This window comes from Ranitomeya variabilis, chromosome 1 (assembly GCF_051348905.1).
Source record: "Ranitomeya variabilis isolate aRanVar5 chromosome 1, aRanVar5.hap1, whole genome shotgun sequence".
Lineage (NCBI taxonomy): Eukaryota > Metazoa > Chordata > Amphibia > Anura > Dendrobatidae > Ranitomeya > Ranitomeya variabilis.
In genome coordinates, this window is record NC_135232.1 from 737,624,664 (window position 1) to 737,696,752 (window position 72,089).

Here is a 72,089-nt window from a genome sequence, read left to right on the forward strand (position 1 = left end):
TTCCTGTTTAGCCGAGCCTCCGGGTAAAAAATATTTTATGTATTGCTCCACTGCTCCTTTCATTAAGATGAATGCAAACCTTATGAGAAGTTTGTACTGCTCGTTCTTATGGTCTACGTGGGCTGTCATGTAGAGCTGAGCGAATATCCCAAATTCCAAATTAGGTTTACAGCAAATAATTCTGGTGCAAATCGAATCTCATGAGTAGGAATTAAAAACAGATAATAGACTCTTGCACTACTCAGTCCTCCCCATATCTGTCCCTCCACCGTCGCAGCTTTCTGTCCGATCTTCCGTTCAGGCACTCTTCCTTTTACCCCTCCTTCCCAGTCTTCCAGCTGTTGCCACTGCTTGCCAAGACTTGCACCTTCACTTGGGGAGCAATGTACATTTTTGATCATATATGACGATATGAGCCTTTATCCGTCGGCACCAAAACCTAGCTGACATTTCGCTGTATTCATGCAAAGCAAATAAACCAATATTCAGACCTTCCAAAATTAATGGAAATTAGGAAATTCTTTGCGAATTGAACAAATCAATTGTAAACAAGTCCAATCTCTGTTGGCTGGTTTTTGCCATCCATCTAAGGAAGGTAAAGGATTTTTTCCAGATTCCAGAAAAGAAAGGCAAAGTGTCCTCATTTTTTACTCATTGTTGCAGTCCTCCTTACTCCCAGTCACCAGCATAGACAATTTCTAGGTCACTAGGGCATTGATAAGGAAACAAGACTACTATTAAAAGGAGAAGGGTGTATCCTAGAGAGCAAATCGGTTCATAGTGAATCAAATTTGCATAGAATTTTTTTTAAAAAATCTGATACTCCTGAACTGAAGTCGACAAACCATTGATGCAACCAGTGCAGCCACACAAGAGGTAAAGTGCCACTTCTACCACCTCCAAAGAAGCAAGCCACTTTTGTCAGTGATGCAAAAAAGGGGCCCTTATATTGTTCTTGCACAGGGGACCACCAGTGTTCACCACTGCTCATAAATCTAAATTATTTGTAACTTGCTTTGAGCAAATTCTGCAAAACAGTGGCCATGCCAACTGCATGTTTGCTGATTTGTAGTGGTTTAAGATAAGGTTATAAAAAGAAAAAATACTCACCTAGCCACTCACCTGATCCACCACCACAGTCCTCTGTCTGGTGTGAGGCAGTGACCAGTGTCATATGCAAGGGTCGATATGTATCCCTCAGAATGCAGACGGAGTCCTATTAGACTGTCTGGAGGAGAGAAGGTTTTTCCACCAACATAGAAGAGGATTCTTTACTGTTAGGGCAGTGAGAATCTGGAATTGCTTGCCTGAGGAGGTGGTGATGGCGAACTCAGTCGAGGGGTTCAAGAGAGGCCTGGATGTCTTCCTGGAGCAGAACAATATTGTATCATACAATTATTAGGTTCTGTAGAAGGACGTAGATCTGGGGATTTATTATGATGGAATATAGGCTGAACTGGATGGACAAATGTCTTTTTTCGGCCTTACTAACTATGTTACTATGTTACTATGTTAGACCCGCTGGAGTGCCTTGTGGTCACAGTAGGATGCCTGTGAGTCACGGGCAAAATAAAAGTAAGTGTGGACCTTGTCAAGCTATTTGGCCTGGGCATTGTTCAGGAGAAGCCGGTATGGGCTTTTATTTTTTAAACGGATTGCAGGAAGAAAGTGGGGCCTGTTTCCTCCAGTCCAGGTCTTGCAAGGGGCCTACGGCCACAGGTTATTTTACAAACCCTTGCAGCAGAGGGTTGGGTGTGTCAGTGTGGAGTTTGCATTGTGTAGAGCAGACAGCTCTGTAAAAGCGCTGCCTATGTGAGGGAACACAGAGCCCAATGGAGTGAACTCCTGGCACCCCGCAGCATAATACAGTGGTGCAGTCACCCTCGGCAACAGGACACATTTATGAACTGTTTGTTTCCTGGCTGCAATCCTGAGGATACCGTTTCTTTTGTTTATAAGTTTTTGGACATTAAACCTACATTTACTTTGAACTTTCCTTGCTCACTGCCTCATCTCTGCATAGCGTGGACCACATATGGTTTGAGAATGCAGTCAATGTGAACTGAGGCATACCCCCAAGTGTGCTGCATGTCAGTCATAAAGCCGGCAACGCTACAGCTGAAACCTGCTGACAAGATGGAGGAGCTTTTGAAGCAGTTGGTCCTCGCTCAGCAGTGGCTACATGAGCAGCACCAGCAGCAGCTGCAATGTCAGCGGCAGCAGCAAGAGCAGCAGCAAAGGCAGGAGATATTTAATCAGCAACAGCAGCAGACAAATAACCTGTTGATGCAACAGATCGCGACTATGTGAGAGGCAACCCCACCAGCGACCGCATTCAAGTCAGAGGCCCGGTACAAAGTCCAGTCAGCACTGAGGAAGATGGCGCTTGACCACTCTCAGCCTCACCAACTACCATCCTCACCACTCCCATCCTCACCACTCCCATTCCCACCCCTCACCACTCTAATCCTCACTACTCCCTTATATCAAGTGCAACATTTTTTTCCTGCATCTTGACTATGTGCCGGGGCTTCTGGAGCCGAGTTGATGTCACAATAAACAGCTTAATACCACAACATTATGACCTCACAAGGACAACAGAGACCAAGATGGCACCAGCAGAGTAAAATGGAGATGTAGGAAGAGGATATATGGTACAAAAAAGAAGTCATAAAGAGCTGCGTGTAGGACCAGACAGGAGGCTGTGGTAACTGGACAATTGAATGCCATGGTTGTTTTTTTCCACTCCGTGGTTACTCCTCTGGAATATTATGTTGCAAGGATAACGGAGTATGATCAATTCATATCAAATTCGATACAAATTGGATTTCTTGGAAAACTTGAACAAATTGCTGAATATCTGCAAAGTTTGGTCTTGGTTGAGCAACTTTTTAAGGAGTTTGGATGGTCTGTATTTAGGGGGTCAGGTTTGAAAGCTGGATTTAGAGGTCTGTTTTCATGTAAGGGTCTGTATATTTTGAGATGTGATGTGTTGGCTCATATGGTTGGTCAGTATGCTAAACTGGTAGAGCTTCGTGGTTGTACTGGGAAGCACAGCTCTGGAGCACAAACTGAAGGATGGCTAATAAAATACTGAACAGACTGTATGCAAATTGCCTCTTCAGAGAGAAAGAGCACTTGAATGCTACAGTGCCACCTGTTGGAAGTAGCAATCCTACAAGTCACAATTAACCCTTTAACGAGCCTTGCAATATGACTTAGGATACAAGCCAAATTTCAAGTCCTCTTTCTCTCTGAAGAGGCAATTTGCATATAAAATTTCCCAGAGGAGCATTGCATGGCGAATAAGCGTCCGTACCTTGACAAGCCAGACCTGGTATGTCACTCTCCACAAGGAGAAACTTTACCCCTTAGACCCTTACACAGACTGTGAAATACTACATTCTTTGACTATGGATTTTGAGATTTGGGGAAAGGAATTAAGGAATTCTGAGAAACAGACAAATACTTGCTTTTCTGCAGTATCTGACAGCCTGCCATTTTCTATTTTTAACTTTTTTTTTCCTTTGGGGAGTGAATTGTATTCTGCAGCCCACATCCTATCACCTTGGAATGAAAGCGGTAAAAAAAAGTGTATATAATTTGTAGCCATGTACTGTATTAAAACTATTTGTAAGAATCATCCCTGCAATCCTGAAATCACTTTTTCTAATAATACACACGAAGGAAGTTGTTCTTCCATTGTTCCGTATACCTATCATCATGCTCAATTAGTTTGGAGGAAAATTGCTCGTAAGTAAAAGTAAATTATATGGTGCTACATTGTAAGGAAAAAAAAGAAGAAAAATGTCTTAACATTAGTATATATTCTTTCTTCTTCAATTCAATGTCAGAAGGGAAAATACTGTTTATACGATAAGAAATAGCTAGATAGGAGGATAGATGTGTGCAGGGACAGACATTATGCCTGTGCAGGCAATGCAGGACACAGAGGCTCCAAGGTTTTTGGGTCCTGTAAAGGTTGTGATCTGTGCCAATCCAGGAGTGGTTGTTATATGTCATCAGATTATCATTTAACTTATAGATCTGTCTGACCTACAAAATACGGCAGTCTCAGTGAGCTGCAGTGATATATTTAATTAATTTACAGCCTCTTTTTGCAGCTTAGGATTCAAACTCGGTATGGAAGGCAGAAACACTAACAGTGAGCCATTCAAACTCAGTATGGAAGGCAGAAACACTCACAGTGACAAATTCAAACTCAGTATGGAAGGCATAAACACTAACAGTGAGCCATTCATACTTAGTATGGAAGGCAGAAACACTAACAGTGAGCCATTCAAGCTCAGTATGGAAGGCAGAAACATTAACAGACGAGTCATTCAATCTCAGTATGGAAGGCAGAAACACTAACAGTGAGCCAGTCAAACTCAGTATGGAAGGCAGAAACACCAACAGTGAGCCATTCAAACTTAGTATGGAAGGCAGAAACACTAACAGTGAGCCATTCATACTTAGTATGGAAGGCAGAAACGCTAACAGTGAGCCATTCAAACTTAGTATGGAAGGCAGAAACACTAACAGTGAGTGTTAGCCGGAGTATTACCACAGCAGCGCGTGTTACTTCATATAAGCAGCAGAATCCAACGTAAGGCAAACTGTGTTTAATATATGCAGCTTGAACTGGAACAAAATAAGAAAGCTTTGACAGTAACTACCGATATAATCTAGTCCATGTAACACATGTCTCTCTGTGAAGGAAACAGCAGCAGACTGATGCAATCAGTGAGTGTCCTTAGACCTTTTTTTTTTTTTTTACAAACTTTAACAATCACAGCATAGCTGACAAATGAACACTCATAGACATTCAATGCAGACTACAACAGGAATGGAGTTGTTGCATTTAAACTTATTCCAACACCCCCACTCAACAACTGCTTATCCTGTTAGTCCCATTGCAGTTCTGAATTCTTCAAACTTGGCTCTTGACAATGGCTTTGTCAAAACATCTGCTAACATCTTGTCAGATTCACAGTAAACAAACTTTAGAACTTCACGCTCTACTAAGTCACGCAAGTGATGATGTTTAACATCAATGTGCTTTGTTCTTGCACTTATCCTTTCACTGCTGGCGAGCTTGATACATCCTTGGTTGTCCTCATAGATAACAGTTGGTTCAGCTAGTGGTTTGCCGAATTCTTCCAAAAGTTGCTTCAACCAAATTAACTCTTGACTTGCATGAGCAGCTGATGTATATTCTGCTTCTGTAGAAGACAATGCAACTGACACTTGTTTTCTACTCGACCATGAGATTGAAGTGTGTCCTAACTTGAACAAGTAACCACTTGTTGATCTTCGATCACTTGAGTCTCCAGCCCAATCTGCATCTACATATCCTCTGAGAATTAGATCTCCTGATGCAGAAATCTTTAGACTTAACTCTTGGGTTGCCTTAAGATACTGAAGAAGTCTCTTAATTGCATTCCTGTTGTGAATTTGGATTCTGGGCTCCCCCGGTGGCCGCTTGTGGAATTGGACTTGTCATCCTCTTTCCTGTTTCACCTGATTCCATCAGTAGTGGGTGTCGCTATTTAAGCTCATTTCTCTGGTGGTTTCTTGCCGGTCAACAATGTTATCTGATGCCTCTCAGTGCTTGTTCCTGCTTCTAGACAACTACTAGATAAGTTGGACTTTTGTCCATGTTTTGTTTTGCCTATTTGTTCCAGTTCACAGCTGAAGTTTTGTTACTGTGTCTGGAAAGCTCTCGTTGATCAGGGATTGCTACTCTGGCGTTATGAGTTAATGCCAGAGTTTAAGGTAATCTCTGGATGGTGTTTTGTTAGTGTTTTTCTGCTGACCATGAAAGTATACTATCTGTCTTCTGCTATCTAGTAAGCGGACCTCAAATTTGCTAAGACTATTTTCCTGCTGCGTTTGTTGTTTCATCTGAACTCACCGTCATTATATGTGGGGGGCTACTGTCTTCTTTGGAATATTTCTCTAGAGGTGAGCCAGGTCTTATATTTCCCTCTGCTAGCTATTTAGGTCTTAGGCCAGAGCTGGGCATCTAGCGATAAATAGGAAATGCTACCTGGCTATTTCTAGTTGCGCGGCAGGCTTAGTTCATGGTCAGTATAGTTCCATCTTCCGAGAGCTTGTCCCTCTATAGGCTTGCTATGATCTCTGCCTGCAGAGATCATGACAGTTTGACCGGCCCATAAAGTGTTAAAGACCCTGGTTGAGAAAGGAGAGTTATAAGAAGTCTGCTGGAATTTTTTTTTTTTTTTTTTTTTTTTTTCTCCTCCAGTCTGCCTTGCTGCAGTCTTTTTTCTCTCTCTCCTCCTAATCTCTGTATGCTCTGTGTGCACCTGACAATAATGGATCTCCAGAGTGTAACTGCGGGTTTGAATAATCTCATCACGAAAGTACAAAATTTACAAGATTTTGTGGTACATGCTCCGGTATCTGAGCCGAGAATTCCTTTGCCGGAGTTCTTCACAGGGAATAGAGCTAGCTTCCAGAATTTCCGAAATAATTGTAAGCTTTATTTGTCCCTGAAGTCTCGTTCAGCTGGAGACCCTGCTCAGCAGGTTAGGATTGTGATTTCCTTGCTCAGGGGTGACCCTCAAGATTGGGCCTTCTCATTGCCAGCAGGGGATCCTGCGTTACGCGATGTGGATGCGTTTTTTCTGGCCTTGGGCTTGCTTTATGAGGAACCTCATTTGGAACTTCAGGCAGAAAAAACTTTGATGGCACTATCTCAGGGGCAAGACGAAGCTGAAGTTTTCTGCCAAAAATTCCGTAAATGGTCTGTGCTTACTCAGTGGAATGAGTGCGCCTTGGCGGCAACTTTCAGAGAAGGTCTCTCTGATGCCGTTAAGGATGTTATGGTGGGGTTCCCTTTGCCTGCAGGTCTGAATGAGTCCATGACAATGGCTATTCAGATTGATAGGCGTCTGCGGGAGCGCAAACCGGTGCACCATCTGGCGGTGTCTATGGAAAAGACGCCAGAAAGTATGCAGTGTGATAGAATTCTGTCCAGGAGCGAGCGACAGAATTTTAGACGGAAGAATGGATTGTGTTTCTATTGTGGGGATTCTACTCATGTTATATCGGCATGCTCTAGGCGTACAAAGAAGCTTGATAAGTCTGTTTCCATTAGCACCATTCAGTCTAAGTTTATTTTGTCTGTAACCCTGATTTGCTCTTTGTCATCCATTGCCACGGACGCCTATGTTGACTCTGGCGCCGCTCTGAGTCTTATGGATTGGTCCTTTGCCAATCGTTGTGGTTTTGATTTAGAGCCTTTGGAGACTCTTATTCCTCTGAAGGGGATTGACTCCACCCCATTGGCTAATAATAAACCACAATACTGGACACAAGTAACCATGCGTATCAATCCGGATCACCAGGAGATTATTCGTTTCCTGGTGCTGTATAATTTACATGACGATTTGGTACTGGGATTGCCATGGTTGCAGTCTCACAACCCAGTCTTGGACTGGAGAGCAATGTCTGTGTTGAGCTGGGGATGTAAGGGTATTCATGGGGACGTACCTTTGGTTTCTATTTCGTCGTCCATTCCCTCTGAAGTCCCTGAGTTCCTCTCTGATTATCAAGACGTCTTTGACGAACCCAAGCTTGGGTCGTTACCTCCGCACCGTGAGTGCGATTGTGCCATAGATTTGATACCGGGTTGTAAATATCCAAAGGGTCGTTTGTTTAATTTGTCTGTGCCGGAACATGCTGCTATGCGGGAATATATAAAGGAGTCTTTGGAAAAGGGACATATTCGTCCATCTTCTTCTCCCTTGGGAGCTGGGTTTTTCTTTGTCTCAAAAAAAGACGGCTCTTTGAGACCATGTATTGATTATCGGCTTCTGAATAAGATCACTGTTAAGTATCAATACCCATTGCCATTGCTTACTGATTTGTTTGCTCGTATAGAGGGTGCTAAGTGGTTCTCTAAAATTGATCTTCGTGGGGCGTATAATTTGGTGCGGATCAGGCAGGGGGATGAGTGGAAGACCGCATTTAATACGCCCGAGGGCCACTTTGAGTATTTGGTCATGCCTTTTGGTCTTTCTAATGCCCCTTCAGTTTTCCAGTCTTTTATGCATGATATTTTCCGCGATTTTCTGGATAAATTTATGATAATATATCTGGATGATATTCTGATTTTTTCTGATGACTGGGACTCTCATGTCCAGCAGGTCAGGAGAGTTTTTCAGGTTCTGCGGTCTAATTCTTTATGTGTGAAGGGGTCTAAGTGCGTTTTTGGGGTCCAGAAAATTTCTTTTTTGGGGTATATTTTTTCTCCCTCTTCCATTGAGATGGATCCCGTCAAGGTGCAAGCTATTTGTGACTGGACTCAGCCCTCCTCTCTTAAGGGTCTTCAGAGATTTTTGGGCTTTGCCAACTTTTACCGCCGATTTATTGCTGGTTTTTCGGATGTCGTTAAACCACTGACTGATTTGACCAGACAAGGCGCTGATGTTGCTAATTGGTCCCCTCATGCTGTGGAGGCCTTTCAGGAGCTTAAGCGCCGTTTTGCCTCTGCCCCTGTGTTGCGTCAGCCTGATGTGAATCTGCCTTTTCAGGTTGAGGTTGACGCTTCGGAGATCGGAGCTGGGGCAGTGTTGTCGCAGAAAGGTTCCGACTGCTCCGTCATTAGGCCTTGTGCCTTCTTTTCTCGCAAATTTTCGCCCGCAGAGCGGAATTATGATGTTGGGAATCGGGAGCTTTTGGCCATGAAGTGGGCGTTTGAGGAGTGGCGCCATTGGCTCGAGGGGGCTAGACATCAGGTGGTGGTATTGACTGACCACAAAAATTTGATTTATCTTGAGACTGCCAGACGCCTGAATCCTAGACAGGCGCGCTGGTCTTTATTTTTTTCTCGCTTTAATTTTGTGGTGTCATACCTACCGGGTTCTAAGAATGTTAAGGCAGATGCCCTTTCTAGGAGTTTTGACCCGGACTCTCCTGGTAATTCTGAACCCACAGGTATCCTTAGGGAGGGAGTAATTTTGTCGGCCGTTTCTCCTGATCTGCGGCGGTCCTTGCAAGAGTTTCAGGCGGATAGACCGGATCGTTGTCCGCCTGATAGACTGTTTGTTCCGGATGATTGGACCAGCAGAGTCATCTCTGAGGTACATTCTTCTGCATTGGCAGGTCATCCCGGAATTTTTGGTACCAGGGATTTGGTGGCAAGATCCTTCTGGTGGCCTTCTTTGTCACGAGATGTGCGAGTCTTTGTGCAGTCATGTGACGTTTGTGCTCGGGCCAAGTCTTGTAGTTCTCGGGCTAGCGGACTGCTGTTGCCCTTGCCTATTCCTAAGAGGCCTTGGACACACATCTCGATGGATTTTATTTCAGATCTGCCTGTTTCCCAGAAGATGTCTGTCATCTGGGTGGTCTGTGACCGTTTCTCTAAAATGGTCCATTTGGTTCCTCTGCCCAAGTTGCCTTCTTCTTCTGAGTTGGTTCCTCTGTTTTTTCAGAATGTTGTCCGATTGCACGGTATTCCTGAGAATATTGTTTCTGACAGAGGTACCCAATTTGTGTCTAGATTTTGGCGGGCATTCTGTGCTAGGATGGGCATAGATTTGTCTTTTTCATCTGCTTTTCACCCTCAGACTAATGGCCAGACCGAGCGGACTAATCAGACCCTTGAGACATATCTGAGGTGTTTTGTCTCTGCTGACCAGGATGATTGGGTTGCTTTTTTGCCATTGGCAGAGTTCGCCCTCAATAATCGGGCCAGTTCTTCCACCTTGGTGTCCCCGTTTTTCTGTAATTCGGGGTTTCACCCTCGATTTTCCTCCGGTCAGGTGGAATCCTCGGATTGTCCTGGAGTGGATGCGGTGGTAGAGAGATTGCATCACATCTGGGGGCAGGTTATGGACAATTTGAAGTTGTCCCAGGAGAAGACTCAGCGTTTTGCCAACCGTCATCGTCGTGTTGGTTCTCGGCTTTGTGTTGGAGATTTAGTGTGGTTGTCTTCTCGTTTTGTCCCTATGAGGGTCTCTTCTCCTAAGTTTAAACCTCGGTTCATCGGCCCTTATAGAATATTGGAGATTCTTAATCCTGTTTCTTTCCGTTTGGACCTCCCTGTGTCCTTTTCCATTCATAACGTTTTTCATCGGTCGTTATTGCGCAGGTATGAGGTACCTGTTGTACCTTCAGTTGAGCCTCCTGCTCCGGTGTTGGTTGAGGGTGAGTTGGAGTACGTTGTGGAGAAAATTTTGGACTCTCGTGTTTCCAGACGGAAACTCCAGTATCTGGTCAACTGGAAGGGTTACGGCCAGGAGGATAATTCTTGGGTCAATGCATCTGATGTTCATGCTTCTGATCTTGTTCGTGCCTTCCATAGGGCTCATCCTGGTCGCCCTGGTGGATCTGGTGAGGGTTCGGTGCCCCCTCCTTGAGGGGGGGGTACTGTTGTGAATTTGGATTCTGGGCTCCCCCGGTGGCCGCTTGTGGAATTGGACTTGTCATCCTCTTTCCTGTTTCACCTGATTCCATCAGTAGTGGGTGTCGCTATTTAAGCTCATTTCTCTGGTGGTTTCTTGCCGGTCAACAATGTTATCTGATGCCTCTCAGTGCTTGTTCCTGCTTCTAGACAACTACTAGATAAGTTGGACTTTTGTCCATGTTTTGTTTTGCCTATTTGTTCCAGTTCACAGCTGAAGTTTTGTTACTGTGTCTGGAAAGCTCTCGTTGATCAGGGATTGCTACTCTGGCGTTATGAGTTAATGCCAGAGTTTAAGGTAATCTCTGGATGGTGTTTTGTTAGTGTTTTTCTGCTGACCATGAAAGTATACTATCTGTCTTCTGCTATCTAGTAAGCGGACCTCAAATTTGCTAAGACTATTTTCCTGCTGCGTTTGTTGTTTCATCTGAACTCACCGTCATTATATGTGGGGGGCTACTGTCTTCTTTGGAATATTTCTCTAGAGGTGAGCCAGGTCTTATATTTCCCTCTGCTAGCTATTTAGGTCTTAGGCCAGAGCTGGGCATCTAGCGATAAATAGGAAATGCTACCTGGCTATTTCTAGTTGCGCGGCAGGCTTAGTTCATGGTCAGTATAGTTCCATCTTCCGAGAGCTTGTCCCTCTATAGGCTTGCTATGATCTCTGCCTGCAGAGATCATGACACATTCCAATCTCTTTGGCGTGGCTTGCTTACACGTCGGCAGAGAATTCCCACTGTGGCTGAGATATCTGGACGGGTTGTGGTTGCTATGTATAGAAGTGCCCCCACTGCTTGTCTGTAACTGTCATTTGTGGGTAGCAGATCTTCTTCTCCTTCCAATTTTAGGTAAGATGGATCCATTGGAGTTAATATGCCTTTGGCTTCTGACATTCCAAACTGGTTTAGAACTGTGGAGATTTTAGAATTTTGATTAAGAAGAAAACTTCCATCTTCCTCTCTCTGGATTTGGATTCCCAAATAGTATGTCACATCTCCAAGGTCCTTGGTCTCGAAATGCTTGTTCAGAATTTGACCTAGTTTTGAAATTTCTCTCTCTTCTTGATGCGCTATTATTACATCATCCACATATAGAATAACATACATCCAATCTTGTGATACACTTTTTGTATACAAACATGGATCCGCTTGAGACCTTTTAAATCCTTCGTCGATTAACACTTTGTTCATCTTAGTGTTCCATGCTCTTGCTGATTGCTTAAGGCCGTAGAGAGATTTTTGCATTCTGCAAACAAGGTTCTCTTTACCCCTTTTAACATAGCCTTCTGGTTGAGTCATGTACAGCTCTTCTTCAATGTCTCCATGTAGAAAGGCTGTTTTGATGTCAAAATGTCTTACTTTCATCTGCTGAACAGCAGCTATGGATAATAAAGTTCTGAATGTAGTTTGCTTGGCAACTGGAGCAAAAGTAGCATCATAATCTTCACCATATTTTTGTGAATATCCTTTTGCGACCAATCTTGCTTTAAAACGGTGAATATTACCTTCGGAGTCATATTTGTTCTTAAAGACCCACTTACATCCAATTGCTTTCTTGCCTTGAGGTAGCTCTGTGAGCTCCCATGTTTTGAGCTTATGAAGGGATTCCATTTCTTCATCAGCAGCTTTTATCCATTTTTGCTTCTTATGAATAGGCAGTTTTTGCATTTCCTGCCATGACTGTGGCTCTTCTTCTGGAATTGATCTGACCATATAAGAAAGGCGTTTAGCTGGAATTCCTTTATTTGATCTTTCTGATCTTCTGATCTCCTGAGGTTGGCTTGGTTCTTCTGTTTCTTTTTCAGTACTTTCAGAGCATATCCAGACTTCACTATTTTCTTTGAGATTCTCTTCAATGTCTGGAATCACTGACTGAAATTCTTGTTCCTTAGGTTGAATTATTTGCGTAACCTCATGAAATTTGAGCGATACTGAGTTTTCATCAATCACTACATCTCTGCTGATTGTTACTGTGTTGGTCTGTGGATGCAGGATTCTGTATCCTTTCTGAGTTTCACTGTACCCCACAAGAACTCCTTCCTTTGCATGAGATTCCCACTTAGAACGTTTTTCTTTGGGAACATGCACAAAAGTTTTGCTTCCGAATATCCTGAGATGCTTCAGGTTGGGCTTCTCACAGTTCCATAGCTCATACGGAGTTTTACTTGTAGCTTTACTTGGCAGTCGATTTTGAAGATAGGTAGCAGTCATGATGGCTTCTCCCCAATATGTTGTAGGTAGGTTTCCATCAAATAGCATACTTCTTCCACTTTCACAAAGAGTTCGGTTCTTTCTCTCTGCTGTGCCATTCTGCTCTGGGTTGTATGGAACGGTTGTCTGGAACACGATTCCATTCTTTTTCAGGATGGTTTGCACTTTACCACTTGTATATTCAGTTCCATTATCTGCTCGCAGTACCTTTGGTATTCTTCCAAATTTGTTAAGAACTGCAGCAAGATATTCTTCAAGTTTCTGTGGAACTTCATCTTTACTTTGAAGTAGGTAAGTAACAGTATATCTGGAATAATCATCAATGAATGTGAGAAAATATCTCTTCTTGCTGGGAGTAAGAACACTCATTGGACCACACACATCTGTATGTATCAAATCCAGTATCTGTGCAGATTTAGTAGTGCTTACTTTAGGAAACGATTTTCTGGACATTTTCCCTTTTAGGCAACTTGTGCACTTCATTGTTTGATTACACTGGTTGATTGCAATACCATTTGCAAGTTGAGCTAGTTTCTTTACTGCTTCTGGATCTCTGTGGCCTAGGCGTCTGTGCCACACATGAATACAGTCCTTATGAAAATCTTGTCTAGCACTGTAAACAGTTTCATTGCATTTCAGCTGATAAAGTTCATCTTTGATTTTTCCTTCGGCAAGGGTATGACCCTTCTTTGAAATGATGCATCTGTCATCCTTAAATGTAACTATATTTCCTTGTTGTGCAAGCTTCTTTACAGATAAAAGGTTACTTTCAAGTTTGGGAACATACAGCACGTCTTTAACTGGGATTTTTCTGACTTGTGCTGAGGATTGAACTTGACAATGGAAATAACCATCTCCTATTCCTTCTGATGTCATATAGTGACCATTAGCTAAAATTACCTTTTCAGACTTGCTTTCATCTAGATTAATGAAGAAATCCTTATCACGTGTCATGTGAGCAGTCGCTCCAGAGTCAATACACCAAACATGGTTTGCATATGGGCTTGTGCTGACCCCAAATGCAGTCGCAATACATGCATCTTCCTTCTTTACAGCTGTTTTAACCTTTTGATGACTGTCCTGCTTTTTAAACTGATTCATTCTTGCTTTCCACACTCTGCAGTCTGCTTTAAGGTGACCAGGCTTTTTACAGACAAAACATTCACGAGTTTCCTTTAAATGACTCTGAGCTTTAGAAAAGTACTGTGTCTTTAATGCTGTTTCTGCTTTGCATATATTATTGCTAATAGTCTCTGACTTTCTCTTGTATTCATCTGCAAGTTTCCCTTTCACATATTCTAGTGTGAGTTCATCATCTGGTCTGGCATCTAATGCAGTCACAAGCGTGTCATAACTTTCTGGAAGACCACTTAATAGTAATGCAGCAACATGAAAATCTTTAATTTCTTCACCAATACCCCTTAGGCGCTCCACAATCTCTAGGGTGTTTCTGATATAGTCCTGCATATGCTGGCCATCACTTAATTTAGACTGATACAGCTTTCTCATAAGATATAGCTTATTGCTGAGATTTGACCTTTCATGCACTTTCTGTAATTCTTCCCACATTTTCTTTGCAGTATCACATTTGCATACATGTACAATCTGGTTATCATCTATGCTGAGGGAAATAGTGCTTTGTGCTTTCTGATCAGTCTCTAGCCAATCACCCGGTACTGGGTCAGGCACAGGCTGTTCAATACATTTCCATGTACCCTCTCTTATAAGTAACATCTTTACCTTGAATTTCCAGGAGCTGTAATTGTGATTTGTGAGACTTGGCACTGTGTACTTCACTGCATTCCTTACTGTAGACATTCTTGTCTCTTGTACCTCTTTTTTTTGTTTGTTACTGGCCCTTTAAGCTGCGCTGTCCGGTGCTCTGTACACTTCGGTACCTTTGCGTTCCGGTGTCCTTGTATTCCGGGGGTTCCTCTGTGCTGTCTGCGCTTGGCTCGCTGCTTATTCCGGTGACTGGGCTTTTTACCATTTACTTTCCGGTGGCTGGGCCCATAACCTGTTAGCCGGAGTATTACCACAGCAGCGCGTGTTACTTCATATAAGCAGCAGAATCCAACGTAAGGCAAACTGTGTTTAATATATGCAGCTTGAACTGGAACAAAATAAGAAAGCTTTGACAGTAACTACCGATATAATCTAGTCCATGTAACACATGTCTCTCTGTGAAGGAAACAGCAGCAGACTGATGCAATCAGTGAGTGTCCTTAGACCTTTTTTTTTTTTTTTACAAACTTTAACAATCACAGCATAGCTGACAAATGAACACTCATAGACATTCAATGCAGACTACAACAGGAATGGAGTTGTTGCATTTAAACTTATTCCAACAGTGAGCCATTCAAACTTAGTATGGAAGGCAGAAACACTAACAGTGAGCCATTCAAACTTAGTATGGAAGACAGAAACAATAACAGTAAGCCATTCAAAATCAGTATGCAAGAAAGAAACACTAACTAGTGATATTCTCTGCTGAAAAACCTCATCAGTATTCTTCTTTACAGGCATAACGTACTAGTATTTACAGATATTTTCTATCATTATTTGCGAGTACATTATAAAATATAAAAATTAGTTTAAAAGTAAAAGTCAGTCATATTTTCAATAAAGTTACCTAAAAATGACAGTACAAAATAATTGCAGCTAGGGCATTTTTGAAATACACTTTATTTTTTGAAATGCACTACCCAGGTTAATTCGATTAATCCCCTACCCCACAGTTTTAAGCGTGCCCTAAAAACGCATTTGTTCAGACTGGCCTACCGCCTCAACACATTAACCTAACTATCCCTGTGTTGCCCACTCAAAATTTTTACCATAATCAGGTTCCTCACATCATGTTCTCACACACTTTATGCATCTAATAGCACTCTGTGTCTGTACTGCTACATACTTAAGCTGATAACCGGTTCATGCAGCTTTACATGAACACCCGAGCCTTACACTATGGCTGGTCCGGACAATGAAAGCAATTGTTACCATCCACCTCTCGTGTCTCCCCTTTTTCCTCATAGATTGTAAGCTTGTGAGCAGGGCCCTCATTCCTCTTGGCATCTGTTGATCTGTGTGTTCATTGTTATGCTGTAATGTCTATCGTCTACACAAGTCCCTTCTAAAATATAAAGTGCTGCAGAATATGTCGGCGCTATAGAAATAAAATTATTATTATTATTTAATAAAACATCACAAATCAGTAAAGACCACAAATATTTTGGCTAATTCATTCACCGTAATAACCTGAACAATACTGTGAGTTATTTAAGATAGGCGATAAATAAAGTGATAATGATTAGTGATGAGTAGTGTTGAGCATTCCGATACTGCAAGTATCGGGTATCGGCCGATACTTGCTGTATCGGAATTCCGATACCGAGATCCGATATTTTTGTGATATTGGGTATCGGTATCGAAACAACATTAATGTAAAAATGTGTAAAAGAGAGAATTAAAATAAAAAATATTGCTATACTCACCTCTCCGACGCAGCCTGCACCTTACCGAGGGAAGCGGCAGCGTTCTTTGTTTAAAATTCGCGCTTTTCTTTCCTTTACGTGAGTCCCGGCTTGTGATTGGTTGCGTGCCGCCCATGTGACCGGGACGCAACCAATCACAGCAAGCCGTGACGTAATTTCAGGTCCTTCAGGATTTTAAAATTACGTTCCGGCGTTGTGATTGGTTGCGTCGCAGTCACATGGGAGACGCAACCAATCACAGCAAGCCGTGACGTAATTTCAGGTCCTTAAGGATTTTAAAATTACGTCCCGGCTTTGTGATTGGTCCGCGTCCCGGCAACATGGCCGCCATTAACCAATCACAAGCCGTGACGTCACGGGAGGCTGGACACGCGCGCTTTTTAAAATGGGCGCGTGTCCAGCCTCCCGTGACGTCCCGGCTTGTGATTGGTTGCACCGCGGTCAACCAATCACAAGCCGGGAGGCTGGACACGCGCCCATTTTAAAAAGCGCGCGTGTCCAGCCTCCCGTGACGTCACGGCTTGTGATTGGTTAATGGCGGCCATGTTGCCGGGACGCGGACCAATCACAGCAAGCCGTGACGTAATTTCGTCACGGCTTGCTGTGATTGGTCCGCGTCCCGGCAACATGGCGCCGTGACCAATCATAAGCCGGGACGTCACTGGAGGCTGGACACGCGCGCTTTTTAAAATGGGCGCGTGTCCAGCCTCCCGTGACGTCCCGGCTTGTGATTGGTTAATGGCGGCCATGTTGCCGGGACGCGGACCAATCACAGCAAGCCGTGACGTAATTTAGTCACGGCTTGCTGTGATTGGTCCGCGTCCCGGCAACATGGCCGCCCTGACCAATCACAAGCCGGGACTTCACGTAACCAAGTAAAAGCGCAAATTTTAAACAAACAACGCTGCCGGTTCCCTCGCTGAGGTCCAGGCTGCGTCGGACAGGTGAGTATAGCGATATTTTTTATTTTAATTCTTTCTTTTACACATTTATATGGATCCCAGGGCCTGAAGGAGAGTTTCCTCTCCTTCAGACCCTGGGAACCATCAGGAATACCGTCCGATACTTGAGTCCCATTGACTTGTATTGGTATCGGTATCGGATTGGATCCGATACTTTGCCGGTATCGGCCGATACTTTCCGATACCGATACTTTCAAGTATCGGACAGTATCGCTCAACACTAGTGATGAGCGATCATTAAAAAGCAAATTGGAATATTCGGGTACTCGACCCGAGCAACGAGCCCAATGTAAGTCTATAGGAAACCTGAGTATTTTTACCGCTATCCCCCAGGGGTCCCTTTAAGGTCTAAAAACGTCTGAAAATGATGGAAACACTGCTCAAATTACACAGGGACATCATGGGGATCGCCCCTGGAAGCATTTCTGACTCCTTGGTCACAGCTGTAAGCAATGTTGTCAGAGTTTCACACCATTTTTACAGGTGCACCAAAAAACATACAAAAACAAAACCAAAATGGATTTTGCTGGGAAATATGTTAAGGTACATCCTTTCCAGGGTAATGACTTGTATATAAGGCAAAATAATTAACCCCAGACCGAAATGTTACTCCACCACTTGGGATATGTTCACACGCAGAGTTTTTGATGCTTTTTTTCAATTTTTTCATTGCTTTCAACCAATACAAATGCATTCACTGGGAAATGTCATGGTAACATTTAATAACCCTAGCTGGCCATGTGGTGTGTGACACAAAAGGAGACACATCTTGTTTCATTTATGAAGGATGGACTCTTAAAGTCACAAAGTCTATTTTTAGAGGGGCATCAGGCGGCATTAATATTCTTAAAGAGCCATTATTAAACAGTGGGTCGCCTATGCTGTTATTGCCTATGCAGTGAGTGGCTGGGCTGCCAACAATTACAATGCACCCCGATACCCCTTTGACGAGAGGCACAGGTGGGCTTCCTGAAAATATGTTGTAATGAATGCAAGGCCTGCCCTGCCATCAAGTCTCATGCACCCCAATAAGCCTCTGAACCCAGGTACTGGATGGCCATAGGAAAACCAACTTAATATTCTTCAGTTGGTCCTGCCATACTGTTTCCTTATGCATCGAATGCAAGGGCCGCTTTGACCCAAATTTGCACGCACCCCAATCCCACCTGGAAGAAACATGGAGGAGGGCCTCATAAAAAAACTGTCCCATTACAAAGGAGCGGGTCTCCTAGACTTGTAATTCCCATACACTAAGTGTATGGGCTGAAAAAAATTTCAAAAAAGAAAAGAAGAAAGAAGCGCAATGAAGGTGCAAACACAGCCGTAATGCTAAATGTGAACAATGCTTTATTTGAGAACAAGTTAAAGTGCATACAAACATAAAAACATTTTAAAAAAGTATGAAAAACATACCCAAACACACATATTCAATATCCACTAAATATGGGGATATGAACAATAGCAGGCTCCCAAGGGAAAGATAATCCTTGAAGATCACCCAGTGAGCAACATGCAATATTAACCCCTTCCCGACATTTGACGTACTATCCCGTCGAGGTGGGGTGGGCCCGTATGACCGCCGACGGGATAGTACGTCATAGCCGATCGGCCGCGCTCACGGGGGGAGCGCGGCCGATCGCGGCCGGGTGTCGGCTGCATATCGCAGCTGACATCCGGCACTATGTGCCAGGAGCGGTCACGGACCGCCCCCGGCACATTAACCCCCGGCACACCGCGATCAAACATGATCGCGATGTGCCGGCGATGCAGGGAAGCATCGCGCAGGGAGAGGGCTCCCTGCGGGCTTCCCTGAGCCCCCCGCAGCAACGCGATGTGATCGCGTTGCTGCGAGGGTCTTACCTCCCTCCCTGCCTGCTCCAGACCCGGATCCAAGATGGCCGCGGCAGGGAGGGAGGTGGCTTCACAGAAGCCTGCTCAGAGCAGGCACTGTGAAGCAGCCTGTACTTCTCGCAGATCGGTGATCTGTCAGAGTGCTATGCAAACTGGCAGATCACCGATCTGTATTGTCCCCCCCTGGGGCAAAGTAAAAAAGTAAAAAAAAAAAATTCCAAATGTGTAAAAAAAAATTAAAAAAAATATTCCAAAATAATGAAAAAAAAAAAAATATATTATTCCCATAAATACATTTCTTTATCTAAATAAAAAAAAACAAACAATAAAAGTACACATATTTAGTATCGCCACGTCCGTAACGACCCAACCTATAAAACTGCCACACTAGTTAACCCCTTCAGTAAACACCGTAAGAAAAAAAAAAAAAAAACGAGGCAAAAAACAACGCTTTATTACCATACCGCCAAACAAAAAGTGGAATAACACGCGATCAAAAAGACTGATATAAATATCCATGGTACCGCTGAAAACGTCATCTTGTCCCGCAAAAAACAAGCCGCCATACAGCATCATCAGCAAAAAAATAAAAAAGTTATAGTCCTGAGAATAAAGCGATACCAAAATAATTATTTTTTCTATAAAATAGTTTTTATCGTATAAAAGCGCCAAAACATAAAAAAAATGATATAAATGAGATATCGCTGTAATCATACTGACCCGACGAATAAAACTGCTTTATCAATTTTACCAAACCCGGAACGGTATAAACGCCTCTCCCAAAAGAAATTCATGAATAGCAGGTTTTTGGTCATTCTGCCTCACAAAAATCGGAATAAAAAGCGATCAAAAACGGTCACGTGTCCGAAAATGTTACCAATAAAAACGTCAACTCGTCCCGCAAAAAACAAGACCTCACATGACTCTGTGGAGCAAATGTGGAAAAATTATAGGTCTCAAAATGTGGAGACGCAAAAACTTTTTTGCTATAAAAAGCGTCGCTGGTTTCACACTTGCGTTTTTGTCTGCAGCGTTTTTTGCACAAAAAAACGCATGCGTTTTTTCCCTATATTTAACATTGAAAACGCATGCGGTTTTTTTGTACGCGTTTGGTCGCGTTTTCAAACGCATGCGGTTTTTTTCTGCATGCGTTCATTTTCAGAAATACAACCTGCAGTATTTTCTTGCGTTTTTAAGCACATGCGTTTGTTTGCGTTAAAAACGCATGCATTTTTATCGAAAAAAACAGAAAACACACTGAAAAGCCACCCACCACCATCAAGGTGATAAAGGGATCCAAACCCTAACCCTAACTCTACCCCTAACCTCACCCCTAACCGTTTAATGAACATTTTCTGACAGTCATAGTGCCACGTATTTCAGTGCCACGTATTTCAGTGCCACATATTTCAGTGCCACGTATTTCAGTGCCATGTATTTCAGTGCCACGTATCACGTATTTCAGTGCCACGTGTTTCAGTGCCACGTATTTCAGTGCCACGTATCACGTATTTCAGTGCCACATATTTTAGTACCACGTATTTCAGTTGCACGTATTTCAGTGCCACGTATTTCAGTGCCACGTATTTCAGTGCCACGTATCACGTATTTCAGTGCCACGTGTTTCAGTGCCACGTATTTAAGTGCCACATATCACATATTTCAGTGCCACTTATTTAAGTGCCACGTATTTCAGTGCCACGTATTTCAGTGCCACGTATTTCAGTGCCACGTATTTCAGTGCCACGTATTTCAGTGCCACGTATTTCAGTGCCACGTATTTAAGTGCCACGTATCACGTATTTCAGTGCCACATATTTCAGTGCCACGTATTTCAGTGCCACGTATTTCAGTGCCACGTATTTCAGTGCCACGTATTTAAGTGCCACATATCACATATTTCAGTGCCACTTATTTAAGTGCCACGTATTTCAGTGCCACGTATTTCAGTGCCACGTATTTCAGTGCCACGTATTTAAGTGCCACGTATCACGTATTTCAGTGCCACGTATTTCAGTGCCACGTATTTCAGTGCCACGTATTTCAGTGCCACGTATTTCAGTGCCACGTATTTAAGTGCCACATATCACATATTTCAGTGCCACTTATTTAAGTGCCACGTATTTCAGTGCCACGTATTTCAGTCACGTTTAGGGTTAGGGTTAGGGGTAGGGTTAGGGCTAGGGTTGGAGGTAAAGTTAGGGTTGGGGCTAAAGTTAGGGTTGGGGCTAAAGTTAGGGTTAGGGTTTGGATTACATTTACGTTTGGATTAGGGTTGGGATTAGAATTATGGGTGTGTCAGGGCTAGGGGTGTGGTTAGGGTTACCGTTGGGATTAGGGTTAGGGGTGTGTTTGGGTTAGGGTTTCAGGTAGAATTGGGGGGTTTCCACTGTCCAGGCACATCAGGGGCTCTCCAAGCGCGACATGGCGTCCAATCTCAATTCCAGCCAATTCTGCGTTGAAAAAGTAAAACAGTGCTCCTTCCCTTCCGAGCTCTCCCGTGCGCCCAAAAAGGGGTTTACCCCAACATATGTGTTATCAGCGTACTCGGGACAAATTGAACAACAACTTCTGGGGTCCAAGTTCTCTTGTTATCCTTAGGAAAATAAAAATTTGGGGGGCTAAAAATCATTTTTGTGGGAAAAAAAAGATGTTTTATTTTCACGGCTCTGCATTATAAACTGTAGTGAAACACTTGGGGGTTCAAAGTTCTCACAACACATCTAGATAAGTTCCTTGGGAGGTCTAGTTTCCAATATGGGGTCACTTGTGGGGGGTTTGTACTGTTTGGGTACATCAGGGGCTCTGCAAATGCAACGTGACGCCTGCAGACCAATCCATTTAAGGCTGCATTCCAAATGGCGCTCCTTCCCTTCCGAGCTCTGTCATGCGCCCAAACAGTGGTTCCCCCCGACATATGGGGTATCAGCGTACTCAGGACAAATTGGACAACAACTTTTGGGGTCTAATTTATCCTGTTACCCTTGTGAAAATACAAAACTGGGGGCTAAAAAATCATTTTTGTGAAAAAAAAAAAAGAATTTTTATTTTCACGGCTTTGCGCTATAAACTTTAGTGAAACACTTGGGGGTTCAAAGTTCTCAAAACACATCTAGATAAGTTCCTTGGGAGGTCTAGTTTCCAATATGGGGTCACTTGTGGGGGGTTTGTACTGTTTGGGTACATCAGGGGCTCTGCAAATGCAACGTGACGGCTGCTGACCAATCCATTTAAGTCTGCATTCCAAATGGCGCTCCTTCCCTTCCGAGCTCTGTCATGCGCCCAAACAGTGGTTCCCCCCCACATATGGGGTATCAGCGTACTCAGGACAAATTGGAAAACAAATTTTGGGGTCCAATTTATTCTGTTACCCTTGTAAAAATACAAAGCTGGGGGCTAAAAAATCATTTTTGAGAAAAAAAAAAAAATTATTTTCACGGCTCTGCGTTATAATCTGTAGTGAAACACTTAGGGGTTCAAAGCTCTCAAAACACATCTAGATAAGTTCCTTAGGGGGTCTACTTTCCAAAATGGTGTCACTTGTAGGGAGTTTCAATGTTTAGGCACATCAGGGGCTCTCCAAACGCAACATGGCGTCCCATCTCAATTCCAGTCAATTTTGCATTGAAAAGTCAAATGGCGCTCCTTCCCTTCCAAGCTCTGCCATGCGCCCAAACAATGGTTTACACCCACATATGGGGTATCAGTGTACTCAGGACAAATTGCACAACATTTTTTGGGGTCCAATTTCTTCTCTTACCCTTGGGAAAATAAAAAATTGGGGGCAAAAAGATCATTTTTGTGAAAAAATATGATTTTTTATTTTTACGGCTCTGCATTATAAACTTCTGTGAAGCACTTGGTGGGTCAAAGTGCTCACCACACATCTAGATAAGTTCCTTAGGGGGTCTACTTTCCAAAATGGTGTCACTTGTAGGGAGTTTCAATGTTTAGGCACATCAGGGGCTCTCCAAACGCAACATGGCGTCCCATCTCAATTCCAGTCAATTTTGCATTGAAAAGTCAAATGGCGCTCCTTCCCTTCCAAGCTCTGCCATGCGCCCAAACAATGGTTTACACCCACATATGGGGTATCAGCGTACTCAGGACAAATTGCACAACATTTTTGGGGGTCCAATTTCTTCTCTTACCCTTGGGAAAATAAAAAATTGGGGGCGAAAAGATCATTTTTGTGAAAAAATATGATTTTTTATTTTTACGGCTCTGCATTATAAACTTCTGTGAAGCACTTGGTGGGTCAAAGTGCTCACCACACATCTAGATAAGTTCCTTAGGGGGTCTACTTTCCAAAATGGTGTCACTTGTAGGGAGTTTCAATGTTTAGGCACATCAGGGGCTCTCCAAACGCAACATGGCGTCCCATCTCAATTCCAGTCAATTTTGCATTGAAAAGTCAAATGGCGCTCCTTCCCTTCCAAGCTCTGCCATGCGCCCAAACAATGGTTTACACCCACATATGGGGTATCAGCGTACTCAGGACAAATTGCACAACATTTTTGGGGGTCCAATTTCTTCTCTTACCCTTGGGAAAATAAAAAATTGGGGGCGAAAAGATCATTTTTGTGAAAAAATATGATTTTTTATTTTTACGGCTCTGCATTATAAACTTCTGTGAAGCACTTGGTGGGTCAAAGTGCTCACCACACATCTAGATAAGTTCCTTAGGGGGTCTACTTTCCAAAATGGTGTCACTTGTAGGGAGTTTCAATGTTTAGGCACATCAGGGGCTCTCCAAACGCAACATGGCGTCCCATCTCAATTCCAGTCAATTTTGCATTGAAAAGTCAAATGGCGCTCCTTCCCTTCCAAGCTCTGCCATGCGCCTAAACAATGGTTTACACCCACATATGGGGTATCATCGTACTCAGGACAAATTGTACAACAACTTTGGGGGTCCATTTTCTCCTGTTACCCTTGGTAAAATAAAACAAATTGGAGCTGAAATAAATTTTGTGTGAAAAAAAGTTAAATGTTCATTTTTATTTAAACATTCCAAAAATTCCTGTGAAACACCTGAAGGGTTAATAAACTTCTTGAATGTGGTTTTGAGCACCTTGAGGGGTGCAGTTTTTAGAATGGTGTCACACTTGAGTATTTTCTATCATATAGACCCCTCAAAATGACTTCAAATGAGATGTGGTCCCTAAAAAAAAATGGTGTTGTAAAAATGAGAAATTGCTGGTCAACTTTTAACCCTTATAACTCCGTCACAAAAAAAAATTTTGGTTCCAAAATTGTACTGATGTAAAGTAGACATGTGGGAAATGTTACTTATTAAGTATTTTGCGTGACATATGTCTGTGATTTAAGGGCACAAAAATTCAAAGTTGGAAAATTGCAAAATTTTCAAAATTTTCGCCAAATTTCCATTTTTTTCACAAATAAACGCAAGTTATATCGAATAAATTTTACCTTTAACATGAAGTACAATATGTCACGAGAAAACAATGTCAGAATCGCCAAGATCCGTCAAAGCGTTCCAGAGTTATAGCCTCATAAAGGGACAGTGGTCAGAATTGTAAAAATTGGCCCGGTCATTAACGTGCAAACCACCCTTGGGGGTGAAGGGGTTAACATAACCATATTCAACCATGCACGTGCTTTTGTTTCAGGTTCCGGTGACATGTCTACCCTTAAGTGGGACTTAAATGTTTAGATTCTAATTTCACAAATAAGCATTGATAAAGCTGGTATCCCATGCAACAATAAATTAGAGTTGTTCAGCATCGAATGGCACTATATATGAACAAATAAACTTTCTCAGTCATCATGTGGGACAGTGAAATTATATACACAATGTGTCCTACAAAAATTGGAATATAGCGATAATAGTGAGATGCCAATAAATATAACACTGATAAGAGTGCCACCACCAGAATACCTGTTACATGCACTACCCATAACACATAATTCAATAATGATGCTGTAATACTCACTGGGAGAAATAGAGCCTGCTAGCCCCCTACGCATATCGCTACTCCCGGTAGCTTCGTCACTGAGAAAGTTTATATGTTCATTGCGTGGAACAAGACAACTACAGGACATGGTTTTATAAGTGGTAAAGTCTATATTATCACACGGTGATTCAAACAGGTGCAGAGAGAAACTCAAGTCCACAACACTTGGTGTAAATATTAAACGCAGCTTAGCAGTCTAGGAAACTTCAGAGGAAAATGCAATCAAGCAGAAAGTCTATGAAGCACAGTTATTCTTGAGGATACTTGACACGAATAAATCCCTGTCTTAGTCCAAACACAGATAGATAAGCTTATAAGGCAGTTCAAATCATATCTTAGCTCAACCAGGGAGGCCTGGTTAATAGTCTCAGGTTTTTGCAGAGCAGAAACAGCTTACATGTTCAGCAAATGAGATGGAAGTAAACACGAGCAGCAGATGAAGGAGGATTACTGGAAACTGGTGTATGCAGCAGGAACTCAAAGCAGAGTAGCATGATCACCACACAGGTTCACAGGAGCAGGTATATAGCCAGGGAGTAATCAGAGGTCAGGAGCTGGATGCAAGGCAGAATACTCTAGCACAGACTGAAGGCTGGGGTGGAGTTTTATAGCAGGAAGACACAGTGCACATGAGACCAAAGACGCCATCTTGGAAAAGGGCAGTATTGCACAAAAGGTAAAAAATGTTCAGAGTCCTGACATTACTCCCTCCTTAGAAGCGGCCTCAGGATGATCCTGGACCTGGTTTCTCAGGGAATCTCTGATGAAAACGAGAAATCTTCTGTTGGGCATTGATGTTTTCCACAGGTTCCTAAGAGTCTTCCTCAGGGGGATATCCCTGCCATCTTATCAGATATTGGAGCCGATTCCTGCGAATCCTGGAATCAATAATTTCCTCCACCACAAATTGTTCTTGCCCATCAATCACCACAGGCTGCGGAGGTGGCACAACACGTCCCTGGAAGGTATTAGGAGATACAGGCTTTAGTAAAGATACATGAAAAACTGGGTGTACCTTCATAGTCCTAGGCAGCTTCAGCTGGCAGGCCACAGAGCTCACAATACCGTTGATCTTGAAAGGGCCAATGAATTTCTGTCCAAGTTTTTGTGAAGGAATGTTTAACTTCAGATTCTTAGTTGCTAACCACACGGAATCTCCTACCTTGAACATGGGTGCAGGTTTACGGAATCTATCAGCCGATCTCTTATAACGTTCTTGACCTGTGGTCAGGGATTCCTTCAGAACCTCCAGATTTTGTCTCATTGCAGTCAGCCTTTCCTCCACTGCCGGAACCGGAGAATTAATTGGAGACCTAGGTAAAATACATGGATGATAACCCAGATTGGCAAAGAAAGGTGTAAATTTAGTGGAGGCGCTCTGAGAATTATTATATGAAAATTCGGCTAATGGCAGCAACTCCAACCAATCATCCTGGAGATGGCTGACATAGCATCTTAGATATTGTTCCAGCATCTGGTTGGTACGCTCAGTCTGACCATTTGTCTGGGGATGGTAAGCGGAAGAGAGACAGACATTAATATTGAGTGCAGAGTAAAACACCTTCCAGAATCTTGAAGTGAACTGTACTCCATGGTCAGAGATGATCTCATCCGGAACCCCATGCAACCGAAAGACATTCTGTATAACCAAGTTCACTGTATCTTTAGCTGAGGGGAGGCCGGTGCATGGAACAAAATGAGCAGCTTTAGTCAGGCGATCAACTACCACCATGATTGTATTTATGCCCCCTGATGTAGGCAGCTCCACAATAAAGTCCATTGATATAGTCCCCCAAGGGTGGGACGGAACAGGTAATGGTTGTAGAAGACCCGTAGGTGCCACATGAGGAGTTTTGTAATGGACACATACCTCGCAAGAGAGAACATAGTCCTTGGTATCCTTCAGGCAAGTTGGCCACCAGAAGAATCGGCTCAGGAACTCTTGTGTCTTCTGTACCCTTCTGTGACCAGCCAACTTGGAGTCATATACCAACTTGAGGATCTGCAGACGGACGACCTCAGGGACATAGATACGTCGATCTCTGAACCACATGCCACCCTTAAAGACAAGATTAATATCCACAGGTGGGTTGGCCAGAAATACATCACCGTCATAGGCCTCCCTGCACTCCTTCCACAAGTCCTGATCGTGGATAACGCCGATGAAATTGGCATCAGATAGAATGGTCTTAGATGGGGCTCCAGGTACAGAATCTGCAGCATGGATTCGGGATAAAGCATCAGCCTTCCCATTACGAGAACCTGGACGGTACGATATAACAAAGTTAAATTGATTTAAAAATAAGTTCCAATGAGCCTGACGAGGAGAAAGACATCTAGCGGATGTAAGGAACTCTAAATTGCGATGGTCAGTTAGCACTATGATCTGTTGTGCAGCTCCTTGCAGATGATGCCTCCATTCTTTGAAAGCCACAATAATAGCCAGCAATTCCTTGTCTCCCACGTCGTAATTCTTCTCTGCTGAGGTTAGTCTATGGGAAAAGAAAGCACAAGGATGTAGCAGACCCTTTTCTCCAGTTCTTTGGGAGAGAATAGCCCCCAAAGCATTATCAGAAGCGTCCACCTCCACAATGAATTAAAGTGTTGGATCTGGGTGTATCAACAGCGGTGCTGATGTGAAACAGATCTTAAGCTGATCAAAAGCTTCTTGAGCCTGTGATGACCACTTAAAGGGCTTTTCCTTCCTTGTCAAGGAAGTAATGGGACGGACAATATCAGAAAAATTTCGAATGAAGCGTCTGTAGAAATTTGCAAAACCAATAAAACGTTGGACCTCCTTAACGTTCTTGGGTACCTGCCAGTCAAGGATAGCCTGAATCTTACCAGATTCCATGTTCAGCCCCTGGGGAGAGATGATATAACCTAAGAACTGTATCTCAGAATGATGGAACTTGCATTTCTCTGGCTTGATATACAGATGGTTCTCTTTCAGACGTCTTAAAACAGCTTTGACATGTTCTTCATGTTCCTGTAGAGAGTCAGAAAAGATTAGAATATCGTCCAAATAGATCACCACAAACTGGTCCAACAAATCTCTGAAAATGTCATTAGCAAGGTGTTGAAACGTTGCAGGGGCATTACAAAGCCCGAAGGGCATCACAAGATATTCAAAGTGTCCATACCAGCATCGGAATACTGTCTTCCACTCATCCCCTGGACGAATACGCACCAAATTATAAGCCCCACGAAGATCCAGTTTAGAGAACACCTTAGCATGGTGGGCTCTTTCCAGTAATTCGGGAATCAGAGGCAAAGGGTAACGGTTTCGTATGGTTACCTTATTGAGTTCCCGATAGTCAACACAGGGTCTCAGGGTTCCATCCTTGTTTTTTACAAAAAATATAGGTGCCCCTTCTGGTGAGGAAGAAGGACGTATGAAGCCTTTGGCCAGATTTTCATCAATATACTCCTTTAAGGCTTGAAGCTCAGATGCCGCCAAAGGGTATATGTTACCAAAAGGAATAGCTGCCCCAGGAAGCAGCTCAATGGGACAGTCATAATGCCTGTGTGGGAGAAGCTGATCTGCATTCTTCTTGTCACAGATGTCAGAGAACTCTTTATATGCTGGAGGTAAAGAAAATACCTGTACATGTGGTTCCGTAGCCGTGGACTCAGGGACAGCTTCTGTTAACGCTGAGTTGCTCCTTGTTGGAAAGATAATCTCCTTGGTCTTCCAGTTGATAATTGGGTTCTGAGAACGCAACCAAGGAATGCCTAAAATCACAGGAAAATGAGGAGAAGAAATTAGCAAGAAAGAAAGCTGCTCCTGATGATTAGGCTCCAACAAAATGTCAAGGGGTACGGTCTCCTGATCCACAGGTCCAGAGATTAAAGGTGACCCATCCACTGTTTCCATGGTAATTGGAGAGGCTCTTTGCTGAATTTCAATACCATGTTCCTTGGCAAATGCGATATCCATGAAATTGCCACCTGCACCTGAGTCAATCATAGCTGCACTGGAAATCCACTGTCCTGAACACAGGATCTTAATAGGGAGAGAACAGTGAGAGTTCTTCTCTTTCAGCTCCTTGGGGGGTGAAGTCATAGAAAGTGAATGGAATACAGCGTTTAAAGGCAGGCTACATTCAGATATGTCAGATTCATCATGACAGTTGTCATACTCCCCTACTGCTGCTAGCACCTTGTTAGGCCATCTAGGACACTTAGGACAATTGATCAAGAAGTGGTCAGACTGGCCGCAGTAGAAACATAGACTTTCACGAAGGCGATGCTCCCGGCGCTCATTGATCTCGCGCCTCTGAACGGAATCAATTTGCATGGGCACCTCCTCCACCTCCCGAGAGGTTTTACCTGCAGGCTCTTTGGAAGGAAGGGAAAAGTTAGAAATACGGTTATATGCAGCAAATTTCTCCTGCCTATGCTCAGTAAGGCGAATGTCTATGCGCACACAATGCTGTATAAATGTCTCTAGCTCTTGTGGTGACTCAGAGCGAGCTAGTTCATCTTTTATAATACTAGACAGACCCCTTTTAAAAATAGGCAATTGTGCATAACTGTCCCAATTGGTATCTACCGCTAATCTCCTGAATTCAGTGGCATACTCAATAACAGAACGTTTAGCCTAGCGTAAAGACAACAAAGCAGATTCAGCGGTTGCACGGCGATTAGGGTCATCAAACATTAATGCCATAGCGGCCAAGAAATCATCCAAGTTATTTAACCGTGGGTCACGAGACTCAATCATTGGATTCGCCCAGGCGAGCGCTCGTGAGGTCAGTAGCATTATTACACACAATACTTTGGATCTATCAGTAGGAAAACGGTCAGCATGCACATCAAAATATAGCATACATTGATTCACAAAGCCACAAAATTTGTCGCGATCGCCATTAAATCTGAATGGGGGCAACTTAGGTGGGCTAGCTGGTGGCGGTTGCCCAGAGGGTAAAGTCACTTGCGCAGCTATTTGCGTGCTTATGTCCTGAAAAGCCCGTCCATACTGGGATTCTATGCCAGCAAGTTTGTTTTCCTGGGCTGCCATGCGGTTGCTTAAGTCCTGCAAAGTTTGTCCAAAGACTTGTTGATTGTGTTCAAAGCTTCCAAACTTCTTTTGCAGACCTTCCACATCTTTCTGCAGTGATCTAATTATGGAAAACACCTGCTCTAATCTGCTCTCTGCAGTCATTGTTCCAGCAGTCTCCTTTTTTGGGGGGGCTAGAGTATCCTGTAATAATTATAGGGGATAACTCAGGAGACTCTTTGCGTGGAACAAGACAACTACAGGACATGGTTTTATAAGTGGTAAAGTCTATATTATCACACGGTGTTTCAAACAGGTGCAGAGAGAAACTCAAGTCCACAACACTTGGTGTAAATATTAAACGCAGCTTAGCAGTCTATAGGAAACTTCAGAGGAAAATGCAATCAAGCAGAAAGTCTATGAAGCACAGTTATTCTTGAGGATACTTGACACGAATAAATCCCTGTCTTAGTCCAAACACAGATAGATAAGCTTATAAGGCAGTTCAAATCATATCTTAGCTCAACCAGGGAGGCCTGGTTAATAGACTCAGGTTTTTGTAGAGCACAAACAGCTTACATGTTCAGCAAATGAGATGGAAGTAAACACGAGCAGCAGATGAAGGAGGATTACTGGAAACTGGTGTATGCAGCAGGAACTCAGAGCAGAGTAGCAGGATCACCACACAGGTTCACAGGAGCAGGTATATAGCCAGGGAGTAATCAGAGGTCAGGAGCTGGATGCAAGGCAGAATACTCTAGCACGGACTGAAGGCTGGGGTGGAGTTTTATAGCAGGAAGACACAGTGCACATGAGACCAAAGACGCCATCTTGGAAAAGGGCAGTAATGCACAAAAGGTAAAAAATGTTCAGAGTCCTGATACTGATATACTATCTAACATACTGTGTAAGTCTGTACATAGGGTGTGTTAAGCTTTGTTTATTGATGTGTGTTGATATGCTAATAGTACTACTTGATCCCATCACCATTGTTTACCTTATCTTGATGTTGGACTGAAGGACCCTGGGTAATTCTAAAAATAGCTTACATGCCTTAGGTATAAAAAGACTCAGAGATCACATCATGGGAGACTGAAATAACACAGAGCTACCAGCCGGACATTCTGCAAACCACCCAACAGACAAGAGAAAGGACTGCAGCCAATTCATCATGGCACCGTCATGAGGGACACTGATCTATGATTCTATAGGAAACAACCTAGAGGTTTTCGGCTCCGGTTGGAAGTTCACATATCTGATCCAGTGACCATCTCTGAACCATGGATATGTGTGGAGAAAGCCAGGTTTTGGACCCGCTGGTCGCCTGCTTCCATGGAGATGGTCAGATAAGCCAAGTGGTGACTTTAGTGTCAACTGGCTTTGGACCTTGTATGGACCCTATAGACAGTTCTTGGTCATCTCACTACGCTTGTCGATTCCTCTTCTCTGTGTGTGTATCACAGGTGGAATAGCGACCCTGGGAGCTCTGACATCATGTCAACTGGCTTTTGACCTTGTACGGACTCTATGGACTGTTCTAAAAAGAAATGAAGAACAGCATCCAATCCAGGTGAAATATCAAAAAGTTCTTTATTGTGCCAGATGCAACATTTCAACCCACAAAGGTCTTTTTCAACCCACAAGGGTCTTGAAAAAGACCTTTGTGGGTTGAAACATTGCATCTGGCACAATAAAGAACTTTTTGATATTTCACCTGGTCTGGATGCTGTCCTTCATTTCTTTTTGGTATGTATCTTTCCATTGGAGCTAGGACTTGCATCCTCATATCTGATGTGCTGTCGGCTATTTTCTAATCTATGGACTGTTCTGTCATCTTCCTACGCTTGTCGATATCTCTTCTCTGTGTGGATATCACAGGTGGAATAGCGACCCTGGGAGCTCTGATATAACATCTACCATTATCCCGGCGAGACAACAGAAAAGTAAGACCCTGTCATGTGCACTATGTTGGGGTAATTGCTGAGATTGTTCTGTTTGCTATTGTGTGTTGTGGTTCAATAAAGTATTGTTACACTGTTTTACCTTAACCCTGTGTTGTCTGTGTAGTGTACTGCCCACCGGGAGATAGAGCGGGCGTTCAGTGGTATGAGCCCTTGTCCATGCAGTCTTGCTAAAGACAGCCGGGCCAGCGGACGAGAGCACCCACTGACGCCGTTTCTCCACACAAGGCTAGCAGACAGAACTATGAAACTTATGCCTGCAAAACTACAATTTTTCCAACACAGATACACCAGCCATCAGCCTGAGATAACAGACTGATCAAAATCTGGCCATGATTTTTTGGGCACAACTAAATTGTGTCAACAAGTTGGCTATGAAAAAAAAGATTTTTTTGCGCACTCACTTCTGCTGCCTGGGACAAAAAAATGGTAGATTTGCACATTCTTTGATTACAATAACCTGGCAGTAGTAGGCAGCGTGACCAAGCAAATAAATGTTGAAATAAGGGGGCTATGGATTGCTTTAGAATAAAAGGTATAAGGTGAAGAAAAAATAAGCCACAGAAAACTGCAGCTAGGTATATCTACAGTATATATATAATTGTCTAAGGGTTTTTCTGTCTGTCTGTCTGTCCTGGAAATCCCGCGTCTCTGATTGGTCGAGGCCGCCAGGCCTCGACCAATCAGCGACGGGCACAGCATGGCGACGATGATGTCATAAAGGTTGCCTCGACCAATCAGCGACGGGCACAGTCTGCCGCGAATTCGCCTCGACCAATCAGCGACGGGCACAGTATCGACGTAGATGTCATAATGGTTGCCATGGCGACGATGATGTCATAAAGGTTGCCTCGACCAATCAGCGACGGGCACAGTCTGCTGTGAATTCTGGAATCATCATTGTCCATATACTACGGGGACATGCATATTCTAGAATACCCGATGCATTAGAATCGGGCCACAGTCTAGTATTAAATAAGCAGCAGCAGACAATAATGGAGCTTTTGGAGGTATGCAGTGAGAGCTATGTACTCACATACAGTACCTGCAGGCCTTGCACTGATGTGGATATGCGCACATAGACTCCCCTGCCTACCTAGCGCTGCAATCTCGGGACCCCCGAATTAGCCCTGAAAAGGACTGTTGGTTTCTCAGATGTTGTGGACTCAACAGTTGCAGACCTACACTACTAAAAAGATGATTCTGACCCTATCTAAGCAGCAGCTCTCCCTACACTTGCTAATTCCGGAGCAGAATGCGGTGAGCAGGGCAGTGGCAGGTCTCTTATAGACCTGATGATGCTGTGCGGCCAGCCAATCACTATAATACCACAACAAAGATGGCTGTGGCATTACAGTGCATGGCTGACAATCACTGCATTGTCAATGACACTCTAAAGAGCGCCAGAATTGCAGGGCGGAGACCAGAGCTCCCGCCGAATAATCCCGGAAATACTCGGTGCTCACCGAGTACACTGAGCACAGTGATACTCGGGCGAGTACAGAGTAGTGGCGAGCATGTTTTCTCATCACTAATAATGATAATGATAATAATGGCAAAATTAAATTTTGTACTATATTTAATGCATAATAAAATTCCTGGAATTCCTTGCCTGAGGAGGTGCTGATGGTGAACTCAGTCAAGCGGTTCAAGAGAGGCCTGGATGTCTTCCTGGAGCGTAACAATACTGTATCTTACAGTTATTAGGTTCTTTAGAAGGACGTAGCTCTGGGGATTTATTCTGACGGAATATAGGCTGAACTGGATGGACAAATGTCTTTTTTCGGCCTTGCTTGCTAACTATGTTACTAACAGCTAATCTAAATTGAACACGTATGTATTTGTATAACATAGTGGTGCCTGAAAGAAGTTACAGTTAATGTTGCTTAAAAAGAAGGTCTCATATGGACGTGTTTGCATAAAAAAGAAAAGATATGTTTCTAAATGTGTATTGAAGGATCTCTTTGATAGAAAGAACAGAAAAATGATTCTTGCCTCTATCTGTCTTCTGGTTTGTGGCACCTTTATAAACCATTTGATGTTCTTTAAGCCAAACTTTAGTGACATTGATGCAGTGCACATCAGTTTGCAGGGTATCCGGTCTTCCATAGAGCACATGGGGGCCATCAGGGGTCGGTGGTTACACAGGAGCTGCCAGCAGCAGATCTTGATGATTTGTCCAAGTGCATCAGCAGCAGAACATTCTTTAATGAGTGATATAAGTTTTTTACACACGAGGAGAGGAAAAAAAAGGTTTTCTGCCTCCTCCATTCTATTAGTCCGTGAAAATCAGTCCGCACTCGAGTACGGTCTAATTTGTTTCATCGACCCATAGGCTCTCAATGACAATTTTGATTCAACACTTGGATCAAAATCGTACACGTCTCCAATTTACAATGGTTTTAAATTACAGATTTCTTAGAATTAGCAAAAAAAATTGATGGAAGATTTTGCTTCATTAATTCTCTGCCTATAAAGTATGCAAATTGCCTCTTCATAGAAAAAGAGGACTTAAACTCTATAGCGCCACCTGTTGGAAGTAGCGATCCTGCAAGTCTCAATCAACCCTTTAACGAGTCGTGCAATATGACTTAGGATAAAAGCCAAATTAGTATCTCAATTCGCAGACGTGCTTCGGGCTGTTGTGACTTGTAGGATAGCTACTTCCAACAGGTGGCGCTATAGAGTTTAAGTCCTCTTTTTCTATGAAGAGGCAATTTGCATACTTTATAGGCTTAGTGAAGCAAAATCTTCCATCAATTTTTTTGCTAATTCTAAAGAAATCTGTAATTTAAGACCATTGTAAATTGGTATAATATTGGTATAATATTGCATATTAAATTTCCCAGAGGAGCATTGCCCAGTGAATAAGCCTCCTTACCTTGGCAAGCCAGAGCTGGTATGTCACTCTCCACAAGGAGAAACCTCACCCCTTAGACCCTTGCCCACAAAGTAGACACTTATTAAACCTTATCATTTGTCCTTTTTTGCCAACGAATCCATCTGAGCGATCGTTTCAATCGTGGTTTGGTTTGTCAATGGAGAGAATGCAACTCCACTCGTCTGGCCATTTCTCCCTTTACCTTAATAAACAAATTAAGCAAGAACAGTTCAAGACAGAACATATGTGAAAAAAGATCTAATTTGCTTTTCTTTAACAAGTTTCTTCAATTTTAATCTATAAACGAAACGCTGCTTCTGCAATCTCCTAACGAGGAATTCCCTTCCTCAGATAAGAAATTCAATTATTGTTTCCCTACAAAATAAAAGATTTCTACTCTAGTGTCGGCGCTGTCCTTAGAGCAGGTAACGCTCGCTGGGGAGAATACTGACTTCTGGGTTTCAAAGAGTTTTTCTGATTTTTTAAATTATGGTTGAATTGTATCATAAATCACAATCGCGGCATATGCTGCATGACACCCAGCTGGTAGGAATGAATACACCGTGATTAGAGATGATAAAATGATACACTTACACAGTGCTTCCTTGGATGCAATAATTGGCGTTTAGATATGAACTAAACTGAATATGTGTCGTTACACACAAATTTCAGCTTTATATATTGACATAATCTACATAAAGAATAGAGTAACTTTGTAAATACAATCATTTCTGATCCTACATAAAATCCAGTATTATACTCCAGAGCTACACTCACTATTCTGCTGGTGCAGTCACTATGTACATACATTACATTACTGATCCTGAGTTACATCCTGTATTATACCCCAGAGCTGCACTCACTATTCTGCTGGTGCAGTCACTGTGTACATACATTACATTACTGATCCTGAGTTACATCCTGTATTATACCCCAGAGCTGTACTCACTATTCTGCTGGTGCAGTCAGTGTACATACATTACATTACTGATCCTGAGTTACATCCTGTATTTTAGTCCAGAGCTGCACTCACTATTATGCTGGTGCAGTCACTGTGTACATACATTACTGATCCTCAGTTACATTCTGTATTATACTCCAGAACTGCACTCACTATTCTGCTGGTGCAGTCACCGTGTACATACATTACATTACTGATCCTGAGTTACATCCTGTATTATACTCCAGAGCTGCACTCACTATTATGCTGGTGCAGTCACTGTGTACATACATTACATTACTGATCCTCAGTTACATCCTGTATTATACCCCAGAGCTGCACTCACTATTCTGCTGGTGCAGTCACCGTGTACATACATTACATTACTGATCCTGAGTTACATCCTGTATTATAGTCCAGAGCAGCACTCACTATTATGCTGGTGCAGTCACTGTGTACATACATTATTGATCCTCAGTTACATTCTGTATTATACTCCAGAGCTGCACTCACTATTCTGCTGGTGCAATCACTCTGTATACACATTTCTTTGCTTATCCTGGACTGATCCTGAGTTACATCCTGTATTATACCCCAGAGCAGCACTCACTATTATGCTGGTGCAATCACTGTGTGCATACATTACATTACTGACCCTGAGTTATATCCTGTATTTTACTCCAGAGCTGCATTCACTATTCTGCTGGTGCAGTCACTGTGTACATACATTACATTACTGATCCTGAGTTACATCCTGTATTATACCACAGAGCTGCACTCACTATTCTGCTGGTGCAGTCACTGTGTACATACATTACTGATTCTGAGTTATATCCTGTATTATACTCCAGAGCTGCACTCACTATTCTGCTGGTATAGTCACTGTGTACATACATTACTGATCCTGAGTTACCTCCTGTATTATACCCCAGAGCTGCACTCACTATTTTGCTGGTGCAGTCACTGTGTACATACATTACATTACTGATCCTGAGTTACCTACCTCCTGTATTATACTCCAGAGCTGCATTCACTATTCTGCTGGTGCAGTCACTGTGTACCTACATTACATTACTGATCCTGTACTGATCTAAATTCTCTGAATTACAGGGCACTCTAGTTTTCTATCCTGTGACCCTTGTTGCTAAACACTGACATTAGGACAGATTCATCCATTGAATGTAATTCCATCAGGAACACTGGGATGGTGACAGTTTCTCACAAGGCATCGTGCATCCACCCTCCACACCTATCTTCTTGCACCATAACATCTAGATTTTGAGCCCTGACGTTTTGTGCATTATGACCTTTTGGTACAAGATATTGGGTTTTCTAAATAAATATTTGATAGAAAGTGTCAGGCTACAATTTACTTTCTATCTACTTATTTCTTATCTTCAGACTTTCCAAACTGTTATTTTTCAGGCTTAAGAAATGTGAAATGAGCACTATAATAAAAATCCTGATAAACCCAAACAGTTGTGATGGAACAAAGTTCACCGTGAGAGGTCGGAGGTGATCTCAAAACCTATTTCAGAGAAAAAGATTCTCCAGCCGCAGACCAGATTGAGGTCCAGTAACACGTAGAGCATGGATGGATGTGTTATTTGTATAAAATATAAAGGTAATTGCTTTTCAACCGAGCATGAATGGTTTCTTAATATTTCTGAAAAATCTATTTAATGGCACATAGGAAAAGAATCTATTTATTCATTTAGCTTGATTTAGATTTGTTGCTCAGAAGATTAAAAAAGTATATATATCAGCGATTCCAAAAGTAGGAATGCTACAAAAATATTTACAGGTAGAATAGAAGGGGAAAAAAATCATTGCTAATGTTTAACTCAGATTTACAGCTCTTGATATTGGGGAATTTCTGGTGGAAATCGAAGTGGAAAATTGCAAACTTCACATGACATTCCTCTTGCAATCTCAATGTAATAACATTTCGTGATTGAACTTGCGCTTTCAAAGTTATAATTCTTGTAAGCGACTGAAGGATTTCAATGAAGAACTGAGCGGCTCTTTTGTTTTAACTTTAGAACTAAATTCATGTTTTAACCCCTTAAGCCCCGAGGGTGGTTTGCACGTTAATGACCGGGCCAATTTTTACAATTCTGACCACTGTCCCTTTATGAGGTTATAACTCTGGAACGCTTCAACGGATCTTGGCGATTCTGACATTGTTTTCTCGTGACATATTGTACTTCATGTTAGTGGTAAAATTTCTTCGATATAACTTGCGTTTATTTGTGAAAAAAACGAATATTTGGCGAAAATTTTGAAAATTTCGCAATTTTCCAACTTTGAATTTTTATGCCCTTAAATCACAGACATATGTCACACAAAATACTTAATAAATAACATTTCCCACATGTCTACTTTACATCAGCACAATTTTGGAACCAAAATTTTTTTTTGTGACGGAGTTATAAGGGTTAAAAGTTGACCAGCAATTTCTCATTTTTACAACACCATTTTTTTTTAGGGACCACATCTCATTTGAAGTCATTTTGACGGGTCTATATGATAGAAAATACCCAAGTGTGACACCATTCTAAAAACTGCACCCCTCAAGGTACTCAAAACCACTTTCAAGAAGTTTATTAACCCTTCAGGTGTTTCACAGGAATTTTTGGAATGTTTAAATAAAAATGAACATTTAACTTTTTTTCACACAAAATTTATTTCAGCTCCAATTTGTTTTATTTTACCAAGGGTAACAGGAGAAAATAGACCCCAAAAGTTGTTGTACAATTTGTCCTGAGTACGCTGATACCCCATATGTGGGGGTAAACCACAGTTTGGGCGCATGGCAGAGCTTGGAAGCAAAGGAGCGCCATTTGACTTTTCAATGCAAAATTGACTGGAATTGAGATGGGACGCCATGTTGCATTTGGAGAGCCCCTGATGTGCCTAAACATTGAAACCCCCCACAAGTGACACCATTTTGGAAAGTAGACCCCCTAAGGAACTTATCTAGATGTGTGGTGAGCACTTTGACCCAACAAGTGCTTTACAGAAGTTTATAATGCAGAGCCGTAAAAATAAAAAATCATATTTTTTCACAAAAATTATCTTTTCACCCCCAATTTTTTATTTTCCCAAGGGTGAGAGAAGAAATTGGACCCCAAAAATTGTTGTGCAATTTGTCCTGAGTACGCTGATACCCCATATGTGGGTGTAAACCATTGTTTGGGCGCAGGGCAGAGCTCGGAAGGGAAGGAGCGCCATTTGACTTTTCAATGCAAAATTGACTGGAATTGAGATGGGACGCCATGTTGCATTTAGAGAGCCCTTGATGTGCCTAAACATTGAAACCCCTAACAAGTGACACCATTTTGGAAAGTAGACCCCCTAAGGAACTTATCTAGATGTGTGGTGAGCACTTTGACCCAACAAGTGCTTTACAGAAGTTTATAATGCAGAGCCGTAAAAATAAAAAATCATATTTTTTCACAAAAATGATCTTTTCACCCCCAATTTTTTATTTTTCCAAGGGTAAGAGAAGAAATTGGACCCCAAAAATTGTTGTGCAATTTGTCCTGAGTACACTGATACCCCATATGTGGGTGTAAACCATTGTTTGGGCGCAGGGCAGAGCTCAGAAGGGAAGGAGCGCCATTTGACTTTTCAATGCAAAATTGACTGGAATTGAGATGGGACGCCATGTTGCGTTTGGAGAGCCCCTAATGTGCCTAAACATTGAAACCCCCCACGAGTGACACCATTTTGGAAAGTAGACCCCTCAAGGAACTTATCTAGATGTGTGTTGAGCACTTTGACCCAACAAGTGCTTCACAGAAGTTTATAATGCAGAGCCGTAAAAATAAAAAATCATATTTTTTCACAAAAATGATCTTTTCACCCCCATTTTTTTATTTCCCCAAGGGTAAGAGAAGAAATTAGACCACAAAAGTTGTTGTGCAATTTGTCCTGAGTACGACGATACCCGATATGTGGGTGTAAACCATTGTTTGGGCGCATAGCAGAGCTCAGAAGGGAAGAAGCGCTATTTTACTTTTCAATGCAAAATTGACTGGAATTAAGATGGGATGCCATGTTGCGTTTGGAGAGCCCCTGATGTGCCTAAACATTAAACCCCCCCACAAGTGACACCATTTTGGAAAGTAGACCCCCTCAGGAACTTATCTAGATGTGTTTTGAGAGCTTTGAACCCCCAAGTGTTTCACTACAGTTTATAACGCAGAGCCGTGAAAATAAAAATTATTTTTTTTTTTCACAAAAATGATTTTTTAGCCCCCAGTTTTGTATTTTCACAAGGGTATCAGGATAAATTGGACCCCAAAAGTTGTTGTCCAATTTGTCTGGAGTACGCTGATACCCCATTTGTGGGGAGGGACCACTGTTTGGGCACATGACAGAGCTCGGAAGGGAAGGAGCGCCATTTGGAATGCAGACTTAAATGGATTGGTCTGCAGGCGTCACGTTGCTTTTGCAGAGCCCCTGATGTACCCAAACAGTACAAACCCCCCACAAGTGACCCCATATTGGAAACTAGACCCCCCAAGGAACTTATCTAGATGTGTTGTGAGAACTTTGAACCCCCAAGTGTTTCACTACAGTTTATAACGCAGAGCCGTGAAAATAAAAATTATTTTTCTTTTTCACAAAAATGATTTTTTAGCCCCCAGTTTTGTATTTTCACAAGGGTATCAGGATAAATTGGACCCTAAAAGTTGTTGTCCAATTTGTCCTGAGTACGCTGATACCCCCTATGTGGGGGGGAACCACTGTTTGGGCGCATGACAGAGCTCGGAAGGGAAGGAGCGCCATTTGGAATGCAGACTTAAATGGATTGGTCTGCAGGCGTCACGTTGCATTTGCAGAGCCCCTGATGTACCCAAATAGTACAAACCCCCCACAAGTGACCCCATATTGGAAACTAGACCTCCCAAGGAACTTATCTAGATGTGTTGTGAGAACTTTGAACCCCCAAGTGTTTCACTACAGTTTACAACGCAGAGCCGTGAAAATAAAACATATTTTTTTTCCCACAAAAATGATTTTTAGCCCCCCAAATTTTTATTTTCCCAAGGATAACAAGAGAACTTGGACCCCAGAAGTTGTTGTTCAATTTGTCCCTAGTACGCTGATACCCCATATGTTGGGGTAAACCCCTTTTTGGACGCACGGGAGAGCTCGGAAGGGAAGGAGCACTGTTTTACTTTTTCAACGCAGAATTGGCTGGAATTGAGATTGGACGCCATGTCGCGTTTGGAGAGCCCCTGATGTGCCTGAACAGTGGAAACTCCCCAATTCTACCTGAAACCCTACCCCTAACCGTTTACTGAACATTTTCTGACAGTCATAAGTGCCACGTATATAAGTGCCACGTATATAAGTGCCACGTATATAAGTGCCACGTATTTAAGTGCCACGTATTTAAGTGCCACGTATTTAAGTGCCACGATATTTCAGTGCCACAATATTTCAGTGCCACGTATTTCAGTGCCACGTATTTCAGTGCCACGTATTTCAGTGCCACGTATTTCAGGCACTGAAAAATACGTGGCACGTAAATACTTCAGTGCCACGATATTTCAGTGCCACGATATTTCAGTGCCACGTATTTCAGTGCCACGTATTTCAGGCACTGAAAAATACATGGCACGTAAATACGTGGCACGTAAATACGTGGCACTTAAATACGTGGCACTTAAATACGTGGCACTTAAATACGTGGCACTTATATACGTGGCCACTGAAATATCGTGGCACTTATATACGTATATACGTATATAAACGTATATTTCAGTGCCACGTATTTCAGTGCCACGTATTTCAGGTTAGGGGTAGGGTTAGGGGTAGGGTTAGGGTTTTTTGTTTTTTTCTTGTTTTCTTGTGTTTTTCTATAAAAACGCATGCGTTTTACCGCGTTTACATGCATTTTTTCACACATGCGGTTTTTTTAAAAAACGCATGCAGATAAAAACGCAAGTGTGAAACCAGACTAAAAGACGCTTTTTATAGCAAAAAAGTTTTTGCGTCTCCACATTTTGAGACTTATAATTTTTCCACATTTTGGTCCACAGAGTCATGTGAGGTCTTGTTTTTTGCGGGACGAGTTGACGTTTTTATTGGTAACATTTTCGGACACGTGACCATTTTTTATCACTTTTTATTCCGATTTTTGTGAGGCAGAATAACCAAAAACCAGCTATTCATGAATTTCTTTTGGGAGAGGCGTTTATACCGTTCTGCGCTTGGTAAAATTGATAAAGCAGTTTTATTCGTCGGGTCAGTACGATTACAGCGATACCTCATTTATATCATTTTTTTATGTTTTGACGCTTTTATACGATAAAAACTATTTTATGGAAAAAATAATTATTTTGGCATCGCTTTATTCTGAGGACTATAACTTTTTTATTTTTTTGCTGATGATGCTGTATGGCAGCTCGTTTTTTGCGGGACAAGATGACGTTTTCAGCGGTAACATGGTTATTTATATCCGTCTTTTTGATCGCGTGTTATTCCACTTTTTGTTCGGCGGTATGGTAATAAAGCGTTGTTTTTTGCCTCGTTTTTTTTTTTTTTTTCTTACGGTGTTTACTGAAGGGGTTAACTAGTGGGCCAGTTTTATAGGTTGGGTCGTTACGGACGCGGCGATACTAAATATGTGTACTGTTATTGTTTTTGTTTGTTTTTTTTAGATAAAGAAATGTATTTATGGGAATAATATTTTTTTTTTTATTATTATTTATTTAGGAATTATTATTTTTTTTTTTTACACATGTGGAAATTTTTTTTTTTACTTTTTTACTTTGTCCCAGGGGGGGACATCACAGATCGCAGATCTGATAGTGTGCACAGCACTCTATCAGATCTGCGATCATACTTTCATCGGAGCAGGCTGCAGCTTTCATCTGCAGCCTGCTCCGACCCGGAAGTGCTCCCTGCAGGACCCGGATACAGCCCCTCGGCCATTTTGGATCCGGGGCCTGCAGGGAGAAGACGTTCGGTACGAGGTGAGTACATCACCTTGTACCGATCGTCTCAGGGAAGCCCGCAGGGAGCCCCCTCCCTGCGCGATGCTTCCCTGTACCGCCGGTACACCGCGATCATGTTTGATCGCGGTGTGCCGGGGGTTAATGTGCCGGGGGCGGTCCGTGACCGCTCCTGGCACACAGTGCCGGATGTCAGCTGCGATATGCAGCCGACAACCGGCCGCGATCGGCCGCGCTCCCCCCGTGAGCGCGGCCGATCGCGTATGACGTACTATCCCGTCACCGGGAATTAAGGCCCACCCCACCTCGACGGTATAGTACGTCATATGGGATTAAGGGGTTAAAGTGATCGACATGATGGGTCTCGATGAAATTCCCAAAGGCTTCTCTGAGATTATTTCAAGAATGTCTATAAAAGTAGGACATTTATCTTGATGAGGAAGAGGTGGAAGCATCAATGATGTTTTTGAAAGGTTTCTCTAGGACAATGTTCCCCAACTCCAGTCCTAAAGAGCCACCAACAGGTCATATTTTCAGGATTTCCTTAGTTTTACCCAGGTGATAATTGCTTCATGTGGACAGGCAAGAATTCCATCACCTGTGCAATACTAAGGAAATCCTCAAAACATGACCTGTTGGTGGCTCTTGAGGACCGGACTTGGGGAACACTGCTCTAGGACTATATTAATGGAATCTGAAATACAATGGTTCAAATGTATCAAACTGTAGTAACCCACTGGTTGGCTGTAATAACCAATGTTTTAAAGGGGTTGTCTATTCATAGAATAGGTAGTCAAAGGCTGATCATTGGAGGTGCGACACTTAGCACCCCCACCGATCAGCTGTTCCCAATACCAGTAGAAAGGTGTAGCATTGGCATTTCTGCAAGATCCACATGCTCCTCTAAGCCAGCAGGGATGCCAACTCACTCACCGCGCCAGCCCTCGAACCTCACTTCCTCCTGCTCCTGCGTTCTCCTGGGGTCTGCCCATGTCTGGCAGATCCCCTGGCACTGCAATTAGGATGTGAGCTGTCGGTCTCTTAGAGAGACAGTGCACATTGTCCTAAAGTGTCCCCAGACACTGGGAGACACTTATTATTTAAGGCACCTCCACCTGTTGGGAGGTGCATGAGCAATGTGTTTTGTTAGTTTTCTGCACGCTTGTTAGTTGACAGGTCCACTGTTCTGGTATACCTTCCTGTTCCTGCCTGTGCTTTCCTGTATTCACCTATACCTGCCTTTTCCCACCTATTTTCTGCCTGTACCAGCTGTGCCCACAGCACCTCCCATGGTTTCGTGTATTCCAGCCATGCCTTCCTGTATAACAACCGTATCTGCCTATACCTGCTGTGCTTTCATGTATAGCAGCCATGCCTGTCAGCACTAGCCATGTTGTTCTGTATATAAGCCATACCTGTCTGTATTTGCCGTGTCCACTCATTCCTGTCCGTTTCAGCTTCCTACCCCTTTTGGGGTCAGCTGCCGTACATCAAAGGTCTGTCCTGGAGTAGCACCTGGTGTTCTTCTGGAGTTAAGTCTAAAATCACTATCAGTGGCTCTAGTGAAGAGTCAGGTATTTGCCTAGTCATGCCCCTCCAGGCTCTCCTTGGGCCACTGCACAGTGGTTCCACTACCACATGCATTACAAAAATAAATTTGATGAGAGTTGCATTGGTTAGGAATGGGTTGAAGAAAACCCATTCCTAACCAGTGCTACTCTTATCAAATGTATTTGATGCAAATTCCCCCCCTTAAAGGGGTTGTCCAATACTTGGACAACCCCTTTTTAAACTAAATGTTTGATGCTTGTAGTGGACAACCCCTTTAATAAAAACAATTAGCTTGAATCGAATTTGGGGGAATGAATCCATGACTGCACAACTATTCTGACATGTTGCAAAGTCCTCAAGCCATAAGGTTAACAACTGCCCCTGGTCGGCCACAATATTGTTGAAAGTCCTATTGTCCAAACATCTATTCACATGTTTCAGAGAAGTCATGTTATTTAAAGAAAACCTTCCCCCACCATTTTTTCACCTCCTCCAACCTGACAGGAAGACTTCATCCATCATGAAGTATTAGAAAACTAAGGTTGTGCCAAGAAATTATTCCTTACACTATTACTCCATCAACCTGAACTGTCGACATCAGACCACCATTAATTACTGGAGCTAAATTCTCACCCTCCCATCAGTATGATACCACAGAAATGTGAGTTAATTTGACGATTCATTTGAAGAATTAGTTATTGGTCCCAAGCCCCAAAATTTCAGCTAAGCAGTATTCTAAAAATATGTCTTGGGAACTCTATACTTTTTTTTCTTACATGCTGTTCTTTTTACATCAACCTGAGAATAGATATATAGAAAAGTCTATAGTTTCCTGAAGAGGTTACAGGATGGATATTAGGATTTCTGTCAGGAGTAGTGTTGAGCGATACCGTCCGATACTTGAAAGTATCGGTATCGGATAGTATCGGCCGATACCCGAAAAGTATCGGATATCGCCGATACCGATACCCGATACCAATACAAGTCAATGGGACACCAATTATCGGAAGGTATCCTGATGGTTCCCAGGGTCTGAAGGAGAGGAAACTCTCCTTCAGGCCCTGGGATCCTTATTACTGTGTAAAATAAAGAATTAAAATAAAAAATATTGATATACTCACCTCTCCGGAGGCCCCTGGACATCACCGCTGGTAACCGGCAGCCTTCTTTGCTTAAAATGAGCGCGTTTAGGGCCTTCCATGACGTCACGGCTTCTGATTGGTCGCGTGCCGCTCATGTGACCGCCACGCGACCAATCACAAGCCGCGACGTCATTCTCAGGTCCTAAATTCCTAGAATGAGGAGTTTAGGGCCTGAGAAGGGAAGGAGCGCCATTTGACTTTTCAATGCAAAATTGACTGGAATTGAGATGGGACGCCATGTTGCATTTAGAGAGCCCTTGATGTGCCTAAACATTGAAACCCCTAACAAGTGACACCATTTTGGAAAGTAGACCCCCTAAGGAACTTATCTAGATGTGTGGTGAGCACTTTGACCCAACAAGTGCTTTACAGAAGTTTATAATGCAGAGCCGTAAAAATAAAAAATCATATTTTTTCACAAAAATGATCTTTTCACCCCCAATTTTTTATTTTTCCAAGGGTAAGAGAAGAAATTGGACCCCAAAAATTGTTGTGCAATTTGTCCTGAGTACACTGATACCCCATATGTGGGTGTAAACCATTGTTTGGGCGCAGGGCAGAGCTCAGAAGGGAAGGAGCGCCATTTGACTTTTCAATGCAAAATTGACTGGAATTGAGATGGGACGCCATGTTGCGTTTGGAGAGCCCCTAATGTGCCTAAACATTGAAACCCCCCACGAGTGACACCATTTTGGAAAGTAGACCCCTTAAGGAACTTATCTAGATGTGTGTTGAGCACTTTGACCCAACAAGTGCTTCACAGAAGTTTATAATGCAGAGCCGTAAAAATAAAAAATCATATTTTTTCACAAAAATGATCTTTTCACCCCCATTTTTTTATTTCCCCAAGGGTAAGAGAAAAAATTAGACCACAAAAGTTGTTGTGCAATTTGTCCTGAGTACGACGATACCCGATATGTGGGTGTAAACCATTGTTTGGGCGCATAGCAGAGCTCAGAAGGGAAGAAGCGCTATTTTACTTTTCAATGCAAAATTGACTGGAATTAAGATGGGATGCCATGTTGCGTTTGGAGAGCCCCTGATGTGCCTAAACATTAAACCCCCCCACAAGTGACACCATTTTGGAAAGTAGACCCCCTCAGGAACTTATCTAGATGTGTTTTGAGAGCTTTGAACCCCCAAGTGTTTCACTACAGTTTATAACGCAGAGCCGTGAAAATAAAAATTATTTTTTTTTTTCACAAAAATGATTTTTTAGCCCCCAGTTTTGTATTTTCACAAGGGTATCAGGATAAATTGGACCCCAAAAGTTGTTGTCCAATTTGTCTGGAGTACGCTGATACCCCATTTGTGGGGAGGGACCACTGTTTGGGCACATGACAGAGCTCGGAAGGGAAGGAGCGCCATTTGGAATGCAGACTTAAATGGATTGGTCTGCAGGCGTCACGTTGCATTTGCAGAGCCCCTGATGTACCCAAACAGTACAAACCACCCACAAGTGACCCCATATTGGAAACTAGACCCCCCAAGGAACTTATCTAGATGTGTTGTGAGAACTTTGAACCCCCAAGTGTTTCACTACAGTTTATAACGCAGAGCCGTGAAAATAAAAATTATTTTTCTTTTTCACAAAAATGATTTTTTAGCCCCCAGTTTTGTATTTTCACAAGGGTATCAGGATAAATTGGACCCTAAAAGTTGTTGTCCAATTTGTCCTGAGTACGCTGATACCCCCTATGTGGGGGGGAACCACTGTTTGGGCGCATGACAGAGCTCGGAAGGGAAGGAGCGCCATTTGGAATGCAGACTTAAATGGATTGGTCTGCAGGCGTCACGTTGCATTTGCAGAGCCCCTGATGTACCCAAATAGTACAAACCCCCCACAAGTGACCCCATATTGGAAACTAGACCTCCCAAGGAACTTATCTAGATGTGTTGTGAGAACTTTGAACCCCCAAGTGTTTCACTACAGTTTACAACGCAGAGCCGTGAAAATAAAACATATTTTTTTTCCCACAAAAATGATTTTTAGCCCCCCAAATTTTTATTTTCCCAAGGATAACAAGAGAACTTGGACCCCAGAAGTTGTTGTTCAATTTGTCCCTAGTACGCTGATACCCCATATGTTGGGGTAAACCCCTTTTTGGACGCACGGGAGAGCTCGGAAGGGAAGGAGCACTGTTTTACTTTTTCAACGCAGAATTGGCTGGAATTGAGATTGGACGCCATGTCGCGTTTGGAGAGCCCCTGATGTGCCTGAACAGTGGAAACTCCCCAATTCTACCTGAAACCCTACCCCTAACCGTTTACTGAACATTTTCTGACAGTCATAAGTGCCACGTATATAAGTGCCACGTATATAAGTGCCACGTATATAAGTGCCACGTATTTAAGTGCCACGTATTTAAGTGCCACGTATTTAAGTGCCACGATATTTCAGTGCCACAATATTTCAGTGCCACGTATTTCAGTGCCACGTATTTCAGTGCCACGTATTTCAGTGCCACGTATTTCAGGCACTGAAAAATACGTGGCACGTAAATACTTCAGTGCCACGATATTTCAGTGCCACGATATTTCAGTGCCACGTATTTCAGTGCCACGTATTTCAGGCACTGAAAAATACGTGGCACGTAAATACGTGGCACGTAAATACGTGGCACTTAAATACGTGGCACTTAAATACGTGGCACTTAAATACGTGGCACTTATATACGTGGCCACTGAAATATCGTGGCACTTATATACGTATATACGTATATAAACGTATATTTCAGTGCCACGTATTTCAGTGCCACGTATTTCAGGTTAGGGGTAGGGTTAGGGGTAGGGTTAGGGTTTTTTGTTTTTTTCTTGTTTTCTTGTGTTTTTCTATAAAAACGCATGCGTTTTACCGCGTTTACATGCATTTTTTCACACATGCGGTTTTTTTAAAAAACGCATGCAGATAAAAACGCAAGTGTGAAACCAGACTAAAAGACGCTTTTTATAGCAAAAAAGTTTTTGCGTCTCCACATTTTGAGACCTATAATTTTTCCACATTTTGGTCCACAGAGTCATGTGAGGTCTTGTTTTTTGCGGGACGAGTTGACGTTTTTATTGGTAACATTTTCGGACACGTGACCATTTTTTATCACTTTTTATTCCGATTTTTGTGAGGCAGAATAACCAAAAACCAGCTATTCATGAATTTCTTTTGGGAGAGGCGTTTATACCGTTCTGCGCTTGGTAAAATTGATAAAGCAGTTTTATTCGTCGGGTCAGTACGATTACAGCGATACCTCATTTATATCATTTTTTTATGTTTTGACGCTTTTATACGATAAAAACTATTTTATGGAAAAAGTAATTATTTTGGCATCGCTTTATTCTGAGGACTATAACTTTTTTATTTTTTTGCTGATGATGCTGTATGGCGGCTCGTTTTTTGCGGGACAAGATGACGTTTTCAGCGGTAACATGGTTATTTATATCCGTCTTTTTGATCGCGTGTTATTCCACTTTTTGTTCGGCGGTATGGTAATAAAGCGTTGTTTTTTGCCTCGTTTTTTTTTTTTTTTTCTTACGGTGTTTACTGAAGGGGTTAACTAGTGGGCCAGTTTTATAGGTTGGGTCGTTACGGACGCGGCGATACTAAATATGTGTACTGTTATTGTTTTTGTTTGTTTTTTTTAGATAAAGAAATGTATTTATGGGAATAATATTTTTTTTTTTATTATTATTTATTTAGGAATTATTATTTTTTTTTTTTACACATGTGGAAATTTTTTTTTTTACTTTTTTACTTTGTCCCAGGGGGGGACATCACAGATCGCAGATCTGATAGTGTGCACAGCACTCTATCAGATCTGCGATCATACTTTCATCGGAGCAGGCTGCAGCTTTCATCTGCAGCCTGCTCCGACCCGGAAGTGCTCCCTGCAGGACCCGGATACAGCCCCTCGGCCATTTTGGATCCGGGGCCTGCAGGGAGAAGACGTTCGGTACGAGGTGAGTACATCACCTTGTACCGATCGTCTCAGGGAAGCCCGCAGGGAGCCCCCTCCCTGCGCGATGCTTCCCTGTACCGCCGGTACACCGCGATCATGTTTGATCGCGGTGTGCCGGGGGTTAATGTGCCGGGGGTTAATGTGCCGGGGGCGGTCCGTGACCGCTCCTGGCACACAGTGCCGGATGTCAGCTGCGATATGCAGCCAACAACCGGCCGCGATCGGCCGCGCTCCCCCCGTGAGCGCGGCCGATCGCGTATGACGTACTATCCCGTCACCGGGAATTAAGGCCCACCCCACCTCGACGGTATAGTACGTCATATGGGATTAAGGGGTTAAAGTGATCGACATGATGGGTCTCGATGAAATTCCCAAAGGCTTCTCTGAGATTATTTCAAGAATGTCTATAAAAGTAGGACATTTATCTTGATGAGGAAGAGGTGGAAGCATCAATGATGTTTTTGAAAGGTTTCTCTAGGACAATGTTCCCCAACTCCAGTCCTAAAGAGCCACCAACAGGTCATATTTTCAGGATTTCCTTAGTTTTACCCAGGTGATAATTGCTTCATGTGGACAGGCAAGAATTCCATCACCTGTGCAATACTAAGGAAATCCTCAAAACATGACCTGTTGGTGGCTCTTGAGGACCGGACTTGGGGAACACTGCTCTAGGACTATATTAATGGAATCTGAAATACAATGGTTCAAATGTATCAAACTGTAGTAACCCACTGGTTGGCTGTAATAACCAATGTTTTAAAGGGGTTGTCTATTCATAGAATAGGTAGTCAAAGGCTGATCATTGGAGGTGCGACACTTAGCACCCCCACCGATCAGCTGTTCCCAATACCAGTAGAAAGGTGTAGCATTGGCATTTCTGCAAGATCCACATGCTCCTCTAAGCCAGCAGGGATGCCAACTCACTCACCGCGCCAGCCCTCGAACCTCACTTCCTCCTGCTCCTGCGTTCTCCTGGGGTCTGCCCATGTCTGGCAGATCCCCTGGCACTGCAATTAGGATGTGAGCTGTCGGTCTCTTAGAGAGACAGTGCACATTGTCCTAAAGTGTCCCCAGACACTGGGAGACACTTATTATTTAAGGCACCTCCACCTGTTGGGAGGTGCATGAGCAATGTGTTTTGTTAGTTTTCTGCACGCTTGTTAGTTGACAGGTCCACTGTTCTGGTATACCTTCCTGTTCCTGCCTGTGCTTTCCTGTATTCACCTATACCTGCCTTTTCCCACCTATTTTCTGCCTGTACCAGCTGTGCCCACAGCACCTCCCATGGTTTCGTGTATTCCAGCCATGCCTTCCTGTATAACAACCGTATCTGCCTATACCTGCTGTGCTTTCATGTATAGCAGCCATGCCTGTCAGCACTAGCCATGTTGTTCTGTATATAAGCCATACCTGTCTGTATTTGCCGTGTCCACTCATTCCTGTCCGTTTCAGCTTCCTACCCCTTTTGGGGTCAGCTGCCGTACATCAAAGGTCTGTCCTGGAGTAGCACCTGGTGTTCTTCTGGAGTTAAGTCTAAAATCACTATCAGTGGCTCTAGTGAAGAGTCAGGTATTTGCCTAGTCATGCCCCTCCAGGCTCTCCTTGGGCCACTGCACAGTGGTTCCACTACCACATGCATTACAAAAATAAATTTGATGAGAGTTGCATTGGTTAGGAATGGGTTGAAGAAAACCCATTCCTAACCAGTGCTACTCTTATCAAATGTATTTGATGCAAATTCCCCCCCTTAAAGGGGTTGTCCAATACTTGGACAACCCCTTTTTAAACTAAATGTTTGATGCTTGTAGTGGACAACCCCTTTAATAAAAACAATTAGCTTGAATCGAATTTGGGGGAATGAATCCATGACTGCACAACTATTCTGACATGTTGCAAAGTCCTCAAGCCATAAGGTTAACAACTGCCCCTGGTCGGCCACAATATTGTTGAAAGTCCTATTGTCCAAACATCTATTCACATGTTTCAGAGAAGTCATGTTATTTAAAGAAAACCTTCCCCCACCATTTTTTCACCTCCTCCAACCTGACAGGAAGACTTCATCCATCATGAAGTATTAGAAAACTAAGGTTGTGCCAAGAAATTATTCCTTACACTATTACTCCATCAACCTGAACTGTCGACATCAGACCACCATTAATTACTGGAGCTAAATTCTCACCCTCCCATCAGTATGATACCACAGAAATGTGAGTTAATTTGACGATTCATTTGAAGAATTAGTTATTGGTCCCAAGCCCCAAAATTTCAGCTAAGCAGTATTCTAAAAATATGTCTTGGGAACTCTATACTTTTTTTTCTTACATGCTGTTCTTTTTACATCAACCTGAGAATAGATATATAGAAAAGTCTATAGTTTCCTGAAGAGGTTACAGGATGGATATTAGGATTTCTGTCAGGAGTAGTGTTGAGCGATACCGTCCGATACTTGAAAGTATCGGTATCGGATAGTATCGGCCGATACCCGAAAAGTATCGGATATCGCCGATACCGATACCCGATACCAATACAAGTCAATGGGACACCAATTATCGGAAGGTATCCTGATGGTTCCCAGGGTCTGAAGGAGAGGAAACTCTCCTTCAGGCCCTGGGATCCTTATTACTGTGTAAAATAAAGAATTAAAATAAAAAATATTGATATACTCACCTCTCCGGAGGCCCCTGGACATCACCGCTGGTAACCGGCAGCCTTCTTTGCTTAAAATGAGCGCGTTTAGGGCCTTCCATGACGTCACGGCTTCTGATTGGTCGCGTGCCGCTCATGTGACCGCCACGCGACCAATCACAAGCCGCGACGTCATTCTCAGGTCCTAAATTCCTAGAATGAGGAGTTTAGGGCCTGAGAATGACGTCACGGCTTGTGATTGGTCGCGTGGTGGTCACATGAGCGGCACGCGACCAATCAGAAGCCGTGACGTCATGGAAGGCCCTAAACGCGCTCATTTTAAGCAAAGAAGGCTGCCGGTTACCAGCGGTGATGTCCAGGGGCCTCCGGAGAGGTGAGTATATCAATATTTTTTATTTTAATTCTTTATTTTACACAGTAATATGGATCCGATGCCGATTCCCGATACCACAAAAGTATTGGATCTCGGTATCGGAATTCCGATACCCGATACTTGCGGTATCGGAATGCTCAACACTAGTCAGGAGCTTTCTAGACTCCATCCACCTCCAATTTCGTCATCAAGAATCCACAACAAATTCTGTGACATGACCAAACTGCAGGTCATAAAAGTGCACAGTATAAGATATGGCAACATCTTTTCACCAATGACATGAACTCCCAAAGATCTCCAAGGAGGTATTTAGAAAGAAAATATTAAAAACTTTAAGAGTAAATGAAACAATAAAAAATATTTTATAAAAATCCACCCAAGATTTCCACACAGATTCCTCTTATCATGCAAAAAGTCAATCTATGGGTTATGATTAGTGTTGAGCATTCCGATACCGCAAGTATCGGGTATCAGCCGATACTTGCGGGTATCGGAATTCCGATACCGAGATCCGATACTTTTGTGGTATCGGGTATCGGTATCGAAACAACATTAATGTAAAAATGTGTAAAAGAGAGAATTAAAATAAAAAATATTGCTATACTCACCTCTCCGACGCAGCCTGGACCTCACCGAGGGAACCGGCAGCGTTGTTTGCTTAAAATTCGCGCGTTTACTTCCTTACGTGAAGTCCCGGCTTGTGATTGGTCGCGTGCCGCCCATGTGGCCGCGACGCGACCAATCACAGCAAGCCGTGACATAATTTCAGGTCCTTCAGGATTTTAAAATTACGTTCTGGCTTATGATTGGTCGCGTCGCGGTCACATGGGCGACGCGACCAATCACAAGCCGTGACATCACGGGAGGCTGGACACGCGCGCATTTTAAAATGCGCGCGTGTCCTGCCTCCCATGACGTCCCGGCTTGTGATTGGTCGCGTCGCCCATGTAGCCGCAACGCGACCAATCACAGCAAGCCGTGACGTAATTTTAGGTCCTTCAGGATTTTAAAATTACGTTCTGGCTTATGATTGGTCGCGTCGCGGTCACATGGGCGACGCGACCAATCACAAGCCGTGACGTCACGGGAGGCTGGACACGCGCGCATTTTAAAATGCGCGCGTGTCCTGTCTCCCGTGACGTCCCGGCTTGTGATTGGTCGCGTCGCCCATGTGGCCGTGACGCGACCAATCACAGCAAGCCGTGACGTAATTTTAGGTCCTTCAGGATTTTAAAATTACGTTCTGGCTTATGATTGGTCGCGACGCGACCAATCACAAGCCGTGACGTCACGGGAGGCTGGACACGCGCGCATTTTAAAATGCGCGTGTCCAGCCTTCCGTGACGTCACGGCTTGTGATTGGTCGCGTCGCCCATGTGACCGCGACGCGACCAATCATAAGCCAGAACGTAATTTTAAAATCCTGAAGGACCTAAAATTACGTCACGGCTTGCTGTGATTGGTCGCGTTGTGGCCACATGGGCGACGCGACCAATCACAAGCCGGGACGTCACGGGAGGCAGGACACGCGAAAATGCGCGCGTGTCCAGCCTCCCGTGACGTCACGGCTTGTGATTGGTCGCGTCGCCCATGTGACCGCGACACGACCAATCATAAGCCAGAACGTAATTTTAAAATCCTGAAGGACCTGAAATTACGTCACGGCTTGCTGTGATTGGTCGCGTCGCGGCCACATGGGCGGCACGCGACCAATCACAAGCCGGGACTTCACGTAAGGAAGTAAACGCGCGAATTTTAAGCAAACAACGCTGCCGGTTCCCTCGGTGAGGTCCAGGCTGCGTCGGAGAGGTGAGTATAGCAATATTTTTTATTTTAATTCTTTCTTTTACACATTAATATGGATCCCAGGGCCTGAAGGAGAATTTCCTCTCCTTCAGACCCTGGGAACCATCAGGGATACCGTCCGATACTTGAGTCCCATTGACTTGTATTGGTATCGGGTATCGGTATCGGATTGGATCCGATACTTTGCCGGTATCGGCCGATACTTTCCGATACCGATACTTTCAAGTATCGGACGGTATCGCTCAACACTAGTTATGATGACATAACAAAGTCTTGGAAAATTGATTATTTCGACGCCATTAATGGTTGGGTTGATGGGTCTATTCATTTGGAATATTGATTAACCAGAAGAAATGGAGAATCCAGCTCAACAAGGTAGTGATATGATATCAAGATAAAGGGTGCTTGGTCACCAGAAACGCTTTGATATCACATTTTATTCACTGTCTGCGCTGATGTTTTTATCCTCTATTGAGCACATTTTCTAGTGAGTAAAGAAAAGTTTTTTTCACTACCTCGTTGAGCTGGATTCTCCATTTCTTCTGATTACTACACGCCCTGACACAGCGGTTCAGTGCTCCGAGTTCCTCAGGATGTCGGCTATGGTGAGCTGGACTTTGTTCTATTTTAATATTGAATAGCACATGATTATTGAAAAGTTTTCTTTTTCAGACAAACCCTCTATTTAACAGTAAACTGGTCACAAATTGTTTTTTAGTGGGAACCCCAGCAGTCATCTGTAATCTGCTGGAAAACTTGGTGGGAACTGTTCCCTGTCACGTCACCACAGGAAAAATGAAGTATTACACAGTGTCCATTCACATCAATGGGTTATCTGTGTAACGCAGGACATGAAAGGTCCTCCTCAGTCATGGAAACTTTATAACTGCTCTCTACTCTGGTCAAAATAACAAAGATTCCCAAAGTGCTCTTTATTGGGAATTCAAAACTGGAAAACCATTGATTATAGGTGAGGAGGACTCCCTTAAGAATGATGTCCACTACTCAGACAACCCCTTCTCAATCCCTATGTTGCCCCGTGTAAAATAATAACATTTATACTCACCACCAGTGCTGTTCCAGTGATGTCGGCGCCGGCTCTCTCAGGGCTCACATGACATTGTTTTATTACACGATCCCTGCTGCCAATCAGCAGTTGCTTCACTGTCTCCTCCTTCAGCAAAATCAGAAATCTGGAGGTAGTGACACATCCTCCAGATGGCTGATTTGTTCGGGTGTCAAGAGATTGAAGCCAGCGCTGACTGGTCGTATTGATTGTGTAATATAACAATTCTATCTGAACCCTGAGAGAGCCAGTGCCGACACCACTGGAAAAGCATGGGGACCGGAGGTGAGTGTAAATGTTATAGGAGCAAACATAGGGATTGAGAGAAGTTATCCGAGTAGTTGACCAGCTGTTTAAGTGTTCTGATGACCCAACACATTATCATTCATCTTCATCTTTGAATGTCAGATGGATGCCATAGACCGGCTGAAGACTATTTTAGATCAAGCTTTAAAAGTCACTAACCACAAAGATCTAAACTAAGCTTAATTAAATTAGACAGAGAACCTGCCAAAATGCAGAGAATTCTCCATTCTCAGCCAAGAAATTTGAGTTACATTAAATGTTTTCAATGCAGACTGAGCAAACTCAATTGTAGTTAAAAAACTGATTTATTATTCACTGACGTCTCCTGACCACAAATCTTGATCAAGAATGAGATAATAAAAACAATAAAACATCATAATCACCTCATTCCTTCCATGTCCTCACACCGCAGCTCCCTGTAGGACCTCTACTGGCTTCCAAAGCCCCCCGCTCAATACTGGTAACAGTCTCCTCCTCATGCTTAAGTCATGACATCACAATGTGCGTCCTCATGCAGCGCACATCATGACGTCAGAAGTTGCGTCAAGGTCTCGCCAGTACCAGCAAAGAGCAAAAATAGACTGGTACCGGATAAGGTACCTTAGGAACCTTAGGTCTGGTGGGGAGCTGCGGTGGCAGAGACAGAGGTATGTATGATATTTTGTGTTTTTGTCCTTTTTCTCACCATTTTGTTGTATTGTACTCCTAAAACTTTGCAAAAGTCCAAATTCTGCAATAATTTGTTTGTTTTTTAAAATTTATTTGTTCGTCCTTAATCTTAGACTTGGTGATGCGTAAAATGTGAGCCATCAAATGAAAATTAGAATTTTTTCCCCTGGAGTGATGATGGCGCAATCCTTCGCTTCATGCAAATGCGTAAAATATTCAACATTCGGCTGTCCCCGCACTGAATGCAGCTGATGACCTCCAATGTCGATGAAATGAAGAAATCGTGAGACGTGTTACGGAGAAGCCAGTTACTGTATGATAATTTGTGTATCCTTAGATTTCACTACCCGGAAAAGGTTAAGCTATTAATTTTATAATACATCCTAATGGTGCGGAATCATTATATTGCAATTCCGGACGAGTAATGAGTATTAACTGCTCAGGTTTTTCCTGAATGATGAGTGTGCTGCCTTCCAAGGACTTCGAGCCTGCTCTGTGCTACTTACCGGGAGTCAACTCATTTTTCTTGATCAGTAACAGCAGGTGCTATTGTTTCCGAGGCTGCCGGAGAAAAGCAACTTGTTCTCATTTTGCTAAAGGTGTGGTTGATTGAATGACTTATTTCTGTGCCGCAATGGAGGAATAGAATCATAAAAATGCACATCAAATCTGTGGAATCCAAACAAGAATTGGCAGACTAGCAGAGGGAAAAAAAAGAGCAGTTTCTGAAACTCTGAAAAATGTTTGGTGTTCTGTTCTTGATTAGAAATATGGGACATTGTGTCCAGAGTTATATGGCCTGGAAAATATCAAACAGTTTATTTAATTCAGTTCTTCAATACAAAAAGTGAAACTCATATATTAGATAGAGTCATTACAAACAGAGTGATCAATTTCAAGTGTTTATTTCTGATAATGTTGATGATTATGGCATACAGCCAAAGAAAACCCAAAAGTCATTAGAATACTTTATAACACCAGCTTGAAAATTTTTTAATGGCCTTTTCTTAACATTACTTTCAAGGCTGCGGTTATGCCGGTTGCTTGTGCACCTTTTTTTACACACTTTTTCCTTCCACTCAACTTTTCATTAATATGCTTGGATACAGCACTCTGTGAACATCCAACTTCTTTACCAATGACCTTTTGTGGCTTACCCTCCTTGTAGAGTGTGTCAATGACTGCCTTTTGGACATCTGCCAAGTCAGCAGTCTTCCCCATGATTGTGGAGCCTACTGAAACAGACTAAGGGACTTTTTTAAATGCTTAGGAAGCCTTTGCAGGTTTTTTTTTGTTAATTATGCTAATTTACTGAGATAATGACTTTTGGGTTTTTATTGTCTGTAAGCCATAATCATCAACATTAACAGAAATTAATGCTTGAAATTGATCACTCTGTTTGTAATTACTTTATATAATATGAGTTTCACTTTTTGTATTGAACAACTGAAATAAATTTACTTTTTGATGATATTCTAATTTTGTGAGAAGCAATTGTATGTTCTCATTGACTTAGGTGTGGGAGAAGACACATATATTCATCCATAATCAAAAAATAATCTACTAGAAGTGCATGGAAGAGCCAGATTTCCAGAATGGGGGTGATGTTGAGGGCTCATGCATATGGCCAGATTCTGGTTTTGGCTCCGAGTTGCAAGGTGTCCTATAAAAGTATTCATTGTATGTCTCAATTGTGTCACCATATACTACCGGTTTCATGAAGAAGCATTTAAAAGTTCTTACTGATGGAAGGTTTTGCCGTGTCCCATTGGAAGTGTTATGGGGTTAACCTTGTAAGGTGGATCTTCTAAGACCAGGTCTGGGAGGGCACAAGGATCCTTGACATTGATGCAACAGCAGAAAGTCACATATGGAGCAATGACTTGAAGCACTGTAGGCCACAGGCAGACAGGACACAAGAAAAGCAGATAGTGGTGCACAGTAAAGCAAACAGAACAGAAAGTTTTAATACCAAGACACAGGTGTGTGTCATGGTGGACCTTATATAGGCTAAGGTAGATGATCACATTCAGCCATGCCAGGACATATGAAAAACCCGGCGTGGAGCACAGCACAGGGCAGCTGCTATAGGGGAAGATGATGAAGCCCTGCCGAGCTGAGGAGATGCGTAACAGCAAGCATTGCATCTATTGAAGAATTCCTCCATAATAAGTGCTGTATGGGGCCGTGAGTATGAGCCTAATCGGTAAGCTGCTGGCAGGGAGGACTACTGCCATTTTTCTGGTAAAAAGAAGAGTCACTAATTTTGGTCTCCTTCCATTTTAAACAACTATTTGCAAGTTTTTTAATTTTTTTTAAAATGTGTCAGGCCTTAGTAAGAAGGTGGCGGTCCACCAAGTCTCCAACAGGTTTGGTACAAATTATGCTCTTCTGTTGCAGAGATAAGGAAAATTCCTCTTTATAACTTTGTTGCCTTTTGCATCACAGTCCTGACTCTGTTGTTGGGTGTCCCGGGACCAGAGATTCATTTCCGGTTCAAACACTAGAGGTGCCCTAGATCGCCCTGTACCCCGAGTGACTTCTGGTGGTGAAGATGCTGGGGATGCGTACCTTGCTTTAGCTCCTGAATTCGCCCTCGGTCTGTACCCGTCCCCCACTCAGGGAAGAGGGGAGTAGTAGTAAAACCAAAGTAGGAGAAGAAAGGAAATTATCACATATTCAAAACAAGCAACAGTCACAGATAAATCCACCAAACGCCTTCTCCAATAATAACCACCAACAACCTCCAGTCATGCAGCATGACCTACCTACTCTGACAATATAACTGCTAGCCAGGGCCCAGATTATATAGAAGACGGGAGTGGCTAACAGTGAACAGCTGAGAGCCTTAATGCTGAAAAGCTTCCAGGAGCTCTCAGGTGAGCAGATTAACCTCTGCACTGCCAAAAGAAACTTACACTATTTTAATATGAAGGTGAAGTGCTTCTAATCAGTGCAGGAGTAGGAGAAATCAGACACTGCAGTCATCTGGCTTCTCTCTGTTGTGGTAAACCCGTGACAGACATAACTTAAGCTGATTGGTTGACTTTGGAAATGAGCATTTAATTAGAAATTTAAATCGTGAGTTTCACAAATCAAAAGTTGCCCTAAGAAAATGTGTGTAACATTATGAGGATTCTTCTAGGATTGAACCCAATGTGTTTTAGACTCTTTAACGTAAACACAACCTTTGGAATGTTAATGTGACCTCCAAATATCTGGCTGTGGATAAACTGATGGTAACCTCTCTTCACTACTAAGCTGTCACACACTACCTGAACAGTTTATTTAGTATTTTATGGTTTCTCTCTCTCTACCTCTATTGCTGAGCTGTGAGCCGTGATGTCCTCTATCCAGATTCACTGTAAAATATTTGCTGCGTTCCCTACCTCGGCCTTTATACAGGCTGTTCCTCCTGATTCATTGTGCTGTACCATGTGATGTGATAGCTGCAAGGCATTATGGGGAATACCACATTGTTGCACCCAAGGTCATGTGATCCTTCTGTTGGTGATGCAGTTTTCTATATTGTGCAAAATGGTGGTGGTCATTTTAGATGATTTGCGCTAAACCAAAAGCAACTTATTCATATTCACCTGGTCTAGAGAATTCATAGAAATGTTGCAAGACATCAGCTTGCCCTGAATCGATTTGCTCATCATAGTGACATCATCACACTGGCAAAATTAGGTCACTAGTTCCAAGCTGGACATGCTTATGCCTTGCAGAAATCTTGATTCTCCAAAAACTGTCTCACTAACAGTGGCAAACAAAAGGATAAGGTAGTTTGCATTAATGGGTGTTTCTAGGCAGGCAAAACTAAATGGGATCTATGTTCAATGATTTGGGACCTAAATTTGTTTGCATGCTCGATCGTCCATATTATCGTATGTGATAAAAAGAAAAGCATAAAGAACCACTTCCACTTGTACGTTCACTTTTCCACAATTGTCTGTTACCGCGTCTGGTTTACCTGATCAGTTCGCCGCTGCGGTATCTGCGGATTTAGCTAACAAGGTTTTCTGTAACATTAATAGGGAACTGCCATGTTGATTAATGCTCCTCACCCAGCAACGCACCGAGTTATAGATCACTTGATGTAAAACTTTGGTTACAGAAGTTTGCGGCGTTTTAGGATAAGGTCTGTTATAGATATTCCATTTCCGATGATGGAGCTTTATATTAAGCATAAGTAGTAAAGCAGCAATTCTCTTCTCATAATTGTTAAAGTGAATTTAAATCATTCCTTGACATTTACAGACCTGAGATTCACGGCCTCCAGACACAATGGAAATGGTAAATAAACAAGCCGAGCTAATGCATTTCCTTCCTTTACGGCGGTTCAGCCAATGACTCACTTAATAATGTCTGTAGAGAGCTCTCCCAGGACAACTATGTCATCGGAGTCTGCTCCTGTCTGCACACGATGAGACTATCCATCATTCACTCTCCTTTGAGGATTCATATGTAGGAGCCATTGGGTCTGTAAGCGCTTGCATGGCGATTTATGGACAGTAGATGCATGTCAAACATGGCGGACGGCCCACTGCAGTCAATGTTATAACGTTCCTTTATGGAATCATCAACACCTGTGAAACGTTCATCTTCATCACTAATCCTAAAGCGTCGTTCTGACACTGTGTATTACAGTAATATGTCTACTACACATGACCTTAATATGGCACTTATAGAAGTATATGGGCACATTGGAGCAACATTTCTTGGGGAGATGATCTTTGCAAAAAGTTTCCTTATAGAAAAACCATATAGCGGCATACTAGAGCATTGCTTCTTGGTAAGATGATTTACATAAGAGGTCTCCTTATGGAAAAACGATATAGCGGCACACTGGAGCATTGCTCTCAGGGAGATGATCTACGTAGGAGGTATCCTTATGGAGAAACCATAGAGCGGCACACTAGAGCATTGCATCTTGGTGACATGATCTACGTAAGAGATCTCCTTATGGAAAAACTATATAGCGGCACACTGGAGCATTGCTTCTCAGGGAAATGATCTAAGTAAGAGGTTTCCACATAGAAGCAACACTGTATAGCAGTACTATGGAGAATTGCTCTTGGGGAGGTGCTTTTTTTTATAAAAGGTGTCCTTATGTAAGTAGCACCATATAACAGCATAATGGGCATTGCTACTCAGGGAGTTGATCTTTGTGAGAGGTCTCCTTATGGATATGCCACTATATACTGTAGCAGCACACTGTAGCATTGCTACTAGAGGCAACAATCTTTGTAACAGGTTTCCTTATGGAAGCACCCTTCACTGGCACACTGAGCTCATGGTTTTTATCAGGGAGAAATGAAAAATCCTATATCTGGGCAAGAAAAATTAAAAAGCAAATACAGAATGGGAGGAATAAGGCTAAGCAACACCAAGTGTGAAAATACTTGTGCAAACTAATAGATCACAGACTGTACAGGAGTCAACAGTGTGATGCAGCAGCAAAAAAGGCAAGCACAGTACTAGGATGTATTAAGAGAATCATAGAGTCTAGATCACGTGAAATAATTATCCCCCTCTACTCATCCTTGCTCAGGTCTCATCTCGAATATTGTGTCCAGTTCTGAACAACACATTCTAAAAGACACATTGAAAAAGCTGGAGCAAGTTCAGAGAATAACGACCAGGATGGTGAGTGGACTGCAAAGTATGTCCTACGAGGAACGGTTACAGGATTTGGGAATGTTTAGCTTGAAAAAGAAGGCTAAAAGGAGACTTAATAGCTGTCTGCAAATATCTAAAGGGCTGTCGCAGTGTAGAGGGATCATCATTATTCTCATTGCACATGGAAACACGGGAAGCAATGGAATGAAACTGAAAGGGAGAAGATACAGATTAGATATTAGAAAAAAACTTCTTGACAGTGAGGGTGATCAATAAGTGGAACAGGCTGCCACGAGAGGTGGTGAGTTCTCCTTCAATGGAAGTCTTCAAATGGGAGCTGTACAGACATCTGTCTGAGATGGTTTAGAGAATCATGCATTGAGAACGTGGTTGGACACGATGACCCCCGGAGGTCGCTTGTAACTCTACCATTCTATGTTAACTCTGTGGTGCAGAGAGATAAGAACTTCTTATGTCTTTTCCAGTTATGTGCACATATTTTCTCCCTGTACATGAGATCTTAGGATGGCTTAAATATATTGGTCAATACACGCTGAAAGAGAAATTCTAGGGAAAAGGCTACATTATTGTTGTGAACTCTGTTTTTGGGCTCCCTCTTGTGGTCACAAGTGGTACTGTGTGAGTGCTGTCTTTGGGCTCCCTCTGGTGGCTCTTTGTGTCATTCTGCAGGTCTGAGGCTGGTTCAGCTGTCCCGTTATCTGTTAGCTGGTTTCCTATTTAGCTCACCTGGACTTTCAGTGGTTGCCTGCTGTCGATGTATTCAGTGCTATTTTGATCTCTCCTGAATCCCTTCATTATCAGTCTCGCCAAGAGAAGCTAAGTTTCTGTTTGGTTATTTTTTGCTCATCAGTGTTCAATATGTTTCTTGGTTATTTATTTGTCCTTGTCCAGCTTGCTAATATGTGATTTCCTTGCTTGCTGGTAGCTCTAGGGGGCTGAGTTTCTCCCCTCACACCGTTAGTTGGTGTGGGGGTTCTTGAATTCTCAGCGTGGATATTTTGTATAGGGGTTTTTACTGACCGCACAGTTTCCTATCTGTCTTCTGCTATCTAGTATTAGTGGGCCTCATTTGCTGAATCTGTTTTCATTTCTACGTTTGTATTTTCCCCTTACCTCACCGTTATTATTTGTTGGGGGCTTCCTATATCTTTGGGGTTTTTCTCTGAGGCAAGTGAGGTCTTACTTTCTCTATAGGGGTAGCTAGTTTCTCAGGCTGCGTCGAGACGTCCAGGAATTTAGGCACGTTCACCGGCTATCTTTAGTGTGTTTGGTTAGGATCAGAATTGTGGTCAGTCCAGTTCCCACCTCCCTAGAGCTCGTTCTATGTTCAGTAACTTAGCTAGTCTATTCTGTGATCCTCAGCCACTAAGGATCATAACACATTATCTCCTGTGAGTCTCCTGGCTTATCCAACTCTGCTACATTGCTGGACTCTGTTACATTATCTCTTATGCGTCACAAAACATACACATCTCTGCTCTGTTGCTGGGTTTTGCTACATGATCTCTTGTGAGTCTTCTGACGCACCCAACTCTGCTATGTCACTGGGTTCTGATACTTTATCTCTTGTTAATCTTGGATCCTTTCCATTGATGCACCAGGAGCGCCAAAAAATCCACCTTTCCTAATACATTCTGACATATTCTAGGTCTGCTACATTATCTCTTGTGAATTTCCTGACTTTTCCAATTCTGCTATGTTGCTGGGCTCTGCTACATGATCTCTTGTATATATTTCTCTTTCATATCATATTCTAGGTCTGTTATATGATCTCGTCTCTTAACTTATCCAACACTGCTACTTTGCTGGACTCTGCTGCATTATCTCTTGTGAGTCTTATGACATATGCTAGGTCTGTTACATGATCTTGTGAGTTTCTTGACTTATCCAACTCTGCTATATTGCTGGCCTCTGCTGATATTGTCTCTTGTGCATCTTCAACATACCCAGCTCTGCTATGTCACTATATTCTGTTTCATGATCTCTTGTGAGTATTCTTATATAACTAGCTCTGCAACGTCGCTGGGCTCTGCTACTTTACCTCTTGTGAGTTCCCTCACATCCCCAGCTCTGATATGTCGCTGGGCTCTACTGAATCGCCACAAGTGAGTTATCTGATAATCTGTCTGAGCTGTACATGCATGATTCTGCTATAGCACTGAACCCTGATCCATCTCTGCCGAGAGTCTTCTGGCCTTCTCACATTTGCCACATTGATGAGACCATTGTTCTTTGCCATTGTCCTGACCCTGCTTTGTAGGTCTTCTACAGCTTTTGTTCCTTCAGCTTCACCTCGCTGCATCAGCATCATCAATCTGTGCTGGGTATCATCTGCACCAAGGGCTTTGGGATCCATCTCACCTGGTGAGATGTGACAATATGTCCCCAACATACAGGGATTAACAATAGTCAGTGCTTGTGTATGGGTCTGGGGACACTGCTCCTGCCCATCGTCTTCGTCTTTGCTTGTCCTGAGCATTAGCAGCTGATAGACAATAGCGTATTGAGCTGGGCAGATCGGATCTATATTTACACAGCAAGGAATATACACGGCCGGAAACTGTCATTAAATTGATCCATTGATCACACTGAGAAATGAAATAAAATCATCCTCCTTCCAACAAAAGAACATTTGATCCACAAAGTATGAATCCAATTCATCCTGAATGGTTCGCATCTAAAAGCAGAAATAAAAATAAATGTCTTGAATTTCCTCCTGGCGTCTGATGAACAGAACATTTTACCTTTTTTTTTCTTTCCTCTCTCCAAGGACCTTATGGAAAGCCTAAAAAAAACATCTCAACTAGCTGCCGATCATCAATATTAATTATACTGTTCACATCAGTTATGAGGACATTACAGACTGCGGTAAAAACAGCTCGCCCGGATGCGATGTGTGAACAGTGACCTCTGCTGCCCAATCGCCATATCCTGACATCGATTCTCCTGCTGAAAATACTGATTTTTATGGGACACGGATCTCTTAATAGTGAAAAAAAAAATGACGTCCTGGGAAAAACAGAAATTCAGCTGTATCTGTCTCGGCAAATGTCACCTGTTTTATAATGGGAGTGGATTTGATATGTTGGACATCTGACAGATGCAAAAGTACAACTCCCAACATCCACAGACATCCTGCTATGGTGATGTGTTAAACATTGCCATAAGGGGTTAATACATGTCAATATGTTGAGCGTTGATGACTGACAGTCCTTCCCGTTGAGGCTGAATTTAACTACGGGCAAAGTAGGCTTTTGCCTATGGGCAGCCCTATAGGTTGGCAAGTCTGCTGAATGGGAAATTAGCATATGAATACACAGAGCCATATATTTGTAAGTAAAGCATGGATTTGTATATGTTCATTAGGCAGCACAGTGCTAGCGAGAGGAAGACAGCGAGGGAGAAAAGAGGGGAAGGTTGGATGTTTTGCCGAGTGCATGCTCTACCTTTTGGGAAAAGTTGGTGACCTCAACTGTGTCCAGGAAATATCCAGCTCAATTAGGATCCAGACAGATCAGATTTGCAGAAATTATTTCTGCAGTAATTTTATAGAAATCTGAAATATAATCAACTCTGGCAAATCCTCATGGAATTGGAGTGAATTTTGGTGCAAATTTAGTCCGGTTTCACCATTGTCAACTTTCCCTTAGAATATTCATAGAAAGCAAATCAATCAGTTCAGAACTTGAATATTTGATGTTCCTTTCCACTTTGTGTGCAGAAAATCTGCATGTGAGTCCATCCTCAGGCCAGTCTCCCATGTAACATAAATGCAGCAGGTTTTCAGTTGGAGATTAATTTCCAGAAAATCTTCTGCCCATTACAGTAAAAGTCTTGTGAATAAGCTTTAATTAAATCTGAATACCCAGAAAAATCAGCAGTAGAAACTGAGCTGCAATCGAAATGCTGCCAAAGTCAGTGGGCGTTTCAGTTGGAATGTGTGTAAAATCCGCACCAGTAAAATCCACAGCATTATTTACCGCTCCGGATTTTGTTACATTTTTTATGCTATGGAAATTCTGCCAGAAATATGTGCAAGATCCGCATCAGATCTAACATTATGCAAATTTAAAAATCTAACTGCGATTCCTGTGCATAAAAATCCCTTGAGACTAAGTTGCATTTCCAGGCAATAGATGCTCCATTAACGGGATAAAAAAGGATACCTGAGATTTCCAAAGTCAACTTTATCTTGACAACAACCAATCCTCTTCTAGTGGCCCTGATCCATGTCCTCTTATGACGGAAACCTGAAGTGGCCGATATATTGACGACGTCCCAGATTGCAAGTATAGAAAAGTCGATGTGTTGCTTGGTACCACAATATAATTAAGAATAGAAAAAAAAACATGCAAAAAAATAAACCATTCCTCTCTGTAAGCATCGGATGGCACAGATGTCTTTGAAACTGCATTAAAAATGCTGTTGGCTTCTTGTTAGCACCAGACACCTTGTTAGTGCTGCTTAGCTCAGCTACATTACAGCCCACTTCCACATCTCAGAAGCTTTGGAGCTGTGTGTTAGAAAATGCAGCTTGTGACATCAGAAAACTCAACAATATACCAAACAAACACAACACTTTCGCGTAGATTCTGAGCTGACTGCGAGATATGTCCGGAGCAACATAATGGGGTTTCTCATCATTTAGTCTCCTGGGAAGAGTGCGGTGGGGTGCGCACCCGATTCAACGACAGTCCAGACCTGCTACGTGGTTGTACCATTGGTTCAATCTGTGCGATCTCTGATGTTGCAAGCAGAGGCAGATTTGCCTCTACAGCCGAGCTTACACATTCTTAGAGACGAGCTTGTAAGTGCTGTGTCCCTTGGCTAAGAGATCAGTCAATGCAGCAGCGGAGGCCAGCAATCAAGGCAAGAAGCAGAGAAAATAAATGGAAAAATCCACAATTCTCGATTCTTATTATAAAGTAAATTGCAAAGTTGCTTGTTTTTTACAATCACTTTAAAAATTATACCATGTAGGAAATTCACTATAAGGAGCTCTTAAAGGATTTTTTTTTATTTAACCTGAGTACATCCTCCAATTACCAATGATTCAGTGACAGGAGATTTTTATGGTTTTTGTTTCTGTGCCTCTCTGTTCCAAAGTTATGACCCCCAGCAATAAGAAACCAAATGTTCCCTGCTACCAAATGAGAGTAAATCACAAAACGTCTGTAACAGGAGAGGAAAAGCCAAGATATGTGCTATACACCCAGTGAGATGAAGTGAAGTCACCTTTTCATAATCAGGAGCAAGACTATAGAACGAGAGGTGCAAAAAAGAAAACTGTTCCAGGATTAGCAAAGCAGCAGCAATTGAAGGAGGCAGTGGCGTAACTTGAAACTCATGGGCCCCGATGTGAAAGTGCCAAGGGGCCCCCAAATATTTTAAATCTTCAATAGCAAGTCTTTTTCTATAGGCCAAAGGGACTTTTAGGGCCCCCTAGGCTCCAGGGCCCGGGTGCGATTGCAACCCCTGCACCTGTTGTAGTTACACTCCTGGAAGGAGGTATACATAAAATAGAGTAAGGCTACTTTCACACTAGCGTCGTGCACTGCACGTCGCTATGCGTCATTTTGTAGAAAAAACGCATCCTGCAAAAGTGCTTGCAGGATGCATTTTTTCTCCATAGACTTGTATTAGCGACGGATCGCGACGGATTGCCACATGTCGCAACCGTTGTGCGACGGTTGCGTCGTGTTGCGTCGGTCCGTCGCCACCAAAAAAGTTGCATGTAACGTTTTTTGGTGCGTCGTGACCGTCTTTTCCGACCGTGCATGCGCGGCCAGAACTCCGCCCCCGCACCTCACAATGGGGCAACGGATGCGTTGAAAAACTGCATCCGCTGCCCCCGTTGTGCGGCGCTTGCACAGTATGCGTCGGAACGTCGCATTACGACGTGCGTCGTACGACGCTAGTGTGAAAGTAGCCTAAGTGCAGCTCTAGAGTATAATACTGGATATAACTCAGGATCAGTAATGTAATGTATGTACACAGTGACTGCACCAGCATAATAGTGAGTGCAGCTCTGGGGTATAACACAGGAGGTAATTCAGGATCAGTAATGCATGTACACAGTGACTGCACCAGCAGAATAGTGAGTGCAGCTCTGGGCTACAACACAGGAGGTAATTCAGGATCAGTAATGTAATGTATGTACACAGTGACTGCACCAGCACAATAGTGTGTGCAGCTCTGGAGTAGAATACAGGATGTAACTCAGGATCAGTAATGTACTGTATGTACACAGTGACTGCACCAGAAGAATAGCGAGTGTAGCTCTGGGCTATAACACAGGATATAACTCAGGATCAGTAATGTAATGTATGCACACAGAGACTGCACCAGCAGAATAGTGAGTGCAGCTCTGCAGTATAATACTGGATGTAACTCAGGATCAGTAATGTACTGTATGTACACAGTGACTGCACCAGAAGAATAGCGAGTGCAGGTCTGGGCTATAACACAGGATATAACTCAGGATCAGTAATGTAATGTATGCACACAGAGACTGCACCAGCAGAGTAGCGAGTGCAGGTCTGGGCTATAACACAGGATATAACTCAGGATTAGTAATGTAATGTATGTACACAGTGACTGCACCAGCAGAATAGTGAGTGCAGCTCTGGGGTATAATACAGGATGTAACTCAGGATCAGTAATGTAATGTATGTACACAGTGACTGCACCAGCAGAATAGTGAGTGCAGCTCTGGAATATACAGGTCCTTCTCAAAAAATTAGCATATAGTGTTAAATTTCATTATTTACCATAATGTAATGATTACAATTAAACTTTCATATATTATAGATTCATTATCCACCAACTGAAATTTGTCAGGTCTTTTATTGTTTTAATACTGATGATTTTGGCATACAACTCCTGATAACCCAAAAAACCTGTCTCAATAAATTAGCATATCAAGAAAAGGTTCTCTAAATGACCTATTACCCTAATCTTCTGAATCAACTAATTAACTCTAAACACATGCAAAAGATACCTGAGGCTTTTAAAAACTCCCTGCCTGGTTCATTACTCAAAACCCCCATCATGGGTAAGACTAGCGACCTGACAGATGTCAAGAAGGCCATCATTGACACCCTCAAGCAAGAGGGTAAGACCCAGAAAGAAATTTCTCAACAAATAGGCTGTTCCCAGAGTGCTGTATCAAGGCACCTCAATGGTAAGTCTGTTGGAAGGAAACAATGTGGCAGAAAACGCTGTACAACGAGAAGAGGTGACCGGACCCTGAGGAAGATTGTGGAGAAGGACCGATTCCAGACCTTGGGGAACCTGAGGAAGCAGTGGACTGAGTCTGGTGTGGAAAGGCGTGTGCAGGAAATGGGCTACAGGTGCCGCATTCCCCAGGTAAAGCCACATTTGAACCATAAACAGCGGCAGAAGCGCCTGACCTGGGCTACAGAGAAGCAGCACTGGACTGTTGCTAAGTGGTCCCAAGTACTTTTTTCTGATGAAAGCAAATTTTGCATGTCATTCGGAAATCAAGGTGCCAGAGTCTGGAGGAAGACTGGGGAGAAGGAAATGCCAAAATGCCTGAAGTCCAGTGTCAAGTACCCACAGTCAGTGATGGTGTGGGGTGCCATGTCAGCTGCTGGTGTTGGTCCACTGCGTTTCATCAAGGGCAGGGTCAATGCAGCTAGCTATCAGGAGATTTTGGAGCACTTCATGCTTCCATCGGCTGAAATGCTTTATGGAGATGAAGACGCTGCCGCTCTATATAACACCACAATAGCTGTAGCTTTGGAATCTGCTGCCCCACTTACACATACCAAAGCTCGCAAAATCAACAGACAGCCCTGGCACACCAGCCTGACCAAAGAACTGAGGCGAGCTTCCAGGGCTGCTGAGCGCAGATGGAAAAGATCCCACTCCAACGACCACTTAATCGCACTCAAACAGTCCCTCACTACTTTCAAGACCGCACTCGCCACAGCTAAACAAACCTACTTCTCATCTCTCATATCCTCCCTGTCTCACAACCCTAAACAGTTATTCAACACCTTCAATTCTCTCCTCCGTCCCCCAGCACCTCCTCCCTCCTCACTTATCTCTGCTGAAGACTTTGCCTCATTCTTCAAGCAGAAGATTGATAACATCAGAGACAGTTTTGGTCAACAAGCCCCAGAGCCCTTCCTCCCAACTTCCCTACCCTCCACCTCCAAAACCAACTACTCCACCATTACAGAAGATCAACTCGCCACTCTACTCTCAAGATCACATCTCACCACCTGTGCACTTGACCCGCTCCCAACCCACCTCATCCCAAACCTCACCACAATCTTCATCCCAACCCTAACCCATCTCTTCAACCTATCACTAACAACTGGTGTTTTCCCCTCAAGCTTTAAACATGCCTCCATCACACCTATCCTCAAAAAGCCCTCTCTTGACCCATCCTCTGTATCTAGCTATCGCCCTATATCACTTCTCCCCTATGCCTCAAAACTACTGGAACAACACGTCTACCTTGAACTGTCCTCCCATCTCTCTTCTTGCTCCCTCTTTGACCGCTTACAATCTGGCTTCCGGTCACACCATTCCACTGAAACTGCCCTAACTAAGGTCACCACTGACCTTTTAACCGCCAAGAGCAAGCGACACTACTCTGTTCTCCTCCTCCTCGACCTGTCGGCTGCCTTTGACACAGTGGACCATTCCTTATTATTACAGACCCTCTCATCCCTTCGCATCACAGACTTGGCCCTATCCTGGATCTCATCATACCTAACAGACCGGACATTCAGCGTCTCCCACTCACACACCACCTCCTCACCTCGCCCCCTCTCTGTCGGAGTCCCACAAGGTTCAGTCCTTGGGCCCCTGCTCTTCTCCATTTACACCTTTGGCCTGGGACAGCTCATAGAATCTCATGGCTTTCAGTATCACCTCTATGCTGATGACACACAGATCTACATCTCTGGACCAGATATCACCTCCCTACTAACCAGAATCCCTCAATGTCTGTCCACTATTTCATCCTTCTTCTCCGCTAAATTTCTGAAACTTAACATGGACAAAACAGAATTCATCATCTTTCCCCCATCTCACGTGACCCCCCCAACGAACCTATCCATTACAGTAAATGGCTGCCCACTCTCCCCAGTCCCACAAGCTCGCTGCCTCGGGGTTATCCTTGACGCTGATCTCTCCTTCAAACCACATATCCAAGCCCTTTCCACTTCCTGCCGACTTCAACTCAAAAATATTGCACGAATCCGTTCATTCCTCAACCAAGAATCTGCAAAAACCCTAGTCCATGCCCTCATCATCTCTCGTCTTGACTACTGCAACCTCCTGCTCTGTGGCCTCCCCTCAAACACTCTCGCACCCCTCCAATCTATTCTAAACTCTGCTGCCCGACTAATCCACCTGTCCCCCCGCTATTCTCCGGCCTCTCCCCTCTGTCAATCCCTTCACTGGCTCCCCATTGCCCAGAGACTCCAGTACAAAACCCTAACCATGACGTACAAAGCCATCCACAACCTGTCTCCTCCTTACATCTGTGACCTCATCTCCCGGTACTTTCCTACACGCAACCTCCGATCCTCACAAGATCTCCTTCTCTACTCCCCTCTTATCTCCTCTTCCCACAATCGTATACAAGATTTCTCTCGCGTATCACCCCTACTCTGGAACCCTCTACCACAACACATCAGACTCTCGCCCACCATCGAAACCTTCAAAAAGAGTCTGAAGACCCACCTCTTCCGACAAGCCTACAACCTGCAGTAACCACCGATCAACCAACCGCTGCACGATCAGCTCTATCCTCACCTACTGTATTCTCACCCATCCCTTGTAGATTGTGAGCCCTCGCGGGCAGGGTCCTCACTCCTCCTGTACCAGTTATGACTTGTATTGTTCAAGATTATTGTACTTGTTTTTATTATGTATACCCCTCCTCACTTGTAAAGCGCCATGGAATAAATGGCGCTATAACAATAAATAATAATAATAATTTCATTTTTCAGCACGACCTGGCACCTGCTCACAGTGCCAAAACCACTGGTAAATGGTTTACTGACCATGGTATTACTGTGCTCAATTGGCCTGCCAACTCTCCTGACCTGAACCCCATAGAGAATCTGTGGGATATTGTGAAGAGAAAGTTGAGAGACGCAAGACCCAACATTCTGGATGAGCTTAAGGCCGCTATTGAAGCATCCTGGGCCTCCATAACATCTCAGCAGTGTCACAGGCTGATTGCCTCCATGCCACGCCGCATTGAAGCAGTCAT

At 43.1% G+C, this 72,089-nt stretch overlaps 1 long non-coding RNA gene across 1 annotated transcript; it reads left to right on the forward strand.

The window, feature by feature from the left end:
• Positions 1–2,598: 2,598 nt before the first annotated feature.
• LOC143765026 (uncharacterized) lies at positions 2,599–56,601 on the forward strand. The gene is made up of 3 exons (XR_013213316.1): positions 2,599–2,707; positions 37,134–37,332; positions 56,302–56,601. It is a non-coding gene; the product is annotated as an uncharacterized LOC143765026 (long non-coding RNA).
• Positions 56,602–72,089: the final 15,488 nt, after the last annotated feature.